The sequence below is a fragment of the Cryptomeria japonica genome, chromosome 11, assembly GCF_030272615.1.
Source record: "Cryptomeria japonica chromosome 11, Sugi_1.0, whole genome shotgun sequence".
Taxonomy (NCBI): domain Eukaryota; kingdom Viridiplantae; phylum Streptophyta; class Pinopsida; order Cupressales; family Cupressaceae; genus Cryptomeria; species Cryptomeria japonica.
The window spans coordinates 619,941,528-620,013,616 of record NC_081415.1 but is presented as its reverse complement, the minus strand read 5'-3'; the positions used below and the strand labels follow the sequence as shown (position 1 = coordinate 620,013,616).

Here is a 72,089-nt window from a genome sequence, read left to right as displayed (position 1 = left end):
TCCTCTCTCATTTGAGGAGGAGGGAAAAAGGTGAAAACGATATTCAAACATTCAAGCATTCAAGCATTCAAGCATTCCTTCAAGCAATTGATCATTCTAAGTCTCCATTCAAGGCTAAGTGTTGCATTCAAGACAAGGATTCAACCATTGAAGAGGAGATCACTTACAACACATTACATGCTACAACATACAACATACAACAAACAACAACATCTATACCTTCGCATATAAGGATACAAACATCCTTACAACAAGGTATTAGTACTTGTTTTACATTACAGACATTTACATTTACAGCATTTCTCATTTCTTGGTTAATTCCAAAACCAGGGTTTGACCTAAAGGCAAACCCCTAATCCCTAACCCCCCAATCGTCTTCGCTTTTCTGTGTGTAGGTTGCAGGTACGCGGCTGAAATTGAAGATCTAGAATCCTTGTGCAAAGACGAACAGATCCCCCTTCATTTCGCGGATTTTTCAGAGGACCGTGTGCACGCCAGGCGCCATCATCCTGTCAACTAGGGCAGCCCCGTATCGACATTTTATAGCTAATTCCAGGTCCGCAGCTTCATCCTATATACCTAACTTAGTTTATAAGCGAATCTTTCTCACTTTCTATGCATTCCTAGCTTAATTCTTCTATCAACATTCTTTACAAAAGAGGGTAGCCTTGCTGTCTTAACCCTTGAAACTCATTTAGCATCCAATCTTGCATTGTGTGGGATTGGATCTTGTGGGTTTCAACCCCTCTTTTGAATGTAAAGTCTCCCAAGTGAAAACCATCAACCCTAGCAACCTCCCTTCTCTCTCCTTGGAGTTGGAAGAGGGGAGAGCAACTAGGGTTCGATTATTTTCCGCCTTACAATGTTATATTTTAAAAGGGACAAAAAATTAAAATATTGGAAAATAAATTCTTGAAATTTGGAAAAATATTTCAAACTTAAAGCTAAGTATTGATATTCATTTATTTTGTTTAATTTTTTTATTTTCTTTCCATATTTACTTACTAGCTATAGAAATAATCAACTCCAAATTTATTATCCAAGTTAATTATTAATTAAATAATTATTTTATTTAATTGGCCTAAAAAAATTGAATAAAAATTGATAAAATAAGTCTTATTATTATCATTATATAATTTAAAAATATCATAATTAATAATATATATATAATTTTTTTTTTTTTTAAAGAGGAGTAAATGCTTTTGACTCAGAGATATGAATTGATGAGGTCATAAATGAGGGACCTCATCCCGAACATAAACACTCAACAATAAAACAATAACAAGGTTTGAACCTTGGTGATAAGAAAAACAACACTACATTTAAACCATCATATTATGCCAATACCAACAAAAATATAAATATTAATATATTACTAATTTTTATTATAATACTTATAAATATATTATAAAAATTTATAGCAACATAGTTGGTTAAGGGCTTTGGGTTCATCCCATATAGGTACCGAGATTGATTCTCTTTGCTTCGGGTTAAATGGTGCGTGGTTTGTTTAGGCTGGGGCACCACTTCTAGTGGGTTGGTCTCGCCTCAGCTCACCTCCTCCTCCCCCAAAACCTAGAAATATAGGAAGACTGAGGCAAGGATGGTTGAGATCATTGGGCTGAGTTGCAAACCTACATGACATATTGCATGATTGGGGATACCACTGGGTCACCAAAAATAAAAGATAAATAAATTATTAACCATTTATATTATAGCATAAATTAGAACTTACATGTTAGTGACATGTGAAAGATCCTAAACTTTTTCCTGTAATAACATATATAAAACAAAACATTTATTCTCAAAACTATTGAAAAGTAAAAGTTGCCTCAAAGGAAATCCCAAGCTAGGTGGTGCAGAAGCACCTAGTTGAGTAAAACTCCCATTTTTGAGTATTTAATGCTTTCATATTTGTAATGTCTTGTGTCAAGTTTATAATGTTTTTTTAGGTTGTTGTGTGTCTTGTTTAGTGGTTTTGATCTCATTTTAGGGCTCAAGAGGTCAAGTTTTGCCTTTCAGGCTTTGAGTTGACAATTTTTGGCAAAAATGTGCAAAATTGCCAAAAAGGTTTTCTAATGCTTTCCAAAGCATTGAAACATGTTTGATAAGTGTTTTTAAGCATGTATAAGGTGTTTAGACTAGTTGATAAGGTTATATTGTCAACAATGTCTTTTGGAGCAAGAAATGTTGTCATTTGGGCTTGTAAAAGTTGTCATTTTTGGGTTTTTCTAGAAAAATGTACTTGTGGAAGCCTCATGTCCATATAGAGCTTGGTAACTAATTAGAAATGATATAAAAGGCCTCCCTTTTCCTGGAGAAAGGTTGGTGATTGTATGAGCAAGAGATTCCTAATAAAAACTATGAAATTTTGTCTTTTATGACTGGTTTTACATTCCTTGGAGTAATAGTCCATATTGTACCTTTGGAAAGTGTGCATAATAGTTTTACAATTATCTCTAAGTGATTTTTGTTCTGGTTTCCTTTGGCAATTTGATTATACAAAATTATTTTCACGTTTGTGTGCTCACTGCCCTATTAAGGGTTTGGAGTGGAAAAATGCCACAACTTGACTAATCTAGGTCTGGGATCCCATAAAATGGATTTAGTCAAGTTGGAACTCATGTATATAGTGTACATATGTTTTACTTTATGCCAAAATTTTGTTTGGAAGGAGGACTTGAGTGAATACTAGGCAAGTATTGATTACTCGGCTAGTAGCATGATCAAAAACTCAAGATTTGCACCCAAAAGAAATTTGGAGTGAACAAATGTATGAGGCAGAGGTCTAGAAATATAGCCAAGGGTGTTGAATATCACCTTGGTTTGTTAGAGTATCTTGTTCCTATTAAATATTCTCACTTTGTAAACAAAACAGTGAGTTCACTGTTTTTATGAATTGTGTTTGTCAAAATGCTCATGGAATGCTTCAAAAGCATCATCCAAGCCTTGTAACTGAGAAGGAAATGTAATAGGAAGATTCTCTAGTTTTTTTCAGACCTCATTGAGGTATATTTAAAATTCAAACTCTTCATTATGGAGGTCCAAAGAAGTAGCAGCAGTTGACTGGTAGAAAGGCAGCATTTTAACAGTCACAGTGGCATTTCTCTTCATTTTTCTCAGTTGTTTGCCAAATGTTTGGCATAATGATTGACTATCAGTAGCAAGGGAAGGTTTCATTTTGGTGTGGCAGAAGTTCTAATCCACTTTGGAGGCTTGATTGGTGGAGTTGGGAAGATTTCTCTATGTTCCTTGGTCTAAACCCTACCAAACCCTACAATTATGCCACAAATAGTGGACAATCCCCATTTTGCACTAACAGTGGCCTAGACCATGAAAATACACTAGAATATACCTTAAAATTACCATCTAAATCAAGGTTGTTGGAGGAGAGACCCATCGTAGAGCAGGACAAGCAAAAAAAGTGTTAATTACCCCTCCACGGGCTAGTAGCCTTTTGACTGCACAACACACATTTGACTGTTTTTGTCAAAATACATAAACCCAATTATAAGGAGAAATTTGGGCCTTATGAAACCTTAGGATATTATTCCAAAATAGTGAGATAAGTATCATATGGAACCTTGGACAGTGCATAGCCTCAGTTGGAGATTTTGACCTTTTGGTTGGTGTATTGAGCAAGCCAAAGGCTATGGGCCTAAAACTAAGTTTGGTTGTCAAAATTGAACAAAACCTTGCTGCCCCTACATGAACATGTTGGAACTACCTAATGCACATTGAAAACAATAAGTTGAATGTCTAGTAAGCCAGGGATTGAGAAATGTGTAGATGGGTGAAGTGAGGAGTTGGAGTAAGCTAGAGCAAGGGTATGAATTTCCACCAAGAAGGGAGTTTGATGGTGAAGACTTGTAGAGAGACCTATCAAGTGTAACTAAACTTGTTATTGCAAACATTAGGAGCAGACACAAACAATACCTCTTGTTTCCTTTTATGGCCTTTTGAGCACTCACCTAGCAACCTCCCTATCACTAGGCCTCCTCGTATTTTTATGTATTTGTTCTCTAGCATTTATATCATCCATTATCCTTTCAAGTGTTGGCCTATTTGTCATTGTTGTCATTGATGTCATGAATATTGTATGTTATGTGCCATATAAGTTTTCTTCATTATCTTATTTCGTATGCACAACTGAGTTTTGAGGTCTAGTATTTTGCATTACTGGAAGTTGTTTTTTGGTATGCTCTTATCCGGATATGATGGTAGCACACGTTTCAAGATGAGTTAAGATCCAATCCTATCCAGGTGTGCTGAGACGTGTAATCCCCTAGTCTGCTTGTTTCTTGAAGCTGACACTGCATGAAGTCACTTGGTTGTTGTAGCATGTGGTTAAGTTTGGTCTCATCTATTCTGGCTGAGCCGACTTAACAGTCAAATGATGCAGATATATATTACCAAGGATATTGTATGTTAGAGGAAATGGTTTTTGAAAAACAACTATTTTGGTATACTATATGCGAAAAGACTGTGGTTGTGTATTATGTGCAAATCGGATACAACGAATATATGAGATATCTTATGTACTTCAAGGGAATTGTATTCTATTCATATGTTGAATACAATTACAACAGTTTGATTTTATATACTTTATACTTTGGTTGTAAGCCCTCTTTTGTATATTGGATGGAGAGTCCAAACTGACAGTGAGCCAAACCGGCAGTGAGCCAAACCAGCAGTGAGCCACCTCTTTTGTACTGTGTAACTAGTTGCATATTACAATTTTCTTGAGAGTATCATCTCTCTGTGGTTTTTCTCATATTGGGTTTTCCATGTACAAATCTGGTGTTATGGGTTATGCCTCCATTTTTTTCATTACATTTCAATTATGTTATGTTATTGGTTAATTAGAAGTTTAAATAAGTTCAATGGAATACTGCTTCACCCCTCCCCTCTTAGTATTCTGGTTATTCAATATCAAGGACCTACCATATGATTTCCTTCATTGATAACTTTGCACCATAACACTCAAATGAACATATGGGCAACAATGATTTGCAATAAGCAATTTGAAGTCTGCTAAAAAAAAATGGTTTTTAGTCTGAAAAAAAAATGGTTTTTAGTATTTAAAAAAAATGGTTTTCTTTGTGGTAGTACACCTATAATGGATTTATGTCATAGATTTAAAAGTTTTTGATGTTAATGTTGTATTATCTGTATATAATGTTTCATAAGAAAATATTAACGTGTGATATTGTTGAAGGATGTTTTGTCTAATAATGAAAGGTAAGCATGGGTCCAACAAACATAAGGTTCTCTTATCCAAAAATCCTAACTAATTTTAGATCTACTATGTTGAATAGCCACTACTTCTTCTAACATTTCATTTAAAATATATCTAACCACTGTATGCAAAGTGTTGATACATATTTTCATACAATTTACAAAAACATAATGTAGAAACTTGGAAAGTTTCTACAAAAAATTAATGCGTATTTGGTGCAGGAGCACCTAGTTGAGTCAAAACTCCATTTTTGGGTATTTCATGCTTATATGTTTGTAAAGTTTTGTGCTAGGTTGTTTTTATTGTTTTAGTTTGTTTTGAGTCATTTGTAGTGGTTTTGATCTCATTTTGGGCGTGAGAGATCAAATCTTGCATTTCAGGCCTTGAGTTGACAATTTTTGGCAAAAATGTGGAAAAGTGCCAAAAAGGTCTCCTAATGGTTTCAAGAGAATTGAAACATGTTTTTTTAGTGTTTTTAAGCATGTCTAAATGGTTTAGGCAAGTTTCTAAGGCTAGGATGTCAAAAATGCCTTCGTGAGCAAGAAAAGTTGTCAAAAAGGTCATTTTTTAAAAAAAATGTAATTTAAAAAGTCTCTTGTCCTTACATGGGCATGGAAACCAACTTGAGAAACTATATAAGGCATCTCCTTTCATTGGGAAAGGTTGTTGATTTTATTTTCAAGAGCAACTCAATAGAAAACAAGTGTTTTTTGGCTTTTATGACTGTTTTTCTTCCTTTTTGAGGGGCAGTCCGTACTGTAGCTATACAATCCCTACTATACCTTCTTGGAAGTTGTAATATAGATGTAAAAAATCTTCCCATGTAATTATTTCATCATTTTCCCACTTTGCAAGGTGTTTTTACAAAAATAATTGGAAACTAGGTACCTGCTGCCCTGCTAAGGGTTTGGGGTTGCAAGATGTATCAACTTGGTTGATCCAGGTTTGTGATCCCTCCTATGGACTCTAACAAGTTTATCCCTTTGTATATAATGTATATACCTTTCCTTTTGTGCTAGAAGAATGGTTTGAAGATGGTTTTGAGTGATTACTAGGCAACTGTTTGTCATTTTGCTAGTATCTTGATAAAGACTCAAAGTTTGCACTCAAAGGTAATTGAGTGAGAAAATGATTATAAAAATGGTCTGGACATGTGACCAAGAATTGAAGAACCTTTTTGATGTGCTATAATAGTTTACACCTTTGTAATCTTTCCTTTTTGTAGACAAAACAGTGAGTTCACTGTTTTTGTGAAAGTTGTTGTCATTTTTGCTTAATGGAATGCTACAAAGCATTAACCGTGCCTTGGACCACTTAAGGAAATGTAATAGGGAGATGAATTGTTCTGTGGTAGTCCTCACTAAGGTGTAACTCCATCCCAATCTCCTCATTATTGCAGGTTCCAAAGACAACAGGTTGTTGACTGGTAAAGGCAGTGAAAAGACAGTGATAGTGACTGTTCTGCTTCTTGTTTTCCAAGTGTATGGAAAAATGTCAGTCCACCAAAGGTAGGGAAGTTTTCAATATGATGTGGCAGAGGTAACCAAGCAGTCAGGGAGTTTGAAACAAGTCCAAAGGAGTGTAACTATGGTGGAAAAGCCCTCAAAACCCTATAAAACCCTTATTTTATGCCATAAAAGGTGGACAGTCTGAAAACCACTCTAACAGTGAACTAAACCTCAAAAATCCTTGATAATTCAACCTAAAAAAATGACCTCAAACTTTTTTTGTGGTTAAAATGGCCATCATTGACCAAAGGAAGCAAAAAAGGGCCAATTAGGCCTGCACGGGCTAGTAGCCCTGCTGCATAACACACACAATTGGCAGTTTTTGCAAAATTGCATGAACTCGGTTGGAAAATGAGTTTTGGGATTATAAAATAGTATGGGAACATTCCAAGAAAACCTAAAAATTCTCCTTAGGTCTCCTAAACAATGAGCAACCTCTTTTGGGGTAATTGAACCTTATTAGTGAGTTTGAGTAAATTGTGGGTTATAGGCCTAAAACTAGAAGATGAGCATTCCATGAAGAGTTTCACTTTGCTGCCCCTACAATTCCATGTGGAAATATCCTAGTACACATTGGAACTAAAAGTTGAAGGCCCCAAGAACCAAGCACAAGTAGTTTAAGATGGGAGGAACAAGCATTTTGAGTAGTTTTGGAGAATGGTAGTAAACCATCACCATAAAGGGAGTTTGCTAGGCAAGTAGACCAAGAAATCCTTGGTATTACAAGAACAAGATAGGTTGAGTGAACATTCATAAAAGAATCTACAAGTCTTTGGTAACAAAGTGATCCTTTTTGGGTTAGCCTTGTGAGCACTTACCTACCAAGCTTCCTATCATAGTGGTATCAGAGCCAACAAAAGATTCAGGGGAAAGATACATTAGGAAAACATGGTGACCAATGCAGAATTGGATAAGAAGGTAGAGGACCAAGAAGAGGAAAATAGGGCACTCATAGAAAGACTAAACCAACTAGCAATGAAACTAGCTGAAGTAGCAATCAAAACTGAAGAAGTCCAGGATAAGGTTGGAGATCAGGGGAAAATGATGGCAATAGAGGATGAAGTCCCCATGCCTGACCCTGTCATTGAGCAAGAACCATTCTTGAAAGCCTTGAGAGCTATGATTGGTAAGACCTTAGAATGAGTGGCTCTTTTCAGTGGGAAGATGGATCCGGATGCTCTAATAGAGTGGATCGAGGGGTTAGAAAACCATTTTGAGTGTGATGGAGTGACTGAAGCACAAAAGGTCAAGGTGGCAAAATCAAGGCTGAGAGGGGTAGCCTTAACATGGTGGAAGTTCATCCAAGAGGAAAGGGTGAAAGTAGGCAAGCAACAACTAGCCACCTGAAAGGCAATGGTAGCCAAAATCAAAGAGACCTACCTTCCTGAATACTATGAGATACAACTTCACAAGAAAAGATAAAACTTGAGATAGAAAGACCTAGATGTCAGTAGTTACACTAAAGAGTTTTAGAAATTGTGCATGAGATACAGAGTAGTGGAGGATGAAAGTATCAAAGTGGCAAGGTACTTGAATGGGTTAAGGTGGAACATCTAGGAAGAGATGAGCTTGTTATGCCCACAAACTGTACACAAGTGCTATCAATTGGCACTTAAGGTGGAAGAGAAAGGTAGGAGAAAGCAAGAACAAAACAATAGAGGTCGAGGTAGGGGAAGAGATAGTAGAGGCCATAGAGGTAGTTTTGGGGGAAGAAGCATAGATCAACGATCCTAGGGAGAATCTAAACTTCTAGAGCAAAGAGGGTATTCTCAGAGCAAACCCAACTATAGGGGTAGGGGATCAAGAAACCCGAGTAGAGGTAGATCTAATGGACCAGGGAAAGGGTCCTACTTCTCAACCATGAAATGCTACAATTGCCAAAAGTTAGGCCACCCTACTTATAGGTGCCCAGAGAAGCCTAGTTCATCTTATGGAGGTGAAAAGAGAGTAAACTATGTTCAAGAAGAAGGATGTAGCTCCAAAACTTCATCTTTGAATAATCTAGCTTCAAAAGATGGTGAGAGCTTGATGATCAAGAGAGTGTTAATGAAGAAGCGACACAGCACAGAGGTCTCACAGAGAAGAGCATTGTTCAAGATTAAGTGTAAAATCATGGGAAAGGTGTGTAAGGTGATCATAGATTCAGGATCCACAGATAACATCATATCAGAAGAAGCAGTGAGCAAATTGAAACTACCTAGGATACAACACAAGGAGCCATACAAAGTCACCTGGTTGAATAAGGGGCAACATGTGTTGGTAAATGAGCAAGCTTGGGTAGATTTCCACATTGGGGGATATGTAGATAGAATCCTATGTGACATCCTTCCTATGGATGTTTGTCACTTGCTATTGGGTAGACCTTGGCAATTTGACCGAAAAACACAGCATGATAGGGAAAGAAACTCCTATTCATTTCAGAAAGATGGAGTAGCATATCAGATCCAATCCCTCATTGAAGAAGGAGAGAGCAGCAACAAAGTACCTAACATATTGTTAGTGAATGAGAAAGAGTTCATAAAAACACTAGAAGAGGGTGAAGGAGTAGGATTTGCACTCATAGTGAAACCTAAGGAAGAAAAGGTAGAAAAGAAAGTTGAGATACCACATGAGGTGCAGGAAATCCTTGATGACTTCAAACAAATAATCAGTGATGGTACACCTGCAGCCTTACCACCTCCTAGAGCCATTAGCCATCAAATTGACTTCATTCGTGGAGCCTCTTTGCCCAATAAGGAAGCCTAAAAGATGACCCCTGAACAAAACAAAGAGGTAGCAAGACAAATACAAGAACTCTTAGACCAAGGGCTGATTAGGAAAAGCATTAGTCCTTGTGTAGTACCTACAGTGTTGGCACCTAAGAAGGGTGGTACATTGAGATGTTGTACAGATTCTAGGGCCATCAACAAGATCACCATCAGATACAGATTTCCCATACCCAGGATAGAGGATTTGATGGATTGTTTGGGGGGGTGCACAGTATTTCAGTAAGATAGACTTGAAGAGTGGTTACCATTAGATAAGAATCAAAGAGGGGGATGAGTGGAAGACAACTTTCAAAATAAATGAGGGTCTCTATGAGTGGCTAGTCATGCCTTTTGGACTCTCTAGTGCTCCCAGCACATTCATGAGGCTCATGAATGAAGTTTTACATGATTTCATTGGAAACTTTGTTGTAGTGTATTTAGATGATATTCTTATTTTAAGCAAGATTAAGGAAGAGCATTTACAACATTTAGCTATTGTTTTGAAATAGTTATCTAATGAACAGCTAACCATAAATCTAGAAAAATGTGATTTCATGCAGCAAGAATTAGTCTATCTTGGCTTTGTTGTATCATGAGGGAATCTAAAAATGGATCACTCAAAGGTTGCAACAATAACCAGTTGGCCAACTCCTAAGACAGCCAGTGATTTCAGAAGCTTCCATGGTTTGGCTCAATTTTATAGAAAATTTGTCAAGGGATTCAGTGAGATTTGTGCTCCAATGTTGGACACCATCAAAGGGGGTGTAAAGGTCAAGTTTGAATGGACAAGCACAGAAAATAAGGGGTTTGAATTACTAAAAACTAAAGTAGCTACTCAACTAGTGCTCATCTTACCTAGTTTTGATAAGCTTTTTACTATTGAATGTGATGCTAGTAATATTGCAGTAGGAGCTGTTTTAAGTCAAGAAAATAGACCAGTAGCATTCTTTAGTGAAAAGTTAAATGATGCAAAGAAAAATTACTCATCCTATGATTTAGAACTTTATGCACTGGTACAAGCACTTAGGAAATGGAGACACTATCTTCTTCCTAAAGAGTTTGTTGTATATACAGATAGTCAAGCACTCAGTTTCTTGAACTTAGAGGATAAACTGAATCATAGGCATGTTAAATGGGTAGAATATTTAAAAGCTTACACTTTTACTCTTAAGAATAAGAAGGGTCAGTTGAATAATGATGAATACTAAGAGGGGGGGGGGAGGGTGAATTAGTATGCCAAAAATATTTGCACTTAAACAGTTTGCAAGACTAACAGTAAATCGGTAAAACAGTTTAACAGACAAACCGGTTAACAAACATGCAAACCAAATAGCTAATAATGCATTCACCCACCGAAGCACAAAAACCATAACACAATAAATTTTGACATGGAAACCCAAATGGGAAAAACCATGGTGAGATGGAACTCACAAGTAACTATCTGCAGAATAGGAACCAGACCGGTTAAGGTCTTACAATGTTCTTTACCAGAATAGATCCTATTAGGAATCTCAATCTCTATTAGGAGATAAGTTTGATTAAAGACTACCTTGCTAGAGGATTTCAGATCCACAAATGTGAACCACCTTGTTAGAGGATTTACAAAAAGGATTTTGGGCCTACCCGGTTAAGGGCTACAGACTTGTCAAAGATGTGAGTAATCAACAAGTGTTTGATCTATCTAATAGCATAGACTGCTCGGTTAGATCCTTGATAGCTCGTTCTTAATACACTCCTGCATTACTTCAGTCTTCTACACATTCATATTCTTTCCAACTCCTCAACCACCTTAAACCCTAGCAACAATATAAACTTTTGCTACGACCTCATCAACAACATAAAACCCTAGACATGATGTCCTTATAAAGGAATCTAATTTCATGTCAGTCCAATAGGATTACATTATAATTTCCTAGGTTCAATGAACCTAGACAAACTTGGTAACACGACACAAAAAGCATCGTTAATGTGTTGACACTGTCAAAAAATGGATGGATGGTAACTCATCACAAAATGTCGTTTGGTAACTCATCACAGAGTATTACTGGTTCATACAAAATGAAGACTGGTAAAAATGTGTTATGCCACTTTGGTCCTTCGTACCGCTTGGGGTCAACATGCCGCTTCAGACTGGGAAACACATTCTGCAAAACATCAATAGTCTAAAGACTATAATTCAACATACTGGTTGGAACAAATACCAGTTGTGTTCTAACTCATACATATAAAGAGGATCTCAATGCAAGTGTGTGTCCATCAATGACAATCACAACATAAACATCAAAAATGTCAACAATCTCTCCCTTTGTTATTGATGGCAACACTTAGGAAAATAAAATTTTGACATTTAAGTGTTTGATAGCAAAATCATGGCAATAGCAAAATTGCTCCCCCTAAGCATATACACTATCCCTTTAACAATACAATGTATAGTACTTTTGCATATAGAGCATAAACATTGAGATATTTAGAGCATATAATCAAAATTTTGATTACCAGATACTTCTCCAAATAGAATTCTTCTCCCCCTTTGCCAACAATGATAAAGTATAGCTAAACAACCCTATTTTCATTTGATATTAAAAAAATAATAAAAGTTTATGACAACAAGGAATGATACTTGTCAAAAACAGATTTAAAGTCTTGCAAGAATTGTTTCATTGACAAAGACCAGGACTCAAGTAGGGAGGTGGCTACTTCTTGCTCTGTCTACATCTGGGAGACTTGTTCTTCCATGGCATCAATTGTGCTCATCTCCTGTGTAACTGTTAAGGAATCCAGGTTCAGATAGCACTTCTAAAGAATTTGCAATCGTGGGAGTAGAACCAGTTGTAGCTCCTACAAATCTCTAGACCGAGTGTTGATCTCTTGCTCCATTTTTACTGAATGGATGTGAAAATGGTGAATGGTTTACCCATAAGTTGTAAAGGAGTCATAAGGTGGCTTGAATGTGCTCAAGTCGGACTGCAAGTCCTTTCCAAGTTTTTGATTTTGAGCTAGCACATCATCATAGAACAAATGGGGTTGGCAGATTTTGCTGAGTAGCAGATTCCCCTCATCTAGAGTGTCCCTTATATCCTTTTGTTCTTTCTTCAGTTCAGTCCAGAGCTCATTCAACTTCTTCACTAGAGCTATATTAAGAGATTTTTGATGCTCCTTCTTGACATTAGTCTCTGCTGCCTCTTCAAGGCTCTGCACCTGATCATCCACTACTGTGCATAGGAGCTTGAGTTTAGCTAGTGATGAATCAGTGTTGGGAAGATTTGTACTGGGTATCAAACTGGTCAGCGTATCCACAGCCACTTGAATTACATCTTGCTCCTTCTTCTATCGAATGATTTCAAGGTGCTCTTGATCTACCTTGATGCTCTGCATTAGCTCTGTTTCACTTGTAGACTAGAGATCGATAGGACTGGAGAGATCAACTGGTTTGGCTTGACTCTCGGTTGCCTTCAGAGTCTCCATCTGGGTGCTCTTCTCCACTTCTCCTGCCTTGTCCTCTTCCACTTTCTTCTTCTTTGCTTCTCTCCTCTTCTCCACTTCCTTATCCTCCTCTTCCTTCTTCCTTTTCTTTGCTTCTCTCCTCTTTTCCTCTTCTCTTTCTTCCTCTTCCTTCTTCTTCTTCTCTGCTTCCTTCTTCTTCTCCTATTCCTTATCTTCTTCTTCCTTCTTTTTCTTTTCATCTTCTTGCCTCTTTTTCTCTTTTTCCTCTTTCTTTTTCTTCTCCTCTTCATCTTTTTTCTTCTTTTGTTCTTCATCCTTCTTCTTTCTCTCTTCTTCATCTTTCTTCTTCTTCTCTTCTTCATCCCTTTTCTGCTTCTCTTCTTCATCTTTTTTCCTCTGCTCTGCCTCTTCCTTTGTCGCTTCCTGTCTGTCCTTGGCTTGCTTATCAACCTGTTTAGCCTGTTGCTCCTGCCCTGTTGCCTTAGATGGTGTTTCTTGATTAACATCCTCAACGTCTAGAGCATCAACATCAATGGTGTCGATCAGTTCAACAACTGGATTTCCTTCATCATCAAATACTTCATCCGGTTTAGATATAACCGGTTCTTCTTCAACTTGCCAGTTGGCTAGACACGTTTTGTGAGTCTGGACAACAGTTCTCATATATAGATGAGTGTCTTTTTTGACATCATCAACTCTACCTTCTAACATCCAGAGTCTTCTTCTTCTAATGAAGAAGAGTCCTTTATTTTGGTCAATAACATCAAACAATTCAGAATTTGACAGGTCGGGAAATTATTGTGCAAAAAGTTTCTCCCTGATTTCCTGTTCCTTTTCTGTGGCAATGCGCCATCTATTATCTAATGACATATATAAAGAATCCGGTGTATGAGACTTAATCTCTGAGGGCGACCGGTCATTAGCACATAAATACTGAATTATTTCATTTTCAACTACTTCCTTTTCATCATCATTAAAGTCATCAAAACACTCAATTAAGTCATTTAGCACTTTCCTCCTAATATTGTTTATTGTTCTTTGACAATGTGTCAAAGGTTTGTAGGAAGAGATATCTATATTTACCGGTGTAGAAGATGTCGGTTCATTCTTTGTCTTCCTCTTTGCTTGATGTGTTTTCTTTGGCTTTTCCTCAGACATAGTTTCTTCTGAGTCTGGAGAGGTATTTCTTGTCTTCATCTTTCTTTCAAACACTTTAGCCAGTCCTGCTTCCGGTTTCTTCTTGGCTGGTGACCGCTTGGTCACTTTTGGAGTTGTAGTAGTAATCAGTGTAGATGCTGCAGGCACTGCCTTTGCCTTTTTTACTGCCAATTCTTTTTCTTTCATTGCTAGTGGTTCCTCAACTGGTGCTATCCTCTCTAGGTAGGTGTCGGTTCTCTTCGCCTTAGGATCAAGAGGTGAGGCAATAAGAGTAGAGGCATACCCTTCCAGCATATCGTACATCACCTCATAGCCCATTGGCTCCACTTCTTCTTGTGTAGGCTCAACAGCCTCCATTATGCATTGATCCACCTTGATGGTGAAACATATATCTTCCTCGTATTTCTTGATGATGTCACTTGATATCCTCACTCTTTGGCTCATTTTCCTTCTGAATTCATCAAAATACTTGTTCAAAACATCAGGGTAGCTGGTTCCAATTGCTTCAATGCTTTCCTTGATTTTCTTGGTCATCAGTTGGTCACCAGACCATTGGACATCTCCTACTCCTGGAAAGTAGCCTTGGAAATAGAAGAACAACCCAACCAGTAGTTGTCAAAACTTGAACCTAAGTGCATTATCCTATTTGATCAATTTGAGATTCAATAAGAGTTGTCTCTGCATACTAGTGCATAGATCAAATGATGCATCTTCCTTTATCATCCAGTAAGCGGCATTTACCGCTGCAGCAGATACAGAGTTAATTTTTTTGGCTGAGAATGTCCGGTATCCAATCACCATACATGCATACTTAACTAGATCATCCTTGATAAAATTTATTGTCATGCCTTGTGAGTCACTCACTGAACTGGTGAGCTTGGATATTTCAGTTTTGCTTACCGTCCTCAGGGTTGGCACTTCCCCTGTGTTGTAGAATCTGATGACTTCATGAATTGCCTACGACATGATGTCATGTGTTCTCTCCAGGTACATCTTATCACCATGGACTCTGCTCAGAATGATCCTTATATGATCCTCTATGAAATCTTCTAGGAAGTAAACAACATTGTGGAGCTTTTTTTTCTCCAGAATATTAAACTTTGGTTTGATCTTCTTGTCTTTTCCACAAAATAAGCCTAACTGGGTGTGGATAGCTAGAGACCCTAGGTCTTCTATCTTGCAATCTATGTAGTCAAAAATTCCCTCTTCTACTATCACACCAGCCGAAACTTGTGATAGGGCATTATACTTGGACTTCCTTTGAATAAAACTTACAGACTCGACAGATGCACTAGAACTAGTATGAGATGTGGAAGCCATGATAGAAATCTTAAGAACTCGAGAAATACCTTTTGAAATATGTGAAATTAGGGCTTGCCAATTCTCCTTCACTTCACACTCCATCGGTTGCCGAATCACTGCTTTGTGTTCTCCACTTGACCGTTTCCAGTTTGAATTTGAATCTCCTCAGTTTCTCAATTTCTCAAAATCTCTGCTCAAATCACCTTTTCGTTGCTCTGCTCTTAGAAAAAATCTTTTCTTCACTCGAAAACTAATAGTGAGAAATGATTTGAAAAATGCTTTTAAACATATTCCTCACCTACCATCATTAATGCTCATCCATTAGGGTGTAAACCCTAATTTTCCTTTTTACCCTTTCCAGTCTTCTACCAAATGACAGGTATCACATACCGGTTAAGAACTTTTGCCGGTGTAAACTGAGGGTTTGAAACATTTTGCTATTTTCTCCCCCTAAGCTTTTTGAAGCTTAGTTTGCTGGTTCCGTGATTTCCACACTAGGTGCAGAAACTGGTTCCTCTTGTAACACCATTGGTTTCTCCTTCTAGATTTTGTTCATGTCTGCTTGAACAGTGTCAACATCAATGTTTCCTTCTGAAGTGACCGGTATATCATCAGATATGTTCCTTCTTGATCTACAAAATCTGGCAATGTGACCCAGTTTGTTGCAATGATAGCAGACCAATCCAGGTGCTCTCCAAGGTCCATTATTGAGGTTTCCATTCTTCCTTCTGCATGTTGCAGTAGTGTGACCATGACCATGACAGATCATACAATTTTTCTCCATCCGGTTACCGCTTGATAACCACTGCTTCTTGGCTGATGATTGAAGGCATTAAACCGGTTGTGATTCCGGTTCACAAAAGGTTCAGGACCAGCTCCTTGGATCCTCTGAGGATATATTCTAGTGTTATTCATAACAGACCTACATTCAGATGCTCTATGCCCATACTTGTTGCATGCATAACAGTTACCATCAAATCTATAGGATCTAGGCTTATCATTTAGGAAATAAGGAAAATTATTGTAAGCCTTACTCCTACACACATTTGCAGTATGTCCTTCTTTAAGATAGTTAAAGAAAATAGGTTTAAAATTTTGCTTACCTTTATCCTTTGATGCCAGTTGTTTCTTTGATGTTCCAACATTTGTACCAGAGGTCTCACCTTCCTCATGACTGGAATAACCAAGTCCATTGGTGTTCTTGACCGATTTGGCAGATTCAAGCTTTTGCTCTAGCTTGACAGTGCTCTTGTTGAACTTAGCAAGTATTTCCTTTGACTCAAAGAGTTATTTGGAAATAGCAACATTTGTTTCCAACAGGTTTTCATTCTCAGAGATGGTAGTGTTCAGTTCTCCTGCATGTCTTCCTTTTCCACTTTGCTTGCATGGAGTTGAGCATTTAGGGCACTCATCTCTTGTTTCAGCTTGGAGATCTCATGATCTCTTTCTGTCACCAGATCTTCAGCTTTCCTCTTGTTCTCAAGCTCTTGACACATCCGGATAGTCAGTCCTTCCAACTCCTTTATTAGGTTGGAGTTTGATTCATTCAACTTATTTACTTCAGCAATTAGGGCTTCTATGTCTGCTTCATCTGAAGAACTATTTTCAGATAGCTCCATCAGTTTTTCTGCATGTTCTCTCCTTTTTGGTTGAGATGCCTTGTATTTGACCATAAGATCATCATAGGCTTGCTCAGATTGAGTGAGCCGGTGGGTAAGTTCCCTCAAAGTGTATTCCCCCATATTTCTTTCCAAGTGGTTAAACTTACAGAAAGATTGGCTCTGTTGGCATTATAACAGACAAAGGGAGATTGTTGGCATTTCAATAAGGATATTGAGAAGGTTGTTGATGATTACGGATGTAACTGATCAAGGATGTTTACTATCTTAATATTATTATTTTGTCATTGATGTCAAGAAATTGATTTTCTAATTCAGTATGATGTTGCCATATCTTAAGAAGTATGATTTGATGAGTATAAAGTTATTGGTAAAAGACACAGAAAGAATGTGATGAATAAGGGGAAGAATAAGTTATTCAATGGGCAACTATTACCGAGTTAGACAATGATGAGATCATGATGTTTAGATTGTTTTGATATCATACATATGTTATTAATTGTAAGGTTAATACTATACTATGTTACCAAGCAAAGAACCTAGTCGGTAAACCCTAAGGTTATTACTATCGGTTAATGAAGGCGGAATGTCTACTGAGTGAAGTTTAGCATTTACCGAGTTGCAACCGAGTACTAACAGAATGTATTGAATGAATAAAAGCATTATAATGAAGGAAGCTGATGAGCTGGAATTGATTAAATGATTGGTATGCCATGCATGAAGTTTGTTAAAGAATCTTTGGCAAAGGAAAATCAGCAGGAAGATCTATAGTGCAGATTGAACCGCATTACCCTAGCACAAGTTCCAAGAAATATATGCAAGTTCTAAGGAGGGGTAAAACATTTTCAGATCGAAGGATACATTGAACCTGGTCAAGTTTGAAGATCTGATGGCTATGATTGATCATGGGAAATGTGATCAAGGAGATTAAGCGGTTGGCAAATTGTTTATAAATAAGGAACTATTAATAAACATTGTATGTGGGCAAGTGTATGCATAGGGATGCTACATAGTGATTACCAAGCACAGAAGCTTGAAGACCTGTTTGAATAACAGAGTATAGTGCCCACCAGATGGACAAGATAAGTCCTATATTGTATTGAGCAAATAAGAATCTACTTTAGCATTTTAGATGTGAAGTTTATTGGTAAACAGATTTGTCTCTCGTTATGTAATTAAATAATATCAGTGTGTAACACAGAAAATAGACAATTTCTCCTACCAAACAGTTGGAAAACCATTTAATTGATTAACCTCTAAATTTAGGTACAGCTCCCTCTAGTTAATGTTCATTGGGCTCCAAATTACATACAATTAATGGAATGCTTTTCACGAGAAAGCACTTAAAGGCAGTTGCATACACCAGTCAATACAAAATGAATGCAGGTACTGATCCATATATAATTTTATATATAAAGCCGGCAAACTTCATATGATCACTAAAACAAAATGAAAAGGCTTCCAAAATGAATCTAGCCAATAACCTTCTGCATATATAAAAATTATAACAGCCCTTTCTTCAAAATAGACTTGCACAGAAATCAACTTTGAAATCAAACACACAGATTTGAAATTGAAAATAGCTGTTAAAAAGATTCACATTCACAGATGTTCCTCCACTTTCTTCATACACAAAATGTATTTAACTAGTCTTAAAGCCAGTCTTTTAAAAAACTTAGCAAACCCTGACAAAGTCATTACACCAGATACTTATAGGTCACCAGACCCAATAGTTTTTAACCAAAGCAAAATTAACTCATAAGAGTTAATGGAAATCAACCCTAACTACAATAACTGAATTTTAAAGAAAATAGCTAGACTTGCTGGCAAGCAACTGCCAGCATTGCTAGTCATGCAGACTGCTCTATTTCGGTGTTATCACTCGGATTAGTGTCTTGGATAGACACCATCACCGCCTTGGCTGCGTTCCATTCTTGATGTACCTTTGAAAGCTCCTGGATTACCATTACGTGCGACAAATTGATATGAATAACTCTCTGCTTCCAAAGCTCCTTCTTCCTCTTTACCATTTGCACTTTATCCCTATGAGAATCCAGATGATCGAGGCACACGGTGAGCATTGATTCCACCTTAGATATCCATGTGAAATCTTCCACAGACAAGTTTTTCTCTATCTTAATCTTCCTGATGTGATTGCTGAATTGGTTAATCATTTCCATGGTGTCTTCCAGAGTTTCACTGCCTTCCTTAAGTAATTGAACATCCACACACCGCAAGTCCTTCTGCATGGTTGTCCTCAGGGCTGTTAATTCACCGCGCAGGCTAGCTGATTCATTATAACCCTGCTCAATAATCTAACTGCATCATTTGATACTTTCTTTGCAAATGAACATGACATCTTCATTCAGGCCTGACACTTGCTTTTTAGCAAGAAAATTCATTAGCCCATAATGTTGGATATCCCGCATCTGCTTTGAAATCACAGTCCATTTAGACTTTTCTTTCTGCCATGAGACCAAGTTGATATCTAAGGTTTTGGTGACCTTATTGGCATCCTTAAAAATCTGAACCAAGTTGGTTATGTAATTGGTTGCCTGGCACATGATTGTGGTGAGCCATTCTGAGAAAACCTCGGCGATCATTCTGTTCTGTTGAACTTCATCCAAGAATTTCTGATTGCTAGGTGACTTTGGACTGAAAGGTCCTGAATGTTGTGATAATGGCAATGGGCTATTCTACAAGGCATGAATATATTGAGCCATTTGTGTCAAACTCTATTTCATCTCAGCCTTGTCCCTTTCATCCTTCCAGGTATGGGAGATGATTCGTTTGGTAGAAGTCTCCAGGTGTTTAACATCCACAGCTCTGGTTCCGACTCCCAAATCTATCTGTTCCACAGCATAATCCACTTTAGAGGTCATAGCATCATCTTTGTTAGGCTTGGGTCTAGCGATATCCATAGTCCAATGCTTCGTATTTTCATCAAAGTCAATCATTGACTCTCCTTTTAACTTTTTAGGCTTCACAGACCTTCCTAGGCATTTGCTTACAACGTCCTCCATTGATACTGAAATCAGAACTACATTCCTTTTCCTGGAGATGGATTCATTTAACCATTTTGGTGCTAGGGTTAACTCTTTTGAGGGCATGGATGAAAACCTTACTGAGGACGGGGGAGTGGTATGACCTACATGTTCCTGACTCTCAAGTGTTCCTGAATCCTGAAAAATAGTATCAATGTCAATTGAAAGCTTGTTTGCTTTTGAAATAGGGGATGTCATTTTGCTCGGTGTTTTTTTTTGGATCCAAATCCAGAATGAGGTGAGAAGCTGATGGTTTGAAACCCTTCTTGGATCTTGATTTGGTTACCCAACCAGCAATAGGAAATTTGACCCCGATACTAGGTTTCTCTTAATCCTTCCCTGTACTTTCCCTGCATCAAAAACATGAATGTTAGTCCCAGCAAAAATTTTATTCATAGTATTCCTCTTCCCACTTTTGCTTCTTGGGCTGGTGGTTCACGCTGGGTGAGAACGACAACCCCTCAACCAATTTTTTGTCCTCCGTATTACACCAAAAGTGCGCGTCTGAGCACTGTCACTCATCTTCTTGTTCCAATCCACTTCTGGAAGAGGTTCATTATGAACCCATCTCATAAACTCAGTGTCAAGTGTATCCTCATCATCACTGGTGACACCTGAAGTATCCATGGGTAACTTCATATCATGAATTTGCTTCAAAGTTAGTCTTGACCAAGTCCTTCTCTGTACTTCAAATTCATCTTGACAACCCTCCCAATAATCTTCCAACTAAGAAACATGTTGATCAGACACTGCTTTCTTTACATACTGAGGACTGAAACCCCTACTGTCAAAGTTATCCCTCTTTACAAAGGACTTCAAATGAAACTTTTTAAATTTGAGTTCAAGGTTCAATGCATCAGAAACTGATCTGTAGCTATAATGTCTTAAATCAATGGGAAAAATCTCGCTTGTGTCGGAGTCCTCGCCATAATCTTTGGCCACATAAGCGAGCTGTCTAGATACCTCAATCAATATGCAAGAGTCTGAGACATACCTAGGAAGCCTAAAGGGCTCACCCTTAAATCCTTCGACTCTTAAATAAGTGAAATGGCTAAGTTGTATGAAGAAACTGCCATATACATTGATGAGTTCAACCGCTTCCATGGACATTCTTCTATGCAAATTTCACTGTAACTCGAAGGTTAGCCTTCCAGCGAAAACATCATTCCAATAGAGGTAATCATTAACATGCCCTTTCAAGGTTAAACTAGGATGATACTCATAAATTCTCATACCTTGAACCCATTTTACGTGTGACAACCTGGACCACTCTCTGACACAGGCAAGCATGTATAGAAGATAGGATGACATATAAAAATTGGACATTCCAAGATAGTTACTCAGACCCTCATGTAATATTTCTGTGATAATAGTTCCCCAATCAATAAACTGATTTTTATCCAGAGTAACCTGGATGAAGAAATACATCCAGTCCTCCCAGTAAAAAGAATGAGAATTACCTTTTACCCTACTCAGCAGTATGACCACATCTCGGATTACTGGGATTAAGTGTTCATGAGTTAAGGGTCTCGGTAACCTCGAGCCTTCCTTTTGGAATTTTATTAGCCAATTTCGCGCAATCACTATTCTATAATATTGCTTCTTCTCAGAGAAGACCCCGTATGATTTACCAATGGTCTAGTCTTCATAGGGTTCCCAATGTGGGATATCCATAGCTGCCATTACTGTTTATCTGTCAATAGACACCAAAAATTCACCATCATTTCTCCTTATGCACCTGTTGCCCTTGTCATAATGATTCATACACTCTAAGACTAATTCTGGACAAGGAATAGCAGTGGGGAAAGCAGCGGCTTCCAATAAACCGCTCTGAGCCACATCTTTCCTCATGTCTGCGGTTGAATTTTTAACTCTCCCCAGAAAGACCACTAAATGTCATGCTATTGTTCTCCCAATTCATAGAGTAAGACTCAAATCTATTTTATGGACCGAGTGAACCGATAAACTCTCCTGAAAACCATTGGCGCACGTGTAAACGAGGTGCTCTACCAGCTGAGCTATAGCCCTTCACAATTTAGTGTTGAAGATATACTAATAAAATAGATCACTTTCTGTCAAGACGGATGATATTTGATTGAATCATTCAAATCCTAGTTAAGGGCATATTGTTTATATGTCTAATTATACCTAGAATTGTTTCTAGGTACAACTCTATCTATGATAATAAATAACCCACTTAACTCAGTGGTTAGAGTATCACTTTCATACGGCGAGAGTCATTGGTTCAAATCCAATAGTAGGTAAAACTTATTTGATGCGATTTATTACTCAATCGCATCAAATAAGTTTTACTCTATTTTGAAATAATATCAATTATTTCGATTTATTTAAATAATGAATCCATTTTTAGATCATTATCGAAGTTGAACTTTACAAAGAAAGAGATTACTAAGTAAATGTAAGTTATAACTCTAAATGATTATTGACTGATCAACTCATTACGGAGCATTTGTGCTTTTTTAGGTTTTTTGCTAGTATTAGCAATTGGAATCAATATCCTTTTTTTATTTATTTTTTTATGAGAACCAATCCTTTTATTCTTGGGGTTTCCGCACTTGTAGAAAAGAAGGCAGGACGTATTGATCAGATAATCGGCCCAGTACTCAACGTATCTTTCCCTCCAGGTAATATGCCTAGAATTTACAATTCCTTGATAGTTAAGGATAACGATACAACTGGTCAGCCAATAAGTGTGACTTGTGAGGTACAACAATTATTAGGAAATAATAAGGTTAGAGTTGTAGCTATGAGTGCTACAGACGGTTTGATGAGAGGAATGAAAGTAATTGATACAGGAGGTCCACTTACTGTTCCAGTTGGTGAAACTACTCTTGGAAGAATTTTTAATGTTCTTGGGGAACCTGTTGATGACTTAGGTCCTGTAGATGCTCTCACAAGATCTCCTATTCATAGATCTGCTCCCGCCTTTACACAATTGGATACTAGATTTTCAATCTTTGAAACAGGCATTAAAGTAGTGGATCTTTTAGCTCCTTACCGCCGTGGGGGAAAAATTGGATTATTTGGGGGAGCTGGAGTGGGTAAAACAGTGTTAATTATGGAATTAATCAACAACATTGCTAAGGCTCATGGAGGTGTTTCGGTATTTGGCGGAGTAGGAGAACGTACCCGTGAAGGGAATGATCTTTACAAGGAAATGAAAGAATTGGGAGTCATTAATGAACAAAATATATCAGAATCAAAAGTAGCTTTGGTCTATGGTCAGTTGAATGAACCACCAGGAGCTCATATGAGAGTAGGTTTAATTGCTTTAACTATGGCTGAATATTTCCGAGACGTAAATAAACAAGATGTACTCCTATTTATTGACAATATCTTCCGCTTTGTCCAAGCAGGATCAGAGGTATCCGCATTATTAGGCAGAATGCCTTCCGCAGTGGGTTATCAGCCAACTCTTAGTACGGAAATGGGTTCTTTACAAGAAAGAATAACTTCTACCAAAGAAGGATCTATAACCTCCATTCAAGCAGTTTATGTACCTGTAGATGACTTGACTGATCCCGCTCCTGCTACAACATTTGCACATTTAGATGCTACTACTGTACTATCGAGAGGATTAGCTGCCAAGGGGATCTATCCAGCAGTAGATCCGTTAGATTCCACATCAACTATGCTCCAACCTTCGATTGTAGGTGAAGAACATTATGAAACTACGCAAGGAGTTAAACAAACTTTGCAACGTTATAAGGAACTTCAAGATATTATAGCTATTCTTGGATTAGACGAATTATCAGAAGACGATCATTTAATCGTGGCAAGAGCAAGAAAAATTGAACGGTTTTTGTCACAACCCTTTTTTGTAGCAGAGGTATTCACTGGTTCCCTCGGTAAATATGTTAGTCTAATAGAGACAATTAGAGGTTTTCAAATGATCCTTTCCGGAGAATTAGATGTTCTACCCAAACAGTCTTTTTATTTGGTGGGTAACATTGACGAAGCTACCGCAAAGGCTATGAACTTAAAAGAAATTTAAAGAAACAAAATGAACCTAAACCTTCGTGTAGTCACTCCCAATCGAGTTGTTTGGGATTCAGAAGTTCAAGAAATAATATTAGCTACTAATAATGGTCAAATGGGTGTATTACCGAACCATACTGCACTTGTAACAGCTTTGGATATAGGAGTCATGAAGATACGACTCAATGCTCAGTGGTCCACTATGGCTTTGATGGGTGGTTTTGCCACGATAGACAATAATGAAATCACATTATTGGTAAATAATGTAGAAAGAGGTATTGATATTGATCTTCAAGAGGCTCAAGAAAGTTTTAGACTAGTTGCAACTGATCGTGCGCGAGCTGAAGGCAAGAGACAAGCAATCGAGGCTGATGTGGCTCTCAAAAGAGCTAGAACATGACTAGAGGCTGCTGATGCTCTTTTGTTCAGATAAAGAAATATTAATTTATGAAATTGGAAGTAAATGGATAACGAAATAAGGATTCGGGACCACGCGAACTTTTTATTTTGATCTGTCTCTTTCTACCAATCATAGGTATTGGTCTTTACCCCGATCTAGTTCTATTTTTATATAATGCTAAGGTAGAAGCTATTTTCTCTCAATCTTTCTATTAAGAAATAATCATTTTTTAATTGCTCTCTAGTTCGAGTTATTTCAAGTAGTTTTTATTCCCTTTGAAATAACTTGGACAAACTCCCTATTGATTCAATAACATAGAATCACTGCTGATTATTCTAAATCAATCAATATAAATATATAAATATTGATAGATATATATCTATACCTATATTATTATTATAATGAGGTCTACTAATCCTTTTTCATACTTATAAAAGTATACATGCCAGGAACCAGATTTGAACTGGTGACACAAGGATTTTCAGTCCTCTGCTCTACCAACTGAGCTATCTCAGCTGTTCCCCTGTGCATCATACTAGCTAGATAACAATGACTTTGGTTTACTTGAGTCATCGTTATTTTGTTTGAGCTCGGTGGAATTTGATTTCCTCTAGGATCGCAATCAGTAGAAATAGGGAACGAAGTAATTAGAAAGATTTTTTAGCCCAATATTAAGATTTTTCAATCTTATCTTTCTATAGGGATCATCTATAAAGTGAATAGGTATTCTATATTTAAGGTTGTTCACCTGAAATTAAGAGGAAAGAAAGAACTACAAATAAACTAACACTAAGGACTTTTCATACTGGTGGAGTATTCACGGGTGATATTGCAGAACATGTACGAGCCCCGTTCACCGGAAAAATTGAATTCAATGAAAATTTGGTTTATCCTACCCGTACCTGTCATGGGCATCCTGCTTATATATGTCATAATAGTTTAGACGTGACTATCAATAATAAATATGAAGTACAAAACTTAACGATTCTGCCAGAAAGTTTGCTATTCATTCAGAATAATCAACTCGTCGAATCAAAACAAGTAATTGCCGAGGTTCGTGCTAAAAGATCCCCCTTTAAAGAAAAAGTAAAGAAACATATATATTCTGACTTGACAGGAGAAATGCACCGGAGTATCCCTATGTCTAATTTTATATTAGAGACAACTCATTTATGGGTATTATCGGGAAGTATATATGAATTCGTTGTAGTACCTTTTTCTTCAGATCAAGATCAAGTGGATATTCCAGAACTTCTTCTTGACAAACATAAATCACTTTCAAATTATTCGGTGGATCAAGTGAAACACGAATCAGTTGACTCAAACTGTTTTGAAAAAGGAAAAAAAATCTTGAATTATTTCGAAACTGATCGAACCATACCTAACGAACATAAAGACTCTATCTATTCCGCCATTCTTTTTGAAAATACCCATATGAGTGTAAAAAAGGAAAAAAATAAACTCATCGTACCATTATGGTGTTTGAAGGATTTGATCGTTTTATCGAGCAAGGCTTAATAGAAGAACTCAATAAGTTTTCAAAAATTGAAAGTAAAAAAAAAAAAAGAAAATTTCTCCTTTTTGGGAATGAATATAAATTAACAGAACCTTCCATTAAAGAGAGAGATGTTGTATATATGTCTCTTACATATCACTGTCAATTATATGTACCAGCAAGATTGATTAAGAAAACTAAAACTCGTGAAAAGATAAAGAACCGGATGATTTTATATCTGGGAGATATTCCTTTAATGAATTCTAAAGGAACTTTTGTAATAAATGGAAATTACAGAGTCGTGGTCAATCAAATATTAAGAAGTCCCGGTATTTATTACACTTGGGAACGAAAACCGTCGGGAAACATTATCTATATTGGCACAATAATTTCAGATTGGGGAGGAAGATCAAGATTAGAGATCAAGAAAAAAACAAAAAAGATATGGATTCGTGTAAGCAGAATTTTTTTTTTTTCTGTGTTGCTTTTCTTATTGGCTATGGGTCTAAATTCCAAAGATATTTTCAACTATAAGAATATCTTAGCATTTTTCAAGTACTCGGAGGAGTATTATACATATTTCTATTGGTATGGCGGGAAGGAAGAAGCCATCTTGGAACTTTATAAAGAGCTCTACATAAGTGACGAGATAGAAAAAGAAAATTGTGAATTCTATATGATAGAATAGGACTACATAGAAAATTCTGTTTTTAAGATATTCTGATTTGGGTACCGGGTTCTATTGAATTAAAAAAGAAAAAAATGTTGGATCCTACATCTATTAGATCAATTAATGTAAATTATCTGATAATAAAAATGTATTGATATTGATATATATATTCTATCTATAAGGCGGCATAGATCAATAGGAATATTGAACTATTTAATCATATAAAGTAGTAACTACTTTATTAAAATACAGAATAATTATTGAATGGCATAGCATTTATCTCAACATTTATATAGTTGGTTAGGATCAATCCGAACCATTCAAATTCAAATATAATTCAAAGTGCCTACTATTCAACAACTTATTAGAAACGCGAGACAGCCAATAGAAAATAGAACAAAATCTCCTGCTCTTAGAGGATGCCCTCAGCGTAAAGGAGTATGTGCCAGGGTGTATGTGCGACTTGTTTAGATCAGAAGCTGAAACGGACCAGGAAATCGCTCTAACAAGAAGAACTTTCCTTCTGTTAAAAAGTACAGATCTATCATCTACTCTTACCGGGGATGAAATTTATGGTTTCCATTGGTGCAAATCCAATCACCTTGATGTGGGATGAAAAGGACTTCCTCATTGGTAGTGAATGGTCATCAATCCATTGAGCGAGGAAATAATGCAAATTGAAAAAACATAAAGAGATTATGTTTTTATTGCTGCGAGAACGGACAAAAGGTCAGCTACCTTGCCAACTCTCACAATTACATGTTGTTATTGTACCTATAAATATTATTATTAAAGTTTTTCTTACTTGACAATTCGGGGGGAAGAGTAGAGCTAGAGATGGTAAACTATACAAGTTACCAAATAATTCATATCTTAGGGCTCCGGCGTATAGAGAGGACCTTGCCGTTAGAGAAAGAACCATAGAAACGAAGAAATCCATAAAAATATATACATTCTATATATATATATATATATATTTTTCTTATTTAAATGCAAGGTCCAATCCCTTACCTACTTGGAAGGTGCCTAACTGAAAAGAATTATGGTTGGGAAGGTTAGAGTAGCAAAAGCCATTGGAATCTATATTTTATGCACTAGAAAAATCAGTTTTATTCTTAACAAACCAAACAAGAAAATGATTGATCAAAAAATAGATTAGTCATTTATGAAGAATCTACTTCAATGACCAGAGTTAAATGTGGATATATAGCTAAAAAACGTTGAAAAAAGATTCTTGCATTTGTATCAGGCTCTTGGGGAGCCCATTAAAAACTTTTTAGGGTTGCTAACCAATAGAAGAGCCAAATTTTCATTGAATTCAATTTTTCCAATGAACGGGGCTCGTACATGTTCTGCAATATCACCCGTGAATACTCCACCAGTATGAAAAGTCCTTAGTGTTAGTTGAGTTCCCGGTTCTCCAATTGATTGGCCTGCAATAATGCCAACTGCTTCTCCTAATTCGATTAAGTTGCTATGAGTAGTATTCCGACCATAACATAATTGACAAATCCAATATATACTTTTGCAAGTAAAAGGGGTTCGTATATATATTGGTTGTACTTGGAAATAATATAATTGATTGGCAAGTTTAATTCCAATATCTTCATTGCGCGTGGCAATACATCTCTCGTGTATATATACATCGTCTGCTAATACACGACCAATTAGTGTTTGTAGAACAAATTTATTTTTGATTGTTTCTCGATCTTGAATGAGATTTACAAAAAGACCTTGGATAGTACCACAATCTACTTTACGTACAACGAGGTGTTGTACTACTTCAACAAGTCTACGTGTGAGGTATCCAGCATCTGCTGTTCGTATAGAAGTATCCACAACTCCTTTAGGAGCACCATAACATGAAATAATATATTCCGTTAAAGAAAGTCCTTCGCGGAAATATTACCCGAATGGTATTTTTTCCCCGTATTTCAAATACTTCGTACAGTACCTAATAAATTATTAGGTGTCCTTTTAATGGCTTCAGTACCTACAGGACTATTGACAGTCCCTTTCTTGGAGAATGTGAATCAATTTCAAAATCCATTTCATCATCCAGTAGCTACAATAGTATTCTTATTCGGTACCGCAGTAGCTCTTTGGTTAGGTATTGGGGCAACATTACCTATCGATGAATCTTTAACTCTAGGTCTTTTCCAATTTGATCTAATTTAGAATATCTTAATATAGGAGAGGAGGGAAATCTTTTGTTTATATATCTAGGGAGTCGTTGCTTTAAGATAAAGGGTCTCTCCCTAGATATATTTTTTATCAAATATTTTCTAATATTGTTACAGAATGGTCAAAGATTTATTCCAGAAGAACTTAGAAGAAGGGAATGAATGGGGAGATTGAATAGAACTCTTAGAAATCTAAACCGGATTCCCCGGTGAATCAATTTGAATATTTCATATAAATTCCAAGATTTCTTTGACAGATTGTTCCCCAAGATGTTTTATTTTCATTAAATCTTCTCGACTGTAATTCAAAAGGTCCGATACTGTATTTATATTTGCCTTTTTGAGGTAATTATATAACCTAGTAGAGAAGTTTAATTGGTCAATATACATTTGATCAAAAGCTATTCTCTTCGTATCAGTCGATATATGCAAAATAGGTAAGGAAGGAGTAATATCGTCGCTTAGACTGTTTGTTCCATCGCTGTTCTCTTCCTTTGCATTTAGAAAGGGAAGGAAAAAGTCAATCAAATTCCGAGAAGCTTCGTAAAGTGTTTCTTTAGGAGCTAATCCTCCATTCGTCCATATTTCAAGAAATAGAATTTCTTGTGTCTCATTTTCGCTCCAATAGGAGTGAATACTGTAATTTACATTTTGAACAGGGGCAAAGGCAGCATCTATAGGAAAGACAAAGGCAGCATCTATAGCAAAAATTTCATCCTTAGGATTGTAATTATTTGGATTTTGAATAATATATCCGCGACCTTTTTCAATTTGTAATGATATATCTAAGGTAATTGATTTGTTTATGTTAGCTATATGTTGTGTAGTATCGATTATTCTCACAGAAGGTGGTAACATGATATCTTGAGCGGTTACTTTTTTTGGTCCGACAACATGGATAGATCCTTCTCGAATTCCGTACGCATCACTTTGAAGTACAATTTCTTTCAGATTCATCAAAATTTCATGTATTGATTCTTCAATACCTATTATTACGGAATATTCGTTTGATATATTGTGAAATTTAGCACGTGTGATACATGTTCCTTCTACTTCTCCAAGTAAAACTCTTCTTATTGCACTGCCTATTGTATTAGCTTGACCTTTGCGAAGCGGAGATAGAGTGAAACGACTATAATGAAAACGCTTATTCTCTGTTCTAGATTCAACGCACTTCAATTCTGGTATCTTCATTGAGACTGCTATTTCATTCTGATTCATAATATTATTTCAAATAAATAATTTAATCCTTTCTTTCACTTTCAATTTATTCAATTCTTATACACGTCTTCTTTTGGAATACATAGATAAATTCTCATCAAGTATTTATGTCAATAAATAGACATCTTATAGATCCGTGTATACAGTCTATTCACGAAATCAAATGGGAATCAAGGCGGATAAATGTGGAAAACAATTTTTTTTTTTTTTTTTAATATGAAATATTGAATAAAAATACTCACGATTAAAAGGGATGTAGCGTAGCTTGGTAGCGCATTTGTTTTGGGTACAAAATGTCGCAGGTTCAAATCCTGTCATCCCTACCTAGTATTCTTTGTTTTTTTTTATAAAAGAAAAGAAAAAAAAATAGAGCGATTTTTATTCAAAGAAACATCAATAATCTGTGATTGAGGCATACCACATGCAAAAATGTTTTAAGAGTCAAAAAGGCCCTTTTTGCTTAAAAAAAAAAGCGCTCTTAGTTCAGTTTGGTAGAACGCAGGTCTCCAAAACCTGATGTCGTAGGTTCAAATCCTACAGAGCGTGATTCTGCTTTTTTTCTGATCTTCTTGTCACTTAAACTGAAAAAGCTAATGGAATCTGATCCTTCAGAATCAGTAGGAGACCCCTTCATAATATGGTCCTAAATCAAATATCCAATTGATCACCGCGTCGGTACTGTAAATATGCAGTTACAAATAATCCAGCCAAAGTTATAGGAATTAGACCTAACACAATTCCGGATAACAAAACTTCAATCATATTTTTTTTATTAAAAAAGAATAGGTAAGGATTAATAGCTAATCTACATAGTACCTCAAATTGACTCGGAATCTCAATCCCTATTGAGGGTTTTATTTTATTTCAAATAAGTCGTATACTGCTTAACCCGATGAATAGGACTGAGGTGAAAATAAGCAAAGCTAATAAAAAACCAAAATAACTAATTATAGTAAGCATGGAAGAGATCGATGAAAAAAAGCAATGATTGATACATATTTTTGTTAGGCAATTACCTCAATTTTTATTCAGGCGGATTGGTCCTCTACCATCATCATTGGCTGGGATTGGGATATCCACGAGATCTGGGTCACAATCTGTATCAACTAAGCAAATTGTTGGATTACTTGAGAAGCTTGTGCCCATAGAAAGTCACGAAGCCACCCGTTAATTGTAATGGAACTCTGTGCAAAGTTTCCTCCTGTAATATGAGTTACCACTCCCTGATCACTTATACTACCCCAAACGTCAGACTACATTTTCCAACTAAAATGAAATATTACTACCGAAATTGCATTGTACATCCAGAATAATCCTAGGAAGACATGATCCCAGGTAGATACTTGACATGTTCCTCCTCTACCAGGCCCATCGCAAGGAAAATGAAAACCAAGATTCTCTTTATCGGGTATTAAACGAGAACTGCGAGCAAATAAAACACCTTTCAGTAATATTAATACAGTCACATGGATAGTAAATGCATGAATATGGTGTACTAAAAAATCCGCAGTTCCTAATGGAATAGGTAACAAAGCCACTTTGGCACCTACTGCTACCAAATCGCCGCCTCCCCAGGTTAAGCTGGTGCTTGCTGTTGCATCAGGAGCTGTTAAACTGGGTGCTAAAGAATGAGTGTTTTGTACCCATTGAGCAAAGATAGGTTGTAATTGTATAGCAGTATCTGAAAACATATGTTTAGGACATCCTAAAGCACTCATAGTATCATTATGAATATATAGACCAAAACTATGGAAACCTAAGAAAATACATGCCCAGTTGAGGTGTGATACGATTGCATCACGATGTCTCAGAACATGGTCTAAAAGATTGTTGTATTGAGTAGTCGGATCATAGTCTCTTACCATAAAAATAGCTGCATGTGCAGCAGCGCCAACTATGAGAAATCCACCAATCCACATATGGTGCGTGAACAGAGACAGTTGGGTACCATAGTCAGTAGCTAGATATGGATAGGGAGGCATAGAATACATATGGTGAGCTACGACAATAGTTAAAGACCCTAACATAGCTAGGTTAAGAGCTAATTGAGCATGCCATGAAGTAGTTAAGATCTCGTAAAGACCTTTATGTCCTTCCCCTGTAAATGGACCTTTATGAGATTCCAAAATATCCTTGAGGTTATGACCAATAACCCAATTGGTTCTATACATATGACCAGTGATTAGAAAAAGAACTACAATAGCCAAATGGTGGTGTGCAGTATCGGTCAGCCACAGACCCCTCGTTACTTGGTTGAGTCCTCCGCGAAAAGTCAAAAAATCTGAATATTCCGACCAATTTAGGGTGAAAAATGGGGTCAATCCCTTAGTGAAACTGGGATAAAGTTGAGCTAAAAGCTCACGATTTAAAATAAACTCGTGAGGAAGTGGTATCTCTTTAGGGTCCACTCCAGCATCTAAGAGTTGATTAATAGGTAAAGAAACGTGTATTTGGTGTCCTGCCCAAGATAGAGAGCCAAGTCCTAGTAACCCTGCTAAATGGTGGTTCAACATGGATTCTACATCTTGGAACCAAGTCAATTTTGGAGCAGCTTTGTGATAATGGAACCAACCAGCAAAAAGCATTAACGCTGCAAAGATCAATGCACCAATTGCGGTGCAGTAAAGTTGCAATTCACTAGTTATTCCGGATGCTCGCCAAATCTGGAAGAACCCAGAGGTTATTTGTATTCCTCAAAAACCTCCACCCACATCTCCATTCAAAATTTCTTGGCCTACTATCGGCCAAACTACCTGAGCACTGGGTTTAATGTGAGTAGGATCGCCTAGCCATGCTTCATAATTGGAGAAGTGAGCGCCGTGAAAGTACATCCCACTTAGCCAAATAAATATTATTGCTAATTGACCAAAATGAGCATTAAATACTTTGCGGGAGATCTCTTCCAAATTATTGGTATGGCTATCAAAATCGTGAGCATCAGCATGTAGGTTCCAGATCCAGGTGGTAGTATTAGGTCCCTTGGCTAGTGTCTTTGAGAAATGACCGGGTTTAGCCCATTTTTCAAAAGAGGTTTTAACAGGATCCCTATCCACTATGATCTTTACTTCTGGTTCCGATGAACGAATGGTCATTGAGTTCTCCTCTTTCCAGACGAGACATGAGAAAAAACCCGCCGAATAAAAAAAAAAGATATATTCTGAACTCGTTCCTCTCTTTATTTCCCAGTTTTCAGTGGCATGTTACGGTCCTTTCCCCCATTACTGAAAAAAAGTGAGCCACTGGTTCAGGTAAAAAATACTATCATTACCGCCTAAACAATCAGACATCCAACCCATAATCGCAACGACCCGATTGCAAGAGCGGAGCTCTACCAACTGAGCTATATCCCCATAGATGTCAAATGAAGCAGACAACAATCCTACTACATAGCGCATAATGGGTGGGCTATCCTGGGCTTGAACCAGAGACCTCGCCCGTGAAGTAAATCATCGCACCTATGATTACGTGAGAATCAGCTCTCTCTTCATTCAGGAGCGACTCATCCTTCCCAAACACAGCATACAATTTTCCACTGTACTGCGCTCTCCAAGTGTACTTGTTCCCCTTCCTTCTTCTTCGCCAAGGGCAAGAAAAGAAGTCAAAAATTGGATGAGAAGAGAAAAGGAGGCGTTAATAAGATCCTCCTAACCCAATCCCAGACACTCCAAGATCCTTTTTCGATCCTACTTTTCTCATCGTTCATTAGGAGACGAATAACGATTTCCTAATGTACTGATCTGGGAATTGTTCATAGTGATTGAGCGAGTCGAAGACCAAGGAAGTATTTACTTCCACTCTTTTTTCTCTTCTTCTTATAACTATAAAAAGTATCCCGGCCGGACAAGAATCCTATACTATAGATTTCTTTCCCGCATCCTATGAAAAAAGCATGAAAAGACTCGAATGATATGATCCCTCTGTCACCTTAGAATAAAAGGTGATCTTGTAGTTCTTGGTCTGTGAAGATGCATTATTAGGTGCTTATTTTACACATTTAGGCTTATAAATAAGAACTTCAGCCTGTGCTCGAGAGATAGCCTTCCATACACTGATAAGATATGTATGGATTCTCGAGAAAAAAGTAGCCAAATTGGCTACCCAGGACCGCCCAGATCCCACGAATGAATAGAAAATTTTATCTACATTCGATCTCACCTTAATCACCCCATCTATCCTTCTAATAAGAAAGTCAGTTTCAAACCCTGGTTCGAACAAAAGGAGTACGCCATGCTAATGTGCCTTGGATGATCCACATCTCTGGGTCAGGCGTTGATGAGCACATTGAACTATCCATGTGGCTGATAGCCTTCACAGCCCAGGCACAACGACGCAATTATCAGGGGCGCGCTCTACCACTGAGCTAATAGCCCAGTAGGCCTCCCCAGTAGTAGGGGATGCCTGCCAAAAGCAAAAGAAATCCTCTTGCTCGCTTGCCTTTTTTGAGACCTTATTTGTGTGTGTGTGTTTTTTTTTTCTTCCTTCTTTATTAATGAATGAAAACTTGTTTATTATGTGAAGTTTTCACTCATTAATAAAAACTAAAAAAAAAGAATAATCAATATACTTTATTTTTCCCCCTTGCTTAGCAAATAGTGAAACTTAACTTAACAATGTTTTTATAAGTATGATTAAGTATGATTTTTACCTCTTAAAAAAAGAGAAATAGAGAAATTATTGAAATAATTTCTCTATTTCAAATTCAATATTAAACTAAAACAAACACAGAAAATAGGAGCCTATCAACTTGTCTCGACCTGGGAAAATGAGCTTACTTATGAACTTCATTCTTACTTACGTGACTATCAAGTAGCGAACTTCACTACCGATAAACAACAAAAGACTCCATCTCTTGCAGATGGATCCTCGTGTCACTCGCTCTCTTTCGCAAGCGTAACAGTGTATGAGCTCAACAAGCATTAGCTCTCCCTGAAAAGGAGGTAATCCAGCCGCACCTTCCAGTACGGCTACCTTGTTATGACTTCACTCCAGTCACTAGACGTGCCTTGGGCATCTCCCTCCTTGCGGTTAAGATAATGACTTCGAGCATGGCACACTTCCCTAGTGTGACGGGCGGTGTGTACAAGGCCCGAGAATGAATTCACCGTCGTATGGCTGACCGGCGATTACTAGCGATTCCTACTTCATACAGGCGAGTTGCAGCCTGCAATCCAAATTGAGGTAAAAGCTTCGGCACCTTTCTCACCCGAACAAAAGAATTCATTCTTTTTTTTCGTTTTATCTATTATTATATCCCCGTATTGCGAGGGGGATTTTTTCTAATGAAGGTAAGTTTTTAATTATTAGTTAGTCCTATTAAAATAACAAATCAATCAGTATAATCCATCAGAGCAATCTTTATGATACTTTTCTGATCCTCGAATAGGCAAAGGTTGGATCGTTATTAACATCTAAATATTTGATTGAGACAATTATGAAAAAAAACTTTGTTCTATCTATCTACTTCTCCGAGTGTCGCAAATCTTTCTGACCGAAACAAGTGAAGTATAAGTCCACTATTTTGGATCAGCCCCCCCCCTATTGGCTGAACAAGAAAATTGATAGAGGGGGGTCTTTAAAATCCCAAAGAATATGGATTTTGGTCTCCGAGATCAAACAAATGGATTAGCAAATAAAAGTGCCAGAGCTACAACTAATCCATAAATAGTTAAAGCTTCCATAAAAGCTAAACTTAGCAGTAAGGTGCCTCACTTCACAAGCGGCAGCTAGTTCAGGGCTCCATTTAGTAGCTTCGTGGATCACTTCATTACCTTCACGTGCAAGATCATGTCCTTCATTACGAGCTTGTACACAAGCTTCTAAAGCGACCCGATTAGCCACTGCACTAGGTGCATTTCCCCAAGGGTGCCCCAAAGTCCCTCCACCGAACTGTAATACGAAATCATCCCCAAAGATCTCAGTCAGAGCAGGCATATGCCAAAGGTGAATACCTCCTGAAGCTACAGGCAGAACACCCGGCATAGAGACCCAATCTTGAGTGAAATAAATACCACGACTTCGGTCTTTTTCAATAAAATCATCACGCAATAGATCAACAAAACCCAAAGTCACTTCCCGTTCTCCTTCAAGCAGTGGGAGGAGATCCGATCGCCTGCCTGTTTCTCATCTCAAGCAGTGGGAGGAGATCTGACCACGTGCCTATTGAAGAATGAGCCGGTGACTTATAAGTAGTGGCTTGGTTAAGGGAACCCACCGGAACCGTAGCGAGAGCGAGTCTTCATAGGGCAATTGAATTGTCACTGCTTATGGACCCAAACCTGGGTGATCTATCCATGACCAGGATGAAGCTTAGGTGAAGCTAAGTAGAGGTCCGAACCGACTGATGTTGAAAAATCAGCGGATGAGTTGTGGTTAGGGGTGAAATGCCACTCGAACCCAGAGCTAGCTGGTTCTCCCCGAAATGCGTTGAGGCACAGCGGTTGACTGGATCTTCTAGGGGTAAAGCACTGTTTCGGTGCTGGCTACGTGAGCAGTACCAAATGGAGACAAACTCTGAATACTAGAGATAAACAAGGGTCAGCCAGTGAGACAATGGGGGATAAGCTTCATCGTCGAGAGGGAAACAGCCCAGATCACTAGCTAAGGCCCCTAAATGATCACTGAGTGATGAAGGAGGTAGGAGTGCAAAGACAGCTAGGAGGTTCGCCTAGAAGCAGCGATCCTTGAAAGAGTGCATAATAGCTTACTGCTCGAGCGCTCTTGCACCGAAGATGATTGGGACTAAGCGATCTGCTAAAGCTGTGGGATGTAATAAAAAATGCATCGGTAGGGGAGCGTTCCGCCTCAGAGGGAAGTGTCTGCGCGAGCAGATGTGGACAAAGTGAACATTCAAAGATCTGTCCTACATTCATTCGTGAAGGTACCCCTAATGGATTTAATACCATGTCCACTGGTGTTCCATTCTGTAAATAAGGCATATCTTGCCTGGGCAAATTTTTTGAAATAATACCTTTATTACCATGCCTTCCAGCTACTTTATCGCCTACTTGTATTTTACGTTTTTGTAAAATATATACATGAACTTTTTCTACAATATCGCCGAGATAATCATCTTCCTCAAACTCCTGAAAGCATCTCACATCGATAACTCGACCTTTTACACCTTTAGGGACTCTAAAACAATTTTCTTTTCCAGTAGGTGCCTTAATATCAAATAAAGCTTGTAATAATTTTCCTTCTGGAGTATTTAATAGTGAGTCTTCTTCTGCTTCCAGTATCAATTTACCTACTAATACATCACCTGTTTCTATCCAAGATCCTATCATTACAAGGCCGTTTTCGTCCAGATGATGAAGTAAGTAAGCATCTAAATGAGGTATTTCTCTAGTTATTACTTCAGGGCCCTGGTTCGTAAAATAAACTCCAATTTCGTATCTTACGATCTGGAAAGAAGTAAAAATGTCTTGATATACCAGACGTTCACTAATAAGTATTGCATCTTCAAAATTGTATCCTTCCCATGGCATATAGGCCACTAAGATGTTTTTTCCCAAAGAAAGTTCTCCCCCTGCTGTAGCTGCACTATCTGCTATAATTTGTCCCCTCTTTACATACTCCCCTTGGCGAACTCGGGGTTTTTGATGCATACAAGTATCGCTATTAGAACGTTGATATAGAATCAATTCTGTTTCTATATTGTTTCGAGCAACAGATGAAGTTATGGTGATATTTTCACCATCAATATACTTTATTTTTCCCCCTTGCTTAGCTATAGCTACACTTCCTGAATCTAGAGCTGCTTGACCCTCCAATCCAGTTCCGACAATACACTTCTCAGGTTGAACAAGTGGAACTGCTTGACGCTGCATATTAGAACCCATTAAAGCACGATTCGCATCATTACGCTCGATAAAAGGGACTTCCGCGTAAATTTAGTTAATTCATATAACAACCATATTACATTATATTCGACTTCTATGTGGGGAGAGGAGGAATCCAGGATATTAAATAGAACGAGAGCAGATTCTATGTCGAATCAAATTATAGGAAGGAATAATTCCTTTTCCAAAGAAGCATTTCAAATTTTGAATAAGATGGAAGGATTGTACAAAAAGAACAGAGGTTTGGTTGTCACTTATCCTTTCTTTTATAAAGGATCTTTTGCATATCCGAAAGAATCGAGCAAGGCAATGCTATTTCCTTTAGTTATATTGGGAATATTTACTCTGTTTGTTGGATTAATAGGAGTTCCTTTTTTTCGAAGCGGAATGAGGAATGAGGTATGACATATTATCTCAATGGTATGCTCAAATGAAATTAATTTCCCCATAATCCGTATATCCAATTGTTGCAATATAGAGACAGGGTTCCTTCTGGAAGCTATTATTAAATTGAAATATGCAAGATTCTCTCATTTCTATTCAGTAAAAAAAAATGCCAAAATAAAAGATTTTCGTTCTTCCTCATGACGAATGAAGATCTATGTGAAGAAAATTATCAGATAGATATTTTCTATTATGTCCTAACTAGATCGCACCATGTATCATTTAATAATCCAAGAGGTTATTCTTGGGTCCGGGGGTTTTTAAAAAATGGGTGAATTCCAAAGAAATGAAAACAAACATAAATCTTGGCAACAATTCTTTTTATATCCGCTTTTTTTTCGGGAAGATCTTTACGCAATTGCTCATGATCATCATTTAGATAGATCTGGTTCCTCCAAACCAACGGAAATTTTAGTTTTTAATTTTTTGAGTTTCCTAACTGTAAAACGTTCAATTCGTCAGATGCGTAAACAAACTAATTCCATTAGTTTATTCGGGAATTCCGATCCAAATAAATTGATTGAATGCAATAAGAATTTTTATTCTAAATCGATACTAGAAGGTTTTACAATTGTCTTGGAAGTTTCGTTCGCAATGCGATCAAAACATTTCATAGAAGGAATGAATGGGTGGAATAGTCTCTGATCCATCCATTGCCTATTTCCTCTTATGGAGGATAAGTTACCGCATTCCAATTATATATCAGATATACGAGTTCCCTACTCAATTCATCCGGAAATTTTGGTTCGAATTTTTCATCGCTGGATTCAAGATGCTCCTTCTTTGCATTTATTACGATCCATTCTCCATGAATGGAAAAATAGTTTTAGTCGAGAAAATTTGCAGAAAGCTCTGATTACACAGATAGAAAATACGAGGTTCTCCCTGTTCCTTTGGAATTCTTATGTGTATGAATGCGAATCGTTTTTAATTCCTCTTATTAAATGATTTTTTAATTCACAATCGTTGTTATATGGATCTTTTCCCGATCGAACTCATTTTGATAAAAAGATCAAAGATGTTGTTCTATTTCCCCGTAAAATTTCAACAAAAAAGATCTGGTTGTTGAAGGATTCTTTCATCCATTATGTGAGATATGGAGAAAGATCCCTTATGGCTCTAAAGGGTACGCACCTTCAAGTGAAAAAATGTAGATATCATCTGTTTCATTTTTGGCAATACTATTTTCATCTTTGGTTTCAACTGTATAGGATATGCAGTCTTCAATTATCCAAGACTTCTTTTTCTTTTTTAGGTTTTTTTCTGCATGTTAAAATGAAACCTCTCGTGGTTAGGGCCAAAATGCTAGATGATTTATTCATTACCGATCTCATTACCAATGAATTAAACCCAATAGCTCTGATTAGAGCAATTCTTTTCTTTTTGGCTAAAGAAAAGTTTTGTGACATCTCAGGGTGGCCAATTAGTAAATTGTCTTGGACCAGTCTATCAGATGATGATATCCTCGATCGATTCGATCGAATTTGGATAAATCTTTTTCATTACTACAGTGGATCAATCAATCAAGAGGGTTTATATCAACCATGGTGAAAACAAAGAATGAGCATGAGGTAGCAATTCCATATTGATCCGAATCAACCCATATCCCCCCATTTTCAATAGAACTCCGGCCAAAAGCATACATGTACTATAATGTGCTTCCCCATGAGTATCTGGTAACCAGGTATGTAAAGGGAAGATTGGCAATTTTATTGCATAAGCGATCAAAAACCCTAAATATAATAGTATTTCAAGTGTGATGGGATAATCTTTTTTAGCTAATAATTCAAAATCAAAGGTTGGTCCATGAGATCCATAGAGACCCATACTTAAAGCTCCCATTAAGATAAAAATGGAACCACCGACAGTATACAAAAGAAATTTTGTGGCCGAATATAGACGTCTTTTTCCCCCCCACATGGATAAAAGTAGGTAAACAAGAATTAGTTCCAACTCCCACATGAGAAAGAAAAGTAGAATATCTCGAGAAGCAAATAACCCCAATTGGCCACTGTACATTGCCAACATCAAGAAATGCAATAATCGCGGATTCCGAGTAACTGGCCAAGCAGCTAAAGTAGCTAAAGTAGTTACAAATCCCGTTAATAAAATAAGTCCAATGGAAAATCCATCAATTCCCAGTTTCCAATGAAAATGGATAAGATTTATCCAGTTATAATCCTCCTCCAATTGGATTAATGAATTATCAAAATGATAATGATAACGGAATATATAGGTCATTAAAAGAAGATCTAATAAGCAAATACCTAGAGTATACCATCGAATCATTTTATTTCCTTTATGGGGAAATAATGGGATTAATAACCCCGCAGATATGGGCAAAATAACAATTATTGTTAACCAAGGTAAATTACTCATAATGAAGAGAAAAGAGACTTTCGATATCAAAACCCATGCTTTCAATTTTGGGTCGAGTATGGGTTTTGATCAGTGAAAGAGGAAAAAGAGAATGAAAAATATGTATGGGATGAATCTAACTATCTTTCTTTTTTCATGGATCAGTAAGATAGACCCAATGAAAAATATGTATGGGATGAATCTAACTATCTTTCTTTTTTCATGGATCAGTAAGATAGACCCATACTGCGCGTTGTTTCATGCCATAAATAAACACGTACGCTTAAGAAATCCGTTGGACAAGCCAATTCACACCTCTTACAACCTACGCAATCTTCTGTTCTTGGAGCAGAAGCAATTTTCTTAGCTTTGCATCCTTCCCAAGGTATCATTTCTAATACATCTGTGGGACACGCTCGTACACACTGGGTACAACCAATGCATGTATCATAAATTTTGACTGAATGTGCCATTGAATCTAAGAACTCCATTATTATATAAAAAGTTTTTAATTGAATAATATTTTTTAATATATGGTAAATGAAAATATATTATGAATGAATATCAAACAAATCAATAATTGTATTATCGGTGATATAATGAATAGATTCAGATTCTAGCTGTTTGTTTTATAAAACAGACAGATTTGACCGAATCTGGTCTAATTGTGTTAGACAGATAATTTGGATAATGAGTTCAATATGAATTATGCTCTTGATTGATCGTAATACTTATAATAAATAAAGATAAAACAGAGATCTAGATCTATTTTTAGAGAGACAGGTCTAGTATCTATTTGAATCGAAATAGGTATATAAATTCCTCATATGGAAGGAGATCTCTATTACCATTTTGACAAATTAAATTGATCGATACGAGTTGATTTTCTGTTACGATATATTGCCAGAACAATAGCTAATCCAATAGCTGCTTCAGCAGCAGCAATAGCTATAACAAAGATCGAGAAGATATCCCCCTTTACTTGCCTACTATCAAAAAAATTTGAGAATGTTACTAGGTTTAAATTAACCACATTGAGTATTAGCTCAAGACACATAAGTGCTTTAACCATGTTTCGACTTGTTACTAGTCCATAAATACCGATAGAGAATAAATAAGCACCTAAAATAAGCGCATGTTCGAGCATAATAAAGAAACTCCTCATACCTTAACCTCTTCAGATACAAACAAAAGTTATAATAAGTTTCTAATTTTCCATTATCGAAAGAAGAAAATGATTCTTTCACGATCTATGAAGATAAAACAACGTATTTCTTCTACTAATGCGCAGGAGAGCTCTCATTTTCAAACTGTTTCTTCTCGACGAGCTATAGTAATGGCTCCTATAAGAGCGACTAGAAGAATTATAGAAATAAGTTCGAATGGAAGGAAAAAATCAGTGGATAAATGAGCCCCAATACGTTGAATATTGTTTGTTAAATCTCATTCTAACATTTGATCTGATTTTTGAGTCAGAGATATTCTGAACCATGATATGTTCAAGATAATAGTAATTAATGAACAAAAAAGACTCGTACAAACTATTGAACTAATGCTATCTCCGACGGTCCAGGGAGGGGCATAATTAGGATATTTCGGATTATTCATCAACATCATGGCAAATAGAATCAAAATATTAACAGCTCCTATGTAGATCAGGATTTGTGCAACAACTACGAAATCCGCGTTCAATATAATATAGAAAAAGGATATACAAATAAGAACTAGCCCCAATGAAAGAGCGGAATAAATTATATTAGTAAGTAATACTACTCCTATACCTCCGAATATAAGACTTAGCGTTAGAGGAGCCAAAAGAAGATCATATATCGATTCAGGTCGATTCATTATGTGTACAATAAGTTTGAATATTATTTCCTCCCATTCACTAAATAAAAAGTTACCCCATTTACCTATATGCTATACTGGATTTATAATTTCATTTGATATGGGCACTGATTAATTAATCTATAGATCAATAATAGATTCCGATCAATCACACATGTGACATTATTAATGGAATATTATTAATTCCCGATTTGTCAAAAAAAAAAATTTTATTTATTAGATACTCTTTGATCAGAGCTCAATCTGAATAATCGTAGAAGTGATTAAAACATAAAATTTGTCTGTAGTTTCTTCAGACATACTAAGTTAATATGTTCAGCTCGGAATTGTTTGAATTGTTAAATCTTCAACAACTGATATTGGTAAACGTCCTAAAGCAATATGATCATAATTTAATTCATGACGATCATAGGTCGAAAGTTCATATTCTTCAGTCATCGCCAGACAATTTGTAGGGCAATATTCCACACAATTTCCACAAAAGATACAAATTCCAAAATCAATACTATAATTTTCCAATCGTTTGAACCAGGGCTATGTCTCCCATTTCTGGTAAAGAGCTTACAAGGGAAGACGAGCTCACCAATTTGGGTAAAACAGGCCTCATCTTCTGGTTCGTGGTTTTTCCCAAATTAACCCCAGGTGAAGAAAGAAGTTGAACACAAAACAAGCAGCTAAAGAACACCCAAATCTTCTAAAACAAACTGCAACGATTTAGAAAATTATTGAACATACCTTCCTTTGCTCTCTGTACACCCTTATCGCTGCCTAATTTTCTCGCTTCAAAAACTCCTTCCCCAAAATCTTCTCACGAAAAATAATACTTCTAATGAGACAACTACTCAATTTTAAAGTAGAGAAAATCTTAGCCATCATTACTAAAACTGACCTTATTGCTCATTGTTTGTGTGAAGTTACTTTGAAATGATTATGCTGTGGTTCGCCTTAACCATTTAGTCACTTCTCTTCTGACATTGCCGATTTTCACACATACTAGCCATAAATGGCAGATTTCAAATCACTGGAAAAAGAATATTCTTTCCTTCAGTGACCGTCAATCGAGTTCTGAAAACCCGTGCCATCACCACGTGGTAAGTCACATGCCTTCCAAAGAACTCGAACATATAACTCAGAACCTTCATGAGCAACACAAAAAAAACAAAAAACATTAACACGATGAATGTTGAACTTGAACCTTGAACCAAAAATGGTCCAAGTTCAAGGTTCAAAGAATGCAAAACGCTGGTAAGACTAGCAAACCTTAAAGTTGCATGGGAGGAAAGGACGCTCAAAACAACACTTGTTGAGCTTTGAACCTTGAACCAAAAAGGTTCAAGTTCAAGTTCAATGCTATGAAAACTAACAAGGACCAAAAGACAAGAGCAAAATCTAAACAAGCCTGCGACCAATGAACTAGATCAACATGACTACAAACAGGGATGCATATAGAATGGAAATTTGTATATGGGCCCAAAAAAGTTGCAGATAGATTTTTATTACTTTTATTTTGTGAAGTGACAGAAAATCTCTTAACCGAGTGGACTTAACAGTCTTATTTGTAAAACCCTCTAGCAAGGTGACATTTTGATTGAATGTTTGAAATCCTTTAACAAGGTCACTTCTAACAAGGTGAAGATCCTAACAGATCTAAGGGAAATCCCTTAACCGGGTCACATCTAGCAATGTGTTTGTAATCTTTAACAGGATTTTCTTTTAACCGAGCATACTCTAGAAGAGTATATTTCTTAGTGGGTCTGAAATCCCACAGTGGTTTTTCCCTATTTGGGTTTCCACGTTAAATCTGGTGTGATGAGTATTATGATGTTTATATGCTTTTGAGTTTGCATGTTTAGCAGTTTTGGTTATATTACTGAAGTATATGTTACCGAGGTTGAATCTGTTGTTTTTATGGAAGATTAAGTTTGTATGATTCACCCCCCCCTCTCATCTTGTTAGCTTGGCATCTATACTTACATTAAGTATCAAAACTATCAATTGGTATCAGAGCTTTGGACTCTAGAAGAAAATTTTTAAAGGTACTTGAGGCAAAGATCCAAAGATGTATAAGAGGGATGCACCGAAGCTAAACAAGTCAAGTTTCTCTACATGGCAGAAAAGGATGAAGCTGCACCTATCAGGAGTTGGAGAATATGCTATATATTATCTGGAGAATGATGCCAAGGCAATTTGGGACAAGCTCATATTTGTGTATGGTGGTGATGAACATGTTCAAAGAGCAAAAGTGGACAATCTAAGAGGACAACTTGAATCTATGAGGATGAATGAAGGTGAGAACATAACCCATTACAGTACAAGACTAAAGGAGATTGTCAATCAAATCAAAGGAACAGGTGGAACTATTGAAGAAAAAGATATAACAAGTAAGTTGTTAAGAACCCTTTTACTAGCTTATGCAATCTGAGTCTCTGCAATCAATGAATTGAGGTCTGTACCCAATATGCTAGTTTCTTTAGATGCTACTATTGGTAAGCTACATGCATTTGAGTTAAGTAACTTTGATAACAGTGGGTCATCGGTAAATAAAGTTGAATCTGCATTCAGTTCTTTTTATCTTGGTAAATCTAATGATTACAATGATAGAATGAATAAGTATCTTGAAGGAGATCACAGTGGAGCAAGTGAAAGATTTCGTAAGAACATGTAAGAAGTACACAAATTGTATGAGGAAATCAGAAAACAAGAAGAGTTTGAAGCACTATTAGCCAGGAGGTTACCGAGAGGCAAAGGTAATTATAAAGGAAAACTACCTCTGAAATGTTTCAATTGTGATAAGATAAGGCATATGGCTTCTAACTGTCCTGACAAAGATTTTACTGAAAAGACAGATTACCGAGAAGACAGACAGAAAGATAATCATTACAGAGGATACCGAGATTTCAAAAGAAGAGATAGAAAGTCATGCCTAATAGCCAATGAGGAATCAAATGATGATAAATCGGATGAGACTGATACAGAGGAAGTAGTTTATGTGGCTATCAAAGATGGATCAGATGAAGAAAGGTATGAAGAAAAAGCCCTAATATCTCACATAAATACTAATGATTCTTGGATCATAGATAGTTGATGCTCACATCACATGACAGGTGATAAACACAAGTTTGTTATGTTAGAAGATTATGATGGAGGCTATGTAAGATTTGGTAATGATGCACCATGTCTGGTAAAAGGTAAAGGATCCATAACACTTCTTGACAATGTAAAATGTAATGATGTTTATTGGGTTGAAGGATTGAAATACAATTTGTTGAGTGTAGCACAGCTAAACAACACAGGTTACCGAATAGAATTTCAGAAAGGAATTGTCAAAGTTCATGACAAGCATCGAAAGTTAGCTGCTACCGGGACACAAACAAAAGCTAACTCATTTCACCTTGACTCAACTCGAAATACGTGTCTGTATGCAAAGATAGATGATACCTAGTTATGGCATAAAAGGTTTTGTCATGTAAATTTTGATAATCTGATCAAGATAAGCAAGAAGCACCGAGTAAGAGGTCTACCGAGTCTTGAGAAACCTGAGAATGCTATGTGCCGAGGATGCTAGATGGGTAAGATGACAAGATCGAGCTTTACAAGTAAGTCCTACACTTCTAAGGGAATTTTAGATCTTGTGCACACTGATCTTTGTGGTCCTATAAAAGTTCAATGTTATTATGGTGATAAATATTTCATATTATTTGTGGATGATTATTCAAGGATGATGTCAGTTATGTTTTTAAAAGAAAAATCAGAAGCTTTTCAAATATTTAAATGGTACAAGGCAAGAGTTGAAAATGAAACAGGAAGACAATTGAAATGTCTTAGATCAGACAGAGGAGGAGAGTTCACATTTGATGAGTTTGACTTATTCTACAATGATCATGGTATAAAAAGACAAGTCTCTGCATCGAGAAATCCACAACAAAATGGAATAGCTGAGAGAAGAAATAGATCTATTGTGGATTATGCCAGAACCCTAATGATTGAAAAGAAAGTGCCACAAACATTTTGGAGAGAAGCAATAAGCACAGCAATTTACACCTTGAACCGAGTACAACTGAAGAAAGGAACTTTGAAGAAACCATATGAAATCTGGTATGACAAGAAACCTAATGTAAGTTATTTCAAAATCTTTGGAAGTAGATGCTATGTACACAAAGATGATAGAAATGGAAAGTTTGATCAGAAAAGTGAAGAAGGAACATTTCTTGGTTATTCTTCTAGAAGTAAAGCATTTAAATGTCTGATCAAATCATCTAACAAAATAGTAGAAAGTGCAAATGTGAAAATTGATGAATTTGTAGAAAGAAATGATGAAGGAAATTCCAAGGAACTAGAAGATTATGATGAATTTGTCTATGTTCAACCGACAAGTCCTACCGAGAAAACTGTAGAAGGAAATGAAGAGAATATTTAGTTATCGAGTGATGAAGAAGATCATACAGAGCCTATAGAGCCTGTATTAGCCAAGTATGTCAGAAGACATCATGCATCAAGTCAGTATATAGGAGATAAGGATGATCCAGTGATGACAAGGAACAAACTGAGATAGAACACATGTCTGATATCTGAATTTGAATCGAGAATAGTGAAAGAGGCATTTAATAGTGAAGATTGGATAAATTCTATGATAGAAGAGATTGATCAAATCAAGAAGAATGACACATGGACACTGGTCCCAAGACCAAAGGACAAAAATGTAATCAGTACAAAGTGGATTTTTAGAAACAAGCTGAATGAAAAAGGTGAGGTCATTCAAAATAAAGCAAGATTAGTTTGCAAAGGTTATGCTCAAGAAGAGGGAATTGATTATGGTGAAAGTTTTGCACCTGTGGCAAGACTTGAAGGAGTAATAACATTGTTGGCATATGCAGCTTACAAGAATTTCAAGTTATATCAAATGGATGTCAAATCTGCATTTCTGAATGCTATATTAGAAGAAGAAGTTTTTATTGAACAACCTGAAGGATTTGTTGAAGACAAGAATAAAGATCAGGTATGTAAATTGAACAAAGCTTTATATGGTTTGAAACAAGCACCTAGAGCATGGTATCAAAGATCACACTCTTATTTAATCAAGATTTGTTTTATAATAACAAGTGAAAACAACAATATGTACATGAAGAATGATGAAAATGGAATACTGATCTTAGCCATATTTGTTGATGATATTATATTTTGTGGAAATGACTCTTTATGCAAGAAATTTGGAAATGAAATGAGAACAAAATTTGAGATGTCAGTAATCGGTGAGATAAAGTATTTTATAGGTTTACAGATACTACAAATGAAAAATAAGATTTTCATTACTCAATCCAAGTACATAAAGGAAATCTTGAAGAAATTTGGAATGGAGGATTCAAAACTAGTAAGTACTCCTATGACTACCAACTAAAAATTATCAAAGAATGATGAATCTGCATCTGTTGATGAGACACTTTACCGATCTATGATTGGGAATTTGCAATATGTTGTTCACAGTAGACTAGATATAGCACATGCAGTAGGTATAGTTGCAAGATTCTCTGTAGATCCCAAGGAAACACACATGATAGCAATCAAGAGAATTTTCAGATACTTGAAAGGCACTGAGGATTATGGCTTAGTATATTAGAAAGGAAATGACTTTGATTTAAAAGTTTATACTCATGCTGATTGGGTAGGCAACATTGATGATAGGAAAAGCACAAGTTGAGGAGCTTTCTTTTTAGGAGAAAGACTAGTGAGTTGGCTTAGCAAGAAACAAGGATGTGTTTCACAGTCAACAACAGAAGCTGAATACATTGCTGCAGCATTGAATTGTACCAATATAGCATGGATCAAACAATTGTTGGAAGGTATAAATGAGAAAGTTACCAAGCCAGTAACTATATTCTGTGACAATACTAGTGCCATTAACATTTCAAAGAATCCTGTTATGCACTCTAAGACCAAGCACATCTTTATCAAATATCATTATCCTAGAGAAGAAGCTCAAGAGAAGAAAGTGGTGTTGGAGTATATTAGCACAAAGGAACAAATAGAAGATATCTTCACCAAGCCACTACCAAGGGACACTTTTGAGTATCTCAGAAGTAAGTTAGGGGTCCTACCCCTATCTTCTACTCACTGACCGAGTTCGGTGAAAGCATCAATTTGATGACTCTACAAAATATCTTTTAGGAGTTGATGCTGATTTACACTTTAGGATGTTTTCTAAAGGTGTGCTCGAAACAAAACAGGGAACAGGAATTGAAGACAAAAAGCTCTGACCGAGACTAAGTTGACACATAACAGTAGGAAATCGCTTCATATAGGAAGAAATTATGTTTCCGTTCTTTACTTTTTGGCATTGTTGTCAAAGGGGGAGAAGATTGAAGAAAAAGGGAGAAGACTAATGTATGGGGGAGAAGACTGATGACAGGGGGAGAGCATTTTAGAATCTCACAGCAATCCGAATCAATTAGGTCAAATCAATTGGTTTTGCCATCAATGCCAAAGGGGGAGATTTTTGGCATTATAACAGATAAAGGGAGATTGTTGGCATTTCAATAAGGATATTGAGAAGGTTGTTGATGATTATGGATATAACTAATCAAGGATGTTTACTGTCTTAATATTATTATTTTGTCATTGATGTCAAGAAATTGATTTTCTAATTTAGTATGATGTTGCCATATCTTAAGAAGTATGATTTGATGAGTAGAAAGTTCTCGGTAAAAGACATAGAAAGAATGTGATGAATAAGAGGAGGAATAAGTTATTCAATGGGCAACTATTACCGCGTTAGACAATGATGAGATCATGATGTTTAGATTGTTTTGATATCATACATATGTTATTAATTGTAAGGTTAATACTATACTATGTTACCGAGCAAAGAACCTAGTCGGTAAACCCTAAGGAACCTAGTCGGTAAGCCCTAAGGTTATCGCTATCGGTTAATGAAGGCAGAATGTATACCGAGTGAAGTTTAGTATTTACTGAGTTGCAACTAAGTACTAACAGAATACATTGAATGAATAAAAGAATTATTTAATGAAGGAAGCTGATGAGCTGGAACTGATTAAATGATTGGTATGCTATGCATGAAGTTTGTTAAAGAATCTTTGGCAAAGGAAAATCGGCAAGAAGATCTACAACGCAGATTAAACCATATTACCCTAGCACAAGTTCCAAGAAATGTATGCAAGTTCCAAGGTAGGGTAAAATGTTTTCAGATCAAAGGATACATTGAATCTAGTCAAGTTTGAAGATCGGATGGCTATTTTTGATCATGGGAAATGTGATGAAGGAGATTAAGCAGTTGGCAAATTGTTTATAAATAAGGAACTGTTAATAAACAATGTATGTGGGCAAGTGTATGCACAAGAATGCTACATAGTGATTACCAAGCACAGAAGCTTGAAGACCTATTTGAATAACAGAGTATAGAGCCTAGAAGATGGACAAGATAAGTCCTATATTGTATTGAGCAAATAAGAATCTGCTTTAGCATTTTAGATGTGAAGTTGCAGATAGATTTTTATTACTTTTATTTTGTGAAGTGACAGAAAATCTCTTAACCGAGTGGACTTAATAGTCTTATTTGTAAAACCCTCTAGCAAGGTGACATTCTAATTGAGTGTTTGAAATCCTTTAACAAGGTCACTTCTAACAAGGTGAAGATCCCAGCAGATCTGAGGGAAATCCCTTAACCGGGTCACATCTAGCAATGTGTTTGTAATCTTTAACAAGATTTTCTTTTAACCGAGCATACTCTAGAAGAGTATATTTCTTAGTTGGTCCGAAATCCCACAGTGATTTTTCCCTGTTTGGGTTTCCATGTTAAATTTGGTGTTATGAGTATTATGATGTTTATATGCTTTTGAGTTTGCATGTTTAGCAGTTTTGGTTATATTACTGAAGTATATGTTACCGAGGTTGAATCTGTTGTTTTTATGGAAGATTAAGTTTGTATGATTCACCCCCCCTCTCATCTTGTTAGCTTGGCATCTGTACTTACATTAAGTATCAGAATTATTAGGCTTTGATACCAATTGATGAATACTAGGAGGGTGAGGGTGAATTAGTATGCCAAAAATCTTTGCACTTAAACAGTTTGCAAGACTAATAGTAAACCGGTAAAACAGTTTAACAGACAAACCGGTTAACAAACATTTATACCAAATAGCTAATAATGCATTCACCCACAGAAGCACAAACACCATAGCACAATAGATTTTGATGTGGAAACCCAAATGGGAAAAACCACAGTGAGATGGAACTCACAAGTAACTATCTGCAAAATAAGAACTAGACCGGTTAAGGTCAGACCGGTTAAGGTCTTACAATGTTCTTTACCAGAACAGATCCTGTTAGGAATCTCAATCTCTATTAGGAGATAAGTCTGATTAAAGACTACCTTGCTCGAGGATTTACAAAAAGGCTTTTGGGCCTACCCAGTTAAGGGCTACAGACTTGTCAAAGATGTGAGTAATCAACAAGTGTTTGATCTATCTAATAGCACATACTGCTCGGTTAGATCCTTGATAGCTCATTCTTAATGCACTCCTGCATTACTTCAGTCTTCTACACATTCATATTCTTTCCAACTCCTCAACCACCTTAAACCCTAGCAACAATATAAACTTTTGCTATGACCTCATCAACAACATAAAACCCTAGACATGATGTCCTTATAGAGGAATATAATTTCATGTCAGTCCAATAGGATTACATTACAATTTTCTAGATTCAATGAACCTGGACAAACTTGGTAACACGACACAAAAAGCACCGTTAATGTGTCGGCACCATCAAACAATCGGTGGATGGTAATTCATCACAAAATGCCCGTTGGTAACTCATCACGGAGTATTACCGGTTCATACAAAATGAAGACTGGTAAAAATGTGTTATGCCGCTTTGGTCCTTCGTACCTCTTGGGATCCATGAACCGCTTGGGGTCAACATGTTGCTTAAGACCGGGAAACACATTCTGCAAAACATCAATATTCTAAAGACTATAATTCAACATACCAGTTGGAACAAATACCGATTGTGTTCTAACTCATACATATAAAGAGAATCTCAATGCAAGTGTGTGTCCATCAATGACAATCACAACATAAACATAAAAAATACCAACAAATAAAATAGCAGATGCTTTGAGTAGAATATTGTTAACTATTCATGAGATTCAAGTTCAGAGTATTGATATTGATAGTTTCAGGGACATGTATCCTACTGATAATGATTTTGCAGAAGCTTACAAAATTTGTAAAGATTTTGATAATAACTTCCATGATGCCTATGCAGATTTCACTTTGCAAGATGGTTTGTTATTTAGGGGTGGACAGTTGTGTGTTCCACAGGGTTCTATGAGAGAGAATCTTATTCAAGAGAAGCACAATGGGTGCTTAAGTGGACATTTCAGTCTCAATAAGACCTTAGAGATGGTTCAAAGGTTCTATTATTGGCCTAAGATGTAGAGAGACATCAGGAGGTATGTTGAGGAGTGCTTGGTATGCCAGAAAGCAAAGCTAACTCCTCTAATGGTGGTTTATATCAGCCTCTTCCCATTCCACATAGGCCTTAGGATTGCATTAGCATGGATTTTGTAGTAGGATTACCTAGAACTCAAGCAGGATTTGATAGCATCTTTGTGGTAGTTGATAGATTCAGTAAGATGGCTCACGTCATTCCTTACAAAACAACACATGATGCAAGTCATATTGCTTATTTATTTTTCAAGCAAGTTGTTAGGATTCATGGTTTGCCTACTAGCATTGTATCTGATAGAGATGTTAAGTTTCTTGGTCATTTCTGGAAAATATTATGGAAGAGATTGGGTACTAATCTCTCTTTTGGTTTAGCTTATCATCCACAAATGGATGGCCAAACAAAAGTTGTGAATAGGTCTCTTGGAAACATGCTTAGGTGTTTGACAAAGGAATATGGGTAGAGTTGGGATCAGCTCATTCATTAAGCAGAATATGCCTACAATGACAATGTTAACTAGTCTACAGGTAAAAGTCCATTTGAAGTTGTTTATGGTATGCATCCAAGGGGTATATTGGAGTTAAGGGATATCACTAACTTGCAGCATAAGAGTGGGACAACAGATGACATGGCTCATTCCATGAAGGAGGTTCATGAGTAAGTGAGACAAGCTCTCCAAGACACCTCTCAAAAAGTCAAGGCAAGAGTGGATGCTACAAAGAGAGATGTTCAATTTTCCATAGGTGATTATGTAATGGTTCATTTGAATAAGGAAAGGCTACAAAAGGGAGTTCCAAGCAAGCTTCAGATGAGGAGGATAGGCCCTTGCAAGATCTTGGCTAAGTATGGGTCTAATGCTTATAAAGTTGATTTGCCTACTAATGTTTCTTTGTCCCCCATTTTTAATGTTGCAGATCTGATTGCTTTCAAAGGGAAGCCACCTGAGGAGGTTCAAAGAGTTTTGGATGTTTCCAATTCCCTTTCTGATCTATCTCTCCCTTCTCTTTCTTTTCCCCATGTTGAATAGGTTCTAGACTCCGGAGTTCTCAAAAAGATAAGGCATCATACCTACATGGAGCATCTCATCAAGTGGAAGGATCAACCTATCTCTAAAGCCACTTGGATACCTAAAGATGACTTTCCGAAAGTTGGCATTTCTTCTTCTTTGCTGCCTCAAGGAGTCACATGACTTCTTTGTTTTTGGGGGAGTATGGTGCAGGAGCACCTAGTTGAGTCAAAAATCCATTTTTGGGTATTTCATGCTTATATGTTTGTAAAGTCTTGTGCTAGGTTGTTTTGAGTCATTTGTAGTGGTTTTGATCTCATTCTGGGCTTGAGAGATCAAATCTTGCATTTCATGCCTTGAGTTGACAATTTTTGGCAAAAATGTGGAAAAGTGCCAAAAAGGTCTCCTAATGGTTTCAAGAGCATTGAAACATGTTTTTTTAGTGTTTTTAAGCATGTCTAAATGGTTTAGGCAAGTTTCTAAGGCTAGGATGTCAAAAATGCCTTTGTGAGCAAGAAAAGTTGTCATTTTGCTCAAGAAAGTTGTCAAAAAGGTCATTTTAAAAAAAAAATGTAATTTAAAAAGTCTCTTGTTCATAGATGGGCATGGAAACCAACTTGAGAAACTATATAAGGCCTCTCATTTCCTTGGGAAAGGTTGGTGATTGTATTTGCAAGAACAACTCAATAGAGAACAAGTGTTTTTTGGCTTTTATGACTGTTTTTCTTCCTTTTTGAGGGGCAGTCCATACTGTATCTATACAATCCATACTGTACCTTCTTGGAAGTTGTAATATGGATGTAACCAAACTTCCCATGTAATTATTTCATCATTTTCTCTTTTGCAAGGTGTTTTTACAAAAATAATTGGAAACTAGGTGCATGCTGCCCTGCCAAGGGTTTGGGGTTGCAAGATGCATCAACTTGGTTGATCCAGGTTTGGGATCCCTCCTATGGACTCTACCAAGTTGATCCATTTGTATATAATGTATATATCTTTCCTTTTGTTCTAGAAGAAGGGTTTGAAGATACTTTTGAGTGATTACTAGGCAAGCGTTTGTCATTTGGCTAGTATCTTGATAAAGACTCAAAGTTTGCACTCAAAGGTAATTGAGTGAGAAAATGTGTAAAAATGGTCTAGACATGTGACCAAGAATTGAAGCACATTTTTGATGTACTAGAATATTTTACACCTTTGCAATCTTTCCTTTTTGTAGACAAAACAGTGAGTTCACTGTTGTTGGGAAAGTTGTTGTCATTTTTGCTTAATGGAATGCTACAAAGCATTAACCATGCCTTGAAACACTTAAGGAAATGTAATAGGGAGATAAATTGTTCTATGTCAGTCCTCACTGAGGCATAACTCCATCCCAATCTCCTCATTCTTGTAGGTTCCAAAGACAACAGGTTGTTGACTGGTAAAGGCAGTGAAAGACAATGATAGTGACTGTTCTTCTTCTTGTTTGCCAAGTGTATGGAAAAATGTTAGTACACCAAATGCAGGGAAGTTTTCAATATGATGTGGCAGAGGTAACCAAGCAATCAGGGAGTTTGAAACAAGTCCAAAGGAGTGTAACTATGGTGGAAGCCCTCAAAACCCTATAAAACCCTTATTTTATGCCATAAAAGGTGGACAGTCTAAAAACCACTCTAACAGTGAACTAAACCTCAAAAATCCTTGAGAATTCAACCTAAACAAATCACCCTAGACTTTTTTTGTGGTTAAAATGGCCATCATTGACCAAAGGAAGCAAAAAAGGGCCAATTAGGCCTCCACGGGCTAGTAGCCCTGCTGCATAACACACAAAATTGACAATTTTTGCAAAATTGCATGTACTCGATTGGAAAATGAGTTTTAGGCTTATAAAATAGTATGGGAAAATTCCAAGAAAACCTCCAAATTCTCCTTAGGTCTCCTAAACAATGAGCAACCTGTTTTGGGGTAATTGAACCTTATTAGTGAGTTTGAGTAAATTGTGGGTTATAGGCCTAAAACTAGAAGATGAGCATTCCATGAAGAGTTTCACTTTGTTGCCCCTACAATTCCATGTGGAAATCTCCTAGTACACATTGGAACTGAAAGTTGAAGGCCCCAAGAACCAAGCACAAGTAGTTGAAGATGGGAGGAACAAGCATTTTGAGTAGTTTTGGAGCATGGGAGTAAGCCATCACCATAAAGGGAGTTTTCTAGGCAAGTAGACCAAGGAATCCTTGGTATTACAATAACAAGATAGGTTGAGTGAACATTCATAAAAGGATCTATAAGTCTTTGGTAACAAGGTGATCCTTTTTGAGCAATTTAGCCTTGTGAGCACTTACCTACCAAGCTCCCTATCAGTATTAAAATAGTAAAAATACTTAAAGATGTTATTGGGTAGTTGATAGACACATATAAATAGTCTTTTTGCTCAAGCCCTATATATTTTTGTTCAAATTTGTTTAAATTATTTTTTACAATGCTTAAAAAACATGACTATTTATATATGTGCTTACCATCCATTGAAAGCTTCTTTAGTTGCTCTTACTAGTTTATACTGTAAGTCATAAATATAATAACTTAAGATATTTTGAACTATTATATAAAAAGAAGTGACTTTGAAAGTTATAATAATTTATCAATTCAAGGATAATTATTTGAAAAGACACCAATAATAGAAGTGACTTTGAAGTGACTATGAACTGAAACATTTTAAATATTTTAATTTTCTTAAAGAAACATGTATATTATGGTTGCAATAATAGTTATTTCAAAATAATTGATACATTATTTAAAAAGCCTCATAAAAAAAGATTTTGATTTTTTATATTGAAATTAATGATAATTTTTTGAACAAATTTTGTTTCCTTTTTATCTTTGGTAACACGATATCCTAATGAATTCACTAAGTAGAGATATGATCATTCTTAAGAAGTTTCTCATTTATAATTAACAAAACCTTCACATATATAAAAAATATTGGTATATTCTGTACTGTAAAAAGAATCTGCCCTATGATGACACGTTACATAAATTAACATACGAATACATGATTAAACTAGAGGAATACCCATTCATAATTCTTAAAAATCAATATAATAAAATAAAATAATCTATAAAACCTATATTACTAGGATTCATCCCTTTAGATACACCTATGTGTAGCATCGTAAATTGTGAACTTATACAATTCACACCTCTTTTGTGCCCCTACCATAGTGTGACTCATTTTAGTTCTCATCCAAGCCTATTTTCAACCTTTTTCCTTGAAAGTGATGTCATCTATTCACATAGTGGTTGAAACCTCTATCTTGGGTCATGTGCATGCCCTTCCCAACTCTTTCACCTAGTTTTGGGTGGACAATGGCACTTGGGATGCCATTGTGCTAGATAGTGGTGCTTGAAGCACATGGTTTGGTGCACATTTCTTGCCCATTAGTTTTGGAACCTAGTGTCTCAATTTGATCATTGGAGGTTAGCCTAATTGGGAAAATACCTTGAGAACCCTATATAAGAGCATTCCTCTAATTCATTTTCACAACATAATATATCATACATGCATGCATATGTTATTATCAAGCATTGAGCATCAAGGTGACATTTCATCACCATACTCTTCAAGTATTCTTCAAGATCTACACACCATGGAGTAGCAAATTACTTCAATCATAATGCAAGCATGTGTGTTTGATTAGGTCATTCATGTCTTATCATGTTATGTCATGTTATTGCACCAACACTTGTGATCACATTCAAAGAGAATTTCTTCATCAATCTACAATCACCTATAGTATATTTGAGGTATATCATCCAACATTTTACTTCAGTATTTCAATTCATTTCAAGGGTTAATTCCAAACCCAAGATTGGACTTAGGTAAAAACCCTATTCCAACATCATTATTTTCTTTTTGTGTATAGGTTACAAGTTAGAGAGCTATATGTAGACACCTAATATTGTCCAGCTTAATTAAACAAATATTTTATTTATTTAATTATTTTATCCTAAGTCTTCTATTAATTAAATAAATTCTTATTTATTTAATTAATTCATTTATCCCTTTTCTATCTTTTCTTTATTTAAATAAAAATATTTATTTATTTAAATTATCTTTTCCCTAAATTAAATAAATATTTTATTTATTTAATTGGTCCCACTTCCTTTATTAATTAAATAAATGTTTATTTATTTAATCAGTTCATTAACTTTTATCCTTCTATGACACGCCATTTATCTCTTAATTTTCCTCTACCTACCCCCTTCATTATTTTATTATTTTTCCTAATTACTCTCTTATTATTTTATCATTTTCTATACCTACCCTTTAATCATAGCCGACCATTTATTTTTTCACCTCTTAATCTTATCCCTCCATTTTCTAAGATCTTCTTTATATAAGAGGATTTTGTCATCTTCATCAATCCTAATAGGCAATTTAGCAATCTGTCAATCTAGCGTTGAAGTGTACTTTTGCATTCTAGCATTCTTATTTTCCATCCATCATATTTCAAATCTTCATTCACCATAGATTCTTGTGCATGTTCTTCTGAGACCATCATTTTTTAACACAAGATCTTGGCTGCTATAAGTGCAATGGAGTAGTTTTTATAGCATGCATGAGTGTTTTTACTTTAGATTTTGGTTTGCATTGTATGCGTTTTGCAAGTACTCTATTCAGAATGTCAGGTTAAATCTAGATCTTAATTCCATAAGATCTTAGACATTTTTAAGAATAACCTTGTGCAATTAGGGTTTTGGACACAAGATTAGGGTTTTGCATTGATTTGAGCATATCTCACCAACGAATGGGAATTTTTGCATAATTTTTTTTATAAGTTTGGAATAGTATCAGGAATGTTTAGTTTGAAATTCAGATTTTTTGCATCACATTGGAATTATTTATGAATTTTTTATCATAAAAAATTATTTTTGGGAGTAAATTAGTGAATTTTTCAGATTTTCTTACATTTCTGGAAAGGTCTCAGAATTATGTTAGGGGACTATTTTTTATGATTTTAATTGTTAGACAGTTCAGATAACTGGTAGACAACTAAGAGGGGGGGGGGGGTGAATCAGTTGTCAAAGATTACTGGAACATTCAATAATTAAAACTTTAATACTGGAACCCAAAACAATAATACCAAAATAGCAGTTAATCCAATTAAGTATAAACAATAATCATAGAATAAAAGCCATCCACATGAAACCAAGATTTATAAGTGGAAAACCTGGTAAAGGGAAAAACCACGGTGGGAAGCCTACCCACCGTCAAAAATACTTCTGCAATAAGTATGTGAATTACAATGAAGGGGCCTACACTTGCAGGAAGGCCAACAACCTAGAGCACACTGCTCATCACAAAAGGAGCCTCATTGACTACATATAAATACAGACTACAATCCGAAGAAGTGTTGAACTACGAAAGATAGCATCTCCTATGCTAGAGTACAGTTCTAGTTAAGCTCAATAGTGGAGGACTAAATCCTCTTACATAAACCCAATTCGATCTCCAATGATCTACCAACTCCTCTTCTTGAATGATATTACATTCCTTGACCATGACCTCTTACATATAACCATGATGATCTACAATAAGATCTTAAATCTATATATACAAACCCCCAACCATAAACAATCAAGTCAGTGACCAGATAATAAACTGATTACATAATTACAATCCATGTCAGCCTCAGACCAAACAAATAATATCAACACATAAGGCATCCCAGAAATACATCAATAGGTCTTATCCACACGTTACATTAAAGCTGGTCCATAACCTAGATCAATCGGGACCAAGTATAGGTCCACACGCTTCAGCAATGATCTCCAACTACCAAGTCTCAAACAATATCACCAACCACATCCTAAAACTCCATCAGAAGCTGCACCAACACCACTTATGAAATTCATCAAAGATCTCCACCAAAAGCTCTACCGGTGAAACCCTCACCGGAACCAAAAACCAATCTTCTAACTAACAGGATAGCATTCAATAACCAGACCAAAACCAACTGACCAAATATGAGTATAAGTATCATGAACAATCCAATTCCATCACCAAATTATAGCGAAGCTTGCCGGATCATACCGGATCCAAGTTAAACAGAAACCACTCAACCTATCGAGACTAGAAGGGTGTTGGTAAAGCATCCAAATAGCTAGTGTTGACATCAATGACAAAACATCAATGCAACACATAATCAATTCCACCAAATGGCCAACAATCTCCCCCTTTGGCATTGATGGCAACACTAGATGTGAAAAACATCTAAGTACCAAGAAATGCCAAACAAGTCTCCCCCCATGGAAGACAACCAACAAACACCCACATATAACTCTGAATATCTCTCCCTTTTACTTTTCATATCTCTCTCCTTTTGACATTTATCATTTTCTTTCTTTATCTTTTTCACATCAATATCTCTCCTCCTTTGACATCAATGCCAAAAATTTGACAAAAATATCAAAGCAAAAACATAAGCCTCTGAATCTCAAAGCTGACTACTCCCCCTGAGCAGTAGCATCTCACATTAGTGCGGGAATGAATAGTATCTTAGATAGTGCATGCTAGCCTAATGCCAAACCGCATCAATCAAGTATCTACCGAAGGGGCAAAAACTCCCAATCTATCTCTCGGGTACTCAAATGATTCCTTGAATAAAGGTTTAGTGAAAATATCTGCAATCTGCTCTTTAGTATTCACATAAACTAGTCTAACTTCATTTGCTTCCACCTCCTCCTTCAAAAAGTTATACTTGATAGATATGTGCTTTGTTTTAGAATGAAATACTAGATTCTTTAATATATCAATAGCAGCAGAGTTATCACAGTGATTAACTACCGGTGCATCACAATCCACCTTTATATCCTTCAACATTTGCTTCATCTATAAAAATTGTGTACAACTAGTAGCAACAACAACATACTCAGCTTCAATAGTAGATAAAGAAGTACATGATTGTTTCTTGCTGATCCATGAAGCCAACTTCTTTCCAAGAAAGAAAGCTCCACCAGAAGTACTTTTCTGGTCATCAACATCTCTATTCCAATCAACATCTGTATATGCACATAAAGTAAAGTTATCATCCTTAGGGTACCATAAGCCATATTCTGATGTACCTTGTAAGTATTTAAAAATCCTTTTCACCACCATCTCATGATTTTCTCTAGGATCACTTTGAAATATTGAAATAATACAAACAACATTCAGAATGTCAGGCCCAGTTTAAGTCAAATAAAGGAGATCTCCAATCATAGATTTGTATCTTGTAGGATTTACCGGTGTAGAAATATCTTTTCTTGTCAATTTCTCACTTGTAACCATAGGTGTACTTACCAGTTTAGAATCCCCCATACCAAATTTCTTCAACAATTCTTTAGCATATTTAGTTTGACAGATAAAAATGACTTTGTTAGTATGAGTAATCTGTAAACCTAAGAAAAATTTCATCTGACCAGTCATAGACATCTCAAATTCTTAGAAAATTTTATGCATAATTTATCTTCACCTCCAAAAATAATGTCATCGACAAATACTTCAACAATTAGTATATCATCATCAGTGATTTTATAATATAAATTACTGTTATCACCACCTTTAGTAAAACCAAGCTTCAAAAGATATTTATCCAACCTTGCATACCAAGCTCTAGGTGCTTGTTTTAATCCATATAAAGCTTTCCTTAACCTGCAAACCATATCTATATCATCTGATAGTGAAAAAACATCAGGTTTCTCAATATAAACTTCCTCATCAATATTTTCATTCAAAAATGCACATTTAACGTCCATCTAATAAACTTTGTAGTTTCTCTAAGTAGCATAGACAAGAAATAGTCTTACAACTTCAATCCTAGCTATAGGTGTAAAAGTCTCTCCATAATCAATTCCTTCCTTCTAAGAATATCCTTTACAAACTAATATAGCCTTATTCCTTATAGCTTGACCATCCTCATTCAATTTATTCCTAAAACCCCTTTCAGTTCCAATAACATTTTTTATTTTTAGGTCGGGGAACCAAAGTCCATGCGTTATTTTTCTCAATCTGATCTAATTCTTCTTCCATATCTTTCAACTAGTGTTCATCTTTACATGCCTCAATTATTGATACCGGTTCAACTTGTGAAATTAAACATACCTCATTAGTTTCCAGTCTTCTTCTTGTCATCACTTTATTACTCTGATCCCCAATTATTTGATCTTCAGAACGATTCAGTCTTACATACCTAGGAGTCTTCTGACTCTATGTCCCTCTTCCCTGTTCTTCAGTTACTATAGAATTATCTAATGTTACTGGAGTAACTGGTTTAACTCTCTATTTTGGTAAGGGTGCTATTGGTTTAGATATAATCATTTCCACTACCGGTTCCTTCTCATAAACTCTGTTTTGACTTTTGTTCATCTCATCTACTTTAACATTAGCACTCTCCACAATTCTCTGCAATCTCTTGTTACATCTATATGATTTTATTTCATTATAATAACCAAGAAATATGCCTTCATCACATATAGGATCAAATTTCCCAATAGTATCATCTCTCCTGATATAACATTTACTACCAATTTTTTTGAAATACTTAACTATAGGTGTATAGCCAAACCATAATTCATAAGGTGTCTTACCAGTTTCTCCTTTGATATGAACTTTATTGAATGCATAAATTGTTGTATTCACTGCTTCTCTCTAGTAGATATGAGGTAGATTAGCTTCCATCATCAGTGTTCTAGCAGCATCCAAGATATTTTTGTTCTTCCTTTCCACAACTCCATTCTACTGAGGTGTCTGGGGAGTAGAAAATTGTCTTCTTATGCCATGCTTGTCACAAAAGTTATTAAACTCATCGGATGTGAATTCTCCACCATGATCTGATCTTAACCATTTCATCTTCAATCTTGTCTCTATTTCCACTTTAGCCTTAGATTTTAAACTTTTCAAATGCTTCAAAATTTTCTCTCAAAAAAGTAACCCACATCATTCTAGAATAATCATCAATGGTTAGCATGAAATATCTATCACCGTGAAAACTTTTAACTCTAGTAGGGCCACACAAATCAATATGAATAAGATCAAGAACATCATTTGATTTATCTTGTATACTCCTAAAATAGGTTTTGACTTGTTTACCCATTTGACATTCTTTACATATTGGATTATAGGGCTCCATAATCTTAGGTATATCCCCAACTGCCTTTGTTAAACTGATCTTCACAATGAAATTAAAATTCACATGACACAACCTTTTATGCAATAGCCAACTGTCATCAATCTGTGTAATCAAACATGTGTTCTCATCGAAGTTCAAATGAAATATTATCTTTTATTTGTGTACTGGTTGCAATCTCCAAGCCAGATTTGTTAATGATTTTGCATTTTCTATCCTTGAACTGTAGTTGAAATCTGTTATCTACCATTTGTCCTACACTCAAAAGATTATGCCCCAAACCTTCAACATAATAAACACTGTCAGTATTGTTCTTACCATGCAATGATATAGTTCCTTTTCCTTTAATCATACATGCCTTGTCATCTCCAAATCTAACTAGACCACCATCAAATTCTTGCAAAGACAGAAACTTCCCTTTATCTCCAGTCATATGATGTGAACAACCACTACCAATTACCCATTCATCCTTGTCTTCAATTTTAGCAGCAAGTGCCTTCTCCTGAGGTGCATTCTCTTCCAGTGTTGGATCATCTTCCTTGAAAGCGAGGAACACCCATTACTTCTCATTTCTGGATCCACTAGTAGAGTCTTCTACCGGCTCATCATCTAAATCAGTAATGCCTTCCTCATCCACTATGTAGCATGATTTGTCTCTGTTTATCTTATACTTATACTTAATCTGATATCAAGGGTTAGGCTTAAATTATCTTCTAACTCTTTCTTCAAATCTTGAATTCCTTTCAGGACATCTAGATGCAAAATGACCAATCTTATTACATGCAAAACATTTAAAAGGTGCTTTACCTTCATACTTACTTCCTACTGGTCCTTTCGGTATTCTTCTAGAAAATAGTGCTTCAAGTTGCTCAAAATCATCATCTTGTCTCTTCACATCTTCTAACTTGTTTTCATATAAAGCTTTCCAGTCTTGTTTACTAGTTGCAGATGTAGATGCATGAAAAGCAGGTTTAGTCTTCATAGCTCCAGAAGGTCCAAATTCCTCAAGCTCAAAAGTAGATAGTTTCCCAACCAAGGTATCTCTGTTGACAAATGTATTAGCCATTGTTCTCAATTCATTAATAGTTGTAGGCTTCATGTTGTAAGTCGGTGGTAGGGCTCTCAGGACTTTAGAATCAATTTCATCTTCACTCAGAGTTCCACCACAACATTGAATTCCCATAACAATCTCATTTACTCTTTCCATGAATGTAGTAGTCCTTTCATCTTCTTCCATCTTCAGGTTTTTATATCTCACCCAGTAACCATCAAGTTTAGCAATCTTCACTATAGGGTCACCTTCATTAAGAGTCTCCAACTTATCCCATATAGCCTTTCCAGATAATTTGTCTATTAATCCCATTATTTGCTGATTCGAAAGTGCACACGAGAGGGCTTTTCTTTCTCTACAATTATTCTCAAGCTCCTTGTCCAGGTTTGCAGGAGGAGGATTTCTAGATCTCAAATTATAGGTTGTGATACCATTTTGTGTGACCTCCCAAATCTCCTTTCCAAGACATCTCAGATGAGTCTCCATCTGAATCTTCCATACTGTTTAATTTGTTCCATGAAGCCTCAGAATATCCCTTAAAAAAAAAGCTCCTGAAGAACTAGATGAACTTGAACTGTTAGTCACCATAGGATCTTCTTCAAGCAGTTAAGCTTTCTGCAGAGAGGACCAATGCTATGATACCAATTGTTAGATAGATCAGATAACCGATAGACAACTTAGAGGGAGGGGTGAATTAGTTGTCACAGATTATAGGAACATTCAACAATTAAAACTTTAATACCGAAGCCCAAAACAATAATACAAGAATAGCAGTTAATCCAATTACTTGGGAAGTGATGACCCCAAAATTCAAAGCTTGGTATGCCCAAAGAAGTGAGTGTTATGGAGGGGATCCAATGCTACCAAGCTTAAAACTATCTAATTGAATGTAGTATTTTATTGCAAAGGAATTCAACAAGTATTGTCCTAGCTAGCCTTAGGATTGTGCTTGAATGTGTTTTCATTGCAAAATCAAACAAACATTCTATCTGTTGTGTTTTCTGAGTGTGTGCAAAAAAAACAAGAACATTTCACAATCAACACCACACTTGAAATTGAAACACTTTGCAAAAAACCTTGGTCTAAACTTTCAAGTATCCATCCACATTGTAAAATAGACACATTACAAAACAACATTGTCATTAAAACATTGAACATGTGTTCTCAAAACAAGCATTTTAAATCTCTTGAGGCATTATTTTCCAGTTCTGATCTGTTAGGTTCTTGCATAGTTGCATCATCACACATTTTAGAACCTTGCATTCCATCCTTAGATCACACTCTTACATATTTTCTTTAGGTCTTATCCTTGCATCACATCCTTAGGTTCCACCATTAGGTCAAACCTTTGCATAGAACCCTTAGATCAAAGATTTGCATACCACCATTAGGCTATAACCTTGCATCATTCCCTTAGATCATACCAATAATCTTTTCATAGCCTAAAAAACTCAAAACAACATTTCTTGCACTTAGGATTTCTAGTCTTAGGTCTGACATCAACTTTTGATCATCAATCACCCTCATCACTTAAGGTGCATATTCCTTGAGTTAGGGAACTTATCAGTGTCTTTGAGTCAGTATTCCACTTGGAGTTCATCATCTCCTATCATAGCATGCCCTCTTTTTGATCACTTATCCTTGTGTCTATCCATCAGAGCACAGGTCAAACCTCACATTGCAAATATTTTCAGACCTAGAGTATCTTTAGTCCTTGCATCAAACATCATCCATTCTCATATCCCATTTAGGGTTTAACTACACATCACTCTCCTATCATATAGATCACATTTTTCATCAATCCTTTAGCACATTCCCATCTCAATCATATCACATAGATTGCATTTTTGCATTGATCCTTATTGTATCCCAATCTCGCCTTCCTATCACATAGTTTGCACCTTAATCTTTGCATTGATCCTTAGTTGCATCCTAATCTCACTCATATCATATAGTTCCCCTTTGCACTTTAGGGCTTGCATCATACCTTGAGTCTCATTCATCATCATATCCATAAACCTTAGGTCAAAGATCAGAACTATCATAAATCTCCATGCCTACCTTGTCTCAAAAAATTCAAGATCTCAAGAGAGAAATATATGACATTCAAGTCCAACAAAATGAATCAATGATCCCTATTGAGAGACATGTTCATGATATCAAGAGTGAAAAACTTCAAGGAATGCTAAAATGACTATATAAGGTGGAACAACAAGTAATTGAAATTTAAAAGCCAAACCTCAAGAAAGATCACATGACTCCTTCAGAAAGAAAACAAGACATTTCTTCCAAATATCCCTCAGATAGATAGTTTACACCTTTGGGACAATCTATTGAGTCATCTTTGAAAGAGCTTCTTGAGCAGAATCTTATCACATTGCCTAAAACAACCCCACAAGGATGTAAATTTTTGAGTAACTATTGTGCCTATCATAGACAAAACAAACATAAGACTTCAGATTGTATGGAACTAAAATATAAGATTCAAGACCTCCTTGATAATGGTGTCATCAAAATTGAAGATCCTAATAACTCACCTAAAGAGAAACAAGGGACTACTTCTAAGCATGATCAAAATTATGAACCTATGTCTAGCAAGGATCCATAGGTGGCCTCCATCTCTTCCACCATTCCTTCATCTCCTAAATCTTCTCAACAACAATCCATACCAACTCCCTCAAACAATGAACCTAATGATGACACTTTTCATGTTGACCTTCAAGGGATATCTCCTATGGAAATCCAACCTAATCCCAATCTTGATACAAGTTCCTCTAATGATTTAAAAATATATGATCCTATACCATCATGCAATCCATTTCCAAACATACCCACTCCAAAGAGTCTCATCCAAAATGCTTCCCCATCATGCCAAAACATGAACACTTTCCAAGAATCCCCCATGTCTATGCAAAATCCTACCACTTCCTTAGAAGTGGATCCATGTCAAGAGGATAATTTGAAGAATGAAGAAACAAGTCCTATCATAAATTAAGATCAAGACACAAAAAATCCCTAATCCCATCCAATAGTTGACCAAGATACTATCTCCCTAGAATCCCATGATCATCCTCTTATACCTATCCATTTCTTCCAAGATGATCCTGTTGGCAATTTGGAGGAATTGATTATGTGTTGCATTGATGTTTTGTCATTGATGCCAACACTAGCTGTTTTGTTGTCTATCAACTTCTAGTAGAGTGGTTGGATTATGATATTGATCTGGAGACCATCTTTGGTATTCTCCGATTTGGTCTGTCTTGTGGTATTGTCTTGGATTGGTTATTCATGTATTCCTGATGCATATCATATTTAGTTGGTTTGGTATTTCATGATCTGGATGCTATCATTTGTTTTAGTAATCCTTTTGGTCACCAGTAAGGGTTTTACCAGCATCTCTTTGATGAAGATCTTTTGATGAATCCAATAAGTGGTTTTGGTGGGGATTCTAGAAGGTTATCAGGATGCTAATATTTATCTTGTTCATGTTCTAGTTGACTGATGGTGTTTGCATTTAGGACCAGACCTATTCTATCTTGGTCTTATTCTGCTAGGTTATGGACGAGTTTGTGTAACATGTTGGTTGATGCTCTTGATGTGTCACCGGTTGGATTTATTGTTTGGATTATGTTGTTTCAGTCTTAGACCGAATTAGTTTATCATTGGTTTGCATTTTTATGTAACATATCTATTGTATTATATTTTAGGTGGCCGACCTAATTGTTTAGGTCCTAGGTTGGAATAAATATGATGTAAGATCTCTTTGTAGATTATTGTCTTATGGGATATAGGATTATCTGTGTGTGAATAATGTTGTAATCATATGCAGAGGTTTTGGTTGATCATAGGTGATTGAATTGGGTTTACGAAAGAGGTTTAAGACCTTCGTTATTGAGCTTAACCAAAACTATACTCAGGCATAGGAGATGCTATTCTTCCAGTTCACTCATCTTTCCAGATTGTAGTCTGGATTTATTTGTAGTCACTGGGGCTCCTCTTGTGTTGAGAAATGTGCTATAGGTAGTGTGCCTTCCTGCATGTGCAGGTCCCTCTTATTGAAATCACATATTTACTGCAAAAAGTATTATCTGACTGTGGGTAGGCTTCCCACCATGGTTTTTTCCTTTACCGGGTTTTCCACGTACAAATCTTGGTGTCATGTGTTATGGATGGATGTTTAACTATTTTGTAATTTATGTTTATGCTTAACTGTTACATCTTCTATTTTGGTATTTGGTTTATGCATTCTAGTAGAAGGTTCTATGAGCTTAAAGTTTTATAATCTATTGACAACTGATTCACCCTTTTGCTCTCAGTTGTTCATCGATTATCCTAACAATTGGTATCAGAGCTTGGTCCTCTTTTGCAGAAGCTTAACTTCTTTAGGAAGATCCTATGGCAACTAATAATTCAACTGCATCTTTTTTATGGAGAGAAACCCCTAATCTTGATTCAACAAATTACAGAGTATGGAGACTCATTTGAGATGTATTGGGAAATAAATTTGGGAGATCACGAAGAAAGGCTATATTCCTAATAATCTAACATCTAGCAATCCTCCTCTGGAAAGCCTGGATAAGGAAATTGAAAATAATTGTAGAGCTAGAGAAGTACTCTTGAGTGCACTATCTGATCAACAAATTATTGGATTAATTGACCAATCTAATGCGAAAGCTTTATGGGATAAGTTGGAAACTTTGAATGAAGGTGAACCTACTATTAAAATTGCTAAAATTGATGGTTACCGAGTAAGGTATGATAACTTGAAGATGGAAGAAGATGAAAGGATTACTGCTTTCATGGAAAGATAATGAAATTGTTATGGGAATTCAATTTTGTGGTGGATCTTTGAGCGAAGATGAGATTGTTTCTAAAGTTTTGAGAGCTTTGCCACCAGCTTACAAGATGAAGGCTACTACAATTAATGAACTGAGAACAATGGCTAACAATTTTGTTAACCAAGATACTTTGGTTAGAAAATTGTCTTCTTTTGAGCTTGAAGAATTTGGTCCTCAAGGAGTTGCAAAGACTGAATCTGCTTTTCATGCACCTACATCGTCAACTGGAAAGAGTGATTGGAAAGATTTATATGCAAAGGCACTAGATGAAATGAAGAAATAAGATGAAGAGTTTGAGCAACTGGAAGCCCTATTTGCTAGAAGAGTACCTAAAGGTCTCGCTGGAAGTAAGTATGAAGGAAAATCACCTGTTAAATGTTTTGCATGTAATAAGATAGGTCATTTTGCATATAGATGTCCTGAGAGGAATTCAAGATTTGAAGAGAAAGACAGAAGATCTTTTAGGCCTAACCATGATTATCAAAACAAGCATAAGTATAGGAGAAACAAAGACAAATCATGTTACTATGCAGATAACGAAGGTGTAGCTGATTCTGATGATGAACCAACACAAGATTCAGCTAGTGGATCTGGTAGTGGTAAGGAATGGGTATTTTTGGCTATTAAGGAAATTGCTCTGGTACTTGTTATTCAAAATGAGGGAAAGGCCCTTGTTGCTAAAATTGAAGAAAAGGATGAAAGGGTGATAAAGAATGGTTGTTCACATCATATGACTAGAGATAAAAGGAATTTTTTATCTTTGCAAGAATTTGATGGTGGACTCGTTAGATTTGGATACGAAAAAGCCGGCATGATCAGAGGAAGATGAACTATATCATTGGATGGTAAGCATAATACTGATAATGTTTATTATGTTGAAGGTTTAAGGCATAATATTTTGAGTGTAGGACAATTGGTGGATAAGGGATTTCAATTACAGTTCAAGGATGGAAATGCAAAATCATTAACAGATCTGGATTGGAGATTGCAACCAGTATACAGACTAAAGGTAACATCTTTCATTTGAACTAGGGTGAGAAGACATGTTTGATTGCACAAATTGATATGAGTTGGCTATGGTATAAGAGGTTGTGTCATGTAAATTTTGATTGCATTATAAATATCAGTTCAACTAAGGCTATTAGAGATATACCTAAGATTGTGAAATCCTATAATTCGGTATGTAAGGATTGTCAATTGGGAAAGTAGGTCAAAAATTATTTTAAGAGTATTCAAGATCAATCTAATGATGTTCTTGATCTTATTCATACTGATTTATGTGGTCCTGGTAGAATAAATACTTTTCAGGGTGACAGATATTTTATGAGCTAATCATTGATAACTATTCTAGAATGATGTGGGTTACTTTTTTGAAGGAAAACTTTGAAGATTTTGAAAATTTTAAGATCTTTAAAGCTCAAGTTGAGATAGAGATAGGGTTGAAGATTAAATGCTTAAGGTCAGATCAAGGTGGTGAATTCACATCTGGTGAATTTAACAGTTATTGTGAGAAGCATGGGATAAGGAGACAATTGTCTTCCCCCCAGACACCTTAGAAAAATGGTGTTGTGGAAAGAAATAACATAACTATCTTGGATGTGGCTAGAACTATGAGGATGGAAGCTGATCTACCTCATATCTATTGGAGAGAAGCTGTGAGCATGATGATATACACATTCAACATAGTTCATATCAAAGTAAACACCAGTAAGACACCTTATGAGTTATGGTCTGGTCATACACCTTCAGCTAAGTATTTTAGAATCTTTGGTAGTAAATGCTATATCAAGAGAGATGATTCCATTAGAAAGTTTGATACTAGATGTGATGAAGGGATAATTCTTGGTTATTCTATTGAAATCAGAGCATATAGATGTTATAACAAGATATTGTAGAGAATTGTGGAGAGTACTAATATCAAGGTGGATGAGTTGTACAAAGGTCAAATCAGAAATTATGAGAGAGAACCGAAAGTGGAGATGATCATAACTAAACCGGTAACACTTGTATCAGAACAAAATGTTGAACTAGTTACTCTGGAAGTATCAAAAAATTCAACAGTGACTGAAGATTAAAGTAGGGAAACAAAAAGTCAAAAGACTCCTCGGTATGTAAGGTTAAATCATTTAGAAGATCAGATCATTGGAGAGAAGAACAAAGGAGTAATGACAAGAAGAAGGATGGCAACTGATGAGGTATGTTTAATTTCTCAAGTTGAATCGACATCAGTTATTGAAGCTTGTAAAGATGAATGTTGGATGAAACATATGGAAGAGGAATTAGATTAGATTGAAAAGAACAACACATGGACTTTAGTTTCCCAACCTAAAAATAAGAATGTTATTGGAACTAAATGGGTTTTTAGGAACAAATTGAATGAGGATGGACAAGTTGTGAGAAATAAGGCTAGATTAGTATGTAAAGGATATTCGCAGAAGGAAGGAATTGATTATGATGAGACTTTTGCTCTGGTAGCTAGGATTGATGCTGTGAATTTATTTCTTACTTATGCTGCCCATAAGAAATACAAGGTTTATCAGATGGATGTTAAATGTGCATTTTTGAATGGAGACATTGAAGAGAAAGTTTATAATGAGAAAATTGATGGTTTTTCAATTTCAGATGATAAAAACATGGTTTATAGGCTAAGGAAAGCGTTATATGGATTGAAACAAGCCCGAAGAGCTTGGTATGCCAGATTGGACAAATATCTTTTGAAGCTTGGTTTCACTAAAGGTAATACTGATAGTAACTTATATTATAAGATCACTGATGATGACATATTAATTGTTGAAGTATTTTTTGATGATATCATTTTTGGAGGTGAGGATAAATTATGTATGGAATTCTCTGAAATTATGAAGAATGAATATGAGATGTCTATGATTGGGGAGATGAAGTTTTTCTTAGGTTTGCAGATTACTCAGAATGATAAAGGTATTTTCATCTATCAAACTAAGTATTATAGGGAGTTGTTGAAGAAATTTGGTATGGAAAATTCTAAACGAGTTGGTATCCCTATGGTTACAAGTGAGAAATTGACAAAGAAATATGTATCAGCTCTGGTAAATCTTGCAAGGTACAAATATATGATTGGAGGTTTGTTATATCTGACTTAGACTAGACCAAATAGAATGAATGTTATTTGTATTGTATCAAGATATCAGAGTGATCCTAGAGATAATCATGAGTGTGTGGTGAAAAGGATTTTCAAGTATTTGCAAGGAACAATTGAGTATGGTTTGTGGCATCCTAAATAAGATGACTTTACACTATGTGCATATACAGATGCTGATTGGACAGGAGATGTTGATGACTAGAAGAGCACATCTGGTGGAGCTTTCTTTCTTGGAAAGAAACTTGTTTCGTGGATCAACAAGAAGCAATCATGTACTTCTTTATCTACTGTTGAATCTGAGTATGTTATTGTTGCTACTAACTATACACAAGTTTTATGAAAGAAGCAAATATTGAAGGATATAAGGGTTGATTGTAATGAACCAGTAGTTATTCAATATGATAACTCTGATGCTATTGATATATCAAAGAATCCAATATTTTATTCTAAGACTAAGCACATTTCTATCATGTACAATTTTCTGAAGGAGAAGGTGGAATAAAATGAAGTTAGACTTGTTTACGTGAACACCAAAGAGTAGATTGTAGATATCTTCACTAAAACTTTGCCTAAGGAATCATTTGAGTACTTCAGAGACAAATTGGGAGTTTATGCCCCTCCAATAGAGACTTGAGTGATGTTGATTGGCATCAGTCCGATATCCATTTATCAGTGCTATCATTCACTCTAGATTGATGTGTTGATGCTACTACTCAAGGGGAGTAGTGAGCTATGTGGTTTAGAGGTTTTATGATTTTTCTTTGATGTTTATGTTAGATTTCTGGCATTGATGTCAAAGTGGGAGAGATATATGTGAAAAACAATAGAGGTTTACTATGATATCATTCTGAGGGGGAGTTTGGTTTTTGTTTTATAACTTCATTGTCATATCATCTTGGAGAGTTTGATGGATATCTTCCATTGGGGGAGACTTGTTTGGCATTTTCTTGGCACTTG

General features: G+C 36.1%; 5 protein-coding genes, 3 non-coding genes and 1 pseudogene across 8 annotated transcripts; 4 read left to right on the top strand and 5 right to left on the bottom strand.

The window, feature by feature from the left end:
* The first annotated feature begins 22,583 nt into the window (after window positions 1-22,583).
* LOC131063062 (ATP synthase subunit beta, chloroplastic-like) lies at window positions 22,584-24,076 on the top strand. The gene has a single exon (XM_057996836.2). The coding sequence runs from the start codon at window positions 22,601-22,603 to the stop codon at window positions 24,074-24,076; it is 1,476 nt and encodes a 491-aa protein (XP_057852819.2). The 5' UTR covers window positions 22,584-22,600.
* Window positions 23,977-24,460, top strand: LOC131063061 (ATP synthase epsilon chain, chloroplastic-like). Its single transcript, XM_057996835.2, has one exon. It carries the CDS (start codon window positions 24,086-24,088, stop codon window positions 24,458-24,460), a length of 375 nt encoding a protein of 124 aa, XP_057852818.2. The 5' UTR covers window positions 23,977-24,085.
* A 443-nt stretch (window positions 24,461-24,903) lies between these two features.
* Window positions 24,904-24,976, bottom strand: TRNAF-GAA (transfer RNA phenylalanine (anticodon GAA)). Its single transcript has one exon. It is a non-coding gene; the product is annotated as a tRNA-Phe (tRNA).
* Window positions 24,977-28,764: 3,788 nt separating this feature from the next.
* LOC131063076 (DNA-directed RNA polymerase subunit alpha-like) lies at window positions 28,765-30,088 on the bottom strand. The gene has a single exon (XM_057996850.2). It carries the CDS (start codon window positions 30,027-30,029, stop codon window positions 29,037-29,039), a length of 993 nt encoding a protein of 330 aa, XP_057852833.2. The 5' UTR covers window positions 30,030-30,088; the 3' UTR covers window positions 28,765-29,036.
* Window positions 30,089-30,278: 190 nt separating this feature from the next.
* TRNAP-UGG (transfer RNA proline (anticodon UGG)) lies at window positions 30,279-30,352 on the top strand. Its single transcript has one exon. It is a non-coding gene; the product is annotated as a tRNA-Pro (tRNA).
* Window positions 30,353-30,501: 149 nt separating this feature from the next.
* On the top strand, window positions 30,502-30,575 carry TRNAW-CCA (transfer RNA tryptophan (anticodon CCA)). The gene has a single exon. It is a non-coding gene; the product is annotated as a tRNA-Trp (tRNA).
* Window positions 30,576-31,135: 560 nt separating this feature from the next.
* On the bottom strand, window positions 31,136-33,208 carry LOC131063060 (photosystem I P700 chlorophyll a apoprotein A1-like; annotated as a pseudogene).
* A 3,435-nt stretch (window positions 33,209-36,643) lies between these two features.
* Window positions 36,644-37,877, bottom strand: LOC131063059 (DNA-directed RNA polymerase subunit beta-like). Its single transcript, XM_057996834.2, has one exon. The coding sequence runs from the start codon at window positions 37,865-37,867 to the stop codon at window positions 36,644-36,646; it is 1,224 nt and encodes a 407-aa protein (XP_057852817.2). The 5' UTR covers window positions 37,868-37,877.
* A 1,967-nt stretch (window positions 37,878-39,844) lies between these two features.
* Window positions 39,845-40,763, bottom strand: LOC131063136 (NAD(P)H-quinone oxidoreductase chain 4, chloroplastic-like). Its single transcript, XM_057996902.2, has one exon. The coding sequence runs from the start codon at window positions 40,688-40,690 to the stop codon at window positions 39,845-39,847; it is 846 nt and encodes a 281-aa protein (XP_057852885.2). The 5' UTR covers window positions 40,691-40,763.
* Window positions 40,764-72,089: the final 31,326 nt, after the last annotated feature.

What these genes read in the sequence shown, in the direction of transcription:
- LOC131063136 (XM_057996902.2), bottom strand. Translation starts at nt 40,690, where the DNA reads ATGAGTAATTTACCTTGGTTAACAATAATTGTTATTTTGCCCATATCT.
- LOC131063059 (XM_057996834.2), bottom strand. Translation starts at nt 37,867, where the DNA reads ATGGGTTCTAATATGCAGCGTCAAGCAGTTCCACTTGTTCAACCTGAG.
- LOC131063076 (XM_057996850.2), bottom strand. Translation starts at nt 30,029, where the DNA reads ATGAATCAGAATGAAATAGCAGTCTCAATGAAGATACCAGAATTGAAG.
- LOC131063062 (XM_057996836.2), top strand. Translation starts at nt 22,601, where the DNA reads ATGAGAACCAATCCTTTTATTCTTGGGGTTTCCGCACTTGTAGAAAAG.
- LOC131063061 (XM_057996835.2), top strand. Translation starts at nt 24,086, where the DNA reads ATGAACCTAAACCTTCGTGTAGTCACTCCCAATCGAGTTGTTTGGGAT.